This window comes from Nicotiana attenuata, unplaced genomic scaffold, assembly GCF_001879085.1.
Source record: "Nicotiana attenuata strain UT unplaced genomic scaffold, NIATTr2, whole genome shotgun sequence".
Classification (NCBI taxonomy): Eukaryota; Viridiplantae; Streptophyta; class Magnoliopsida; order Solanales; family Solanaceae; genus Nicotiana; species Nicotiana attenuata.
This window is the reverse complement of record NW_017670372.1, coordinates 710,023-782,111: the sequence shown is the minus strand read 5'-3', so window position 1 is coordinate 782,111 and position 72,089 is coordinate 710,023. Positions and strand designations below refer to the sequence as shown.

Here is a 72,089-nt window from a genome sequence, read left to right as displayed (position 1 = left end):
GAGGTGATTTGGTTCGGTTTTTGATCAAATGCGTGTTTCGGAAGTTTTAGAAGAACTTAGGCTTGAATTCGATGTAAATTTGGTGTTTTGATGTTAGTTTTGATGTTTTGAGAGTGCAACTAAGTTTGAATGATCATATGTGACGTGTTAGTATGTTCGTATGCGGTCCCAAGGAGCTCGGGTGAGTTTCGGATAGGTTTGGGCTGCGTTGTGCTTGTTTTTCTTATGTTTCGACGTTGTTTCTTCAAGCATAAATGATATCATATTGAACAAATGAGTTCCGATTACTGTTTTGAATGAAGCATTAGATCCGTATCGTAATTACGGACCCGTAACAAAAAGAAACGTCGAATTTGGACATCGTATGAGGATTTTATGGCCATTTTACCAAGGTTGCCCAGATTTTCAGGTTAATGACGAAATTGCCCCTGACGGCATATTAAAAACCTGCACTATTTGCAAATCTTAAAACCTACATATCTCCTTCATTATAAGGTCAAATTGAGTGATTCAAAAGCCTAAATTCATTAGAATTTCACAAAAAATCCATTGGGAGCAGTAAAAGGGGTGATCAGTATACCTATAATGAGCAGGTCGAGTTTTCTTCCAATTTTTGAACGGGGAGAAGCTTCTGAGGCGATTTTTAAGAGAGAAAATCAGTGGGTATCACAGAGGTAAGTGATTTGATTATTAAAACTCGTTTATGGGTGATTATAGACCATAATCTCAGCCTTTAATTCATGAAAAACAGTAGAAAAATAGGATTTTGGGGCCTGAGATTATGAGACCTTTAGGGGACGATTTGAGGGGCCAAACGGACTCCGATTTTGGTGTTCTTTATATGTACGGAATCGGGAGAAGATGAACATTTTTCTGTAAAAAATTTTGAGTTTCGAGAAGTGCGCCCGGGGCTCGGGTTTTGTCAATTTCGGAATTATTGATGTTTTTCGATTATTTTCGATTGGGTATTGATCCTATAGCATAATGTGACGTATTCGTTGTGGTTTTGGTCAGATTCGACGCGCGAGGAGGTCGATTTGAGAGGCAAGGGCATAGCGAGCTAGGATTTTGGCCGGCTTAAGGTTAGTAATAGATGTAAATGCTGTGTTGAGGGTTTGAAACTCCGAATTTGCACATTGTAGTGCTATGTTGAGGTGACTTGCACGTCGGATAACGGGCGTGGAGTAGAGCACCGTCGGGGATCGTGACTTGGTCCGTCCCGCTTAATAAAATTACTACCTAATTGATTGAAGCTTAGTAGATATCCTTATAAAATTGGATTAATTATCATAATTGGGCTTCGTGCCAACTGCTTGAATCCTTCAGGGACTGTTTTTACTGGTTTCTTACCATATTTACAGATAATTGAACTCAGTCCTAGTATTTAATACTGTTTTGCAAACTCAGCCACTTTTTCTCAAAACTTGGAACTTAAATAATATTTCTAATGAAGTTTGGGCTGAATATTTTATATGCTATTGTGCCCGAGGGGCTTATGTGATTCTGGACTGAGTGTGGGATCGGGCTGCGCGCAGCAGTATTATATTGATATTGATATGAGGCTTAGGGCCTAATTGATGCCACGAGATGGCTTGATATTGCGCTTGGGCCGTAAGGGGCCCCTCACGGAGTCTGCACACCCCCAGTGAGCGCCGTCGACGATAAATAAATGGAGCGGGCTGCACGCCGCAGCGGGTACTAGAAAGTACCGTACTATTTGTTGCATTTCTTAATTGATTGTCATTCATTTACTTATCTGTTGCAGCATCATTGTTTTCATTGGTTTATTGAGTTGATATTATCTGGATTAAACTGCTGTAATTATAGCTTACATTGTGCCTATCCAGGATTTCATACTCTCAACCCTTATTTATGTTTATTACTCTCTGGGTTGGAAGTACTCACATTACTCCCTGCACCTTGTGTGCAGATCTAGGTGCAACCACTGAGGCTGAGTGAGGATTTCTCTGCCGAGCATCATATCTGAGAACATCAAGGTAGCTGCATGACGTCCGTAGTCCTGATCTTCCCATCTAACCTATTTGCTTTATTTTCGCATTTCTTTAGAGCAATATGTAGTAGGTTGACACCTGTGTATTAGAGGCTCAGACTTGTGACACCGAATTCTTCGGGTTGTGTAGTAGTAGTATTTCTACTTGGGTTTTCCGCATGTTTTAACTATATTTCAGAGTTTCAGTATATGACTTAGTAATTATTTGTGTTAATTAAATCATGAACTGCATAAAAAGGGTTAAAGTTGTTAAATTGGTCGGGCTTGCCTAGCAGTGTGTTGGGCGCCATCACGACCGGGGTTGGGGTCGTGACAAGTTGGTATCAGAGCCTAGGTTACTAGGTCTCACGAGTCATGAGCCGGTTTAGTAGAGTCTCGTGGATCGGTACGGAGACGTCTGTACTTATCCTCGAGAGGCTGCAGAACCTTTAGGAAAACTTTACATTCTGAATTCTTATCGTGCGTCCTTGATTCAGCTTGAAAAGAAACTCTTGAAATTCCTTCCACGTGTTTGTACGCGTGCATGAGCGCTCAGTATCAGATGTGCCTTGATGGCTTGTGATTCCCCGATCGAGGGGCGAGATGTAATCTCTGTGAGTTTATGTTGGGCCAGTCTGGAGGACTTGAGGCTGGATCTTTTCCTATGGCTTGAGCACCGAGGTGCTGATTGTGTGAGCAAGTGTTTCGAACTTATATGTTCGGCACTGCCCCTATTAGTGGGAGTGACGGCTGGTTAGCTATGTGAAGAGTGTATTAGCACTGCGAGATGTATCTATCTGACTTGGAAGTGACGAGGAAGGTCTGCTGGATGATAGATGAACTATTAAGTGTATGATTTCCATTGTGATTGGATGTGTAGCTCCGAGTTATGGGCGCGTGAAAAAAAAATCTTTTCATGTTTCCAGTTGAGAGTGAAGTAAAAATTTTATGTTGCGGTATGAGTTCTGACTCAGGAAGACTAAGCGACTGCGTACAGTTTAGGACGGTGGAAGGTATACAGAAATGGTAGTTGGAGGCAAAGCAGGTGGGTCATCTCCTGCAGAGTGTTCTAAAGTTGTGTGATCCTTATGTTATATATTAGAAGATCTCATTTACAAGTGAAGAAAATGTGTTGACATCTAAATTGGATCGCCTAGAGAGTGGGCTTAACTGTTGTGTGAGTGAATGCGAGATTTGCAAAAAAAAAAATCTAGATGATTTGTGTTTCCACAAGCTTATGAAGGATTGAGTTTAATCTTACTATGGTATTAAGGCAGCAATGGAGTATGTGCGTTATGAGTTGTTGGGAGTGTTTTGATCTATGGCTTCGAGCCAAGTTGGGGAGTTTGCTATTGATTAGCTAATTGTACGGTCATGTGCTATGTTGGTTCCGATTTGAGGCATGCTGGCGAATCAGTTCTGGCTGCGGAAATTGAGCCGAGGATGGCACGAGTGAAGCAAAATTTTGACAAAGATTATATGGTGCTTCGTAGATGTGTGAGAATCACAGGATGTCTTAAGCTGTTGTTGGTAAAGAATGCTCGGTGCATGGAGCAGGAAGATGTTTGTTTGTATTGGGATGAGGTCATATCCTGCGGTGTCAGAGTGCTATTGAGGCACGGGTGGTTATGTTCGTTTGATCAGGTGAATTGCAATTTGAATAAGAAGTAAATGACTCTCGAGAATGGTTTTAATGTGTTCAAGATTCTACATGTAACAATTAGGTGTCTTAAGGTTGTGTATATGGTTAGAGGCTGTGTTTTCATTGGAAAAAGGGTCAAGACTTGCGGTATTTTTATGTTAATTATGGGATTCTATGTATCAGTATCTAAAAAGTAAAGGTAACGGATTTAGATTCGCAGGAAGTTCTTCAGAGTAAAGTATTTTGGAATGTGGTGTTTCTGGGAATATTTGAGAGAGGATTCAGTGGCCTATGGGTCTTAGACAGTGTGGTCTTGTGCTTGGGTCTCGTGTAGTGAGCCTGGGTTGAGGAACTGCGGTTCTACAGCAAGGGGGAATATCAAGTTGATGATGAATCAGAAGGGAAATTAGATAGATGGAATAGCTTGATAGTAGACCGAATCGGTATGGTAAGGATATGATTAATTCTTCGTATGTGTTCGAGGTAATGAGCCCTTACAAGTATTTTGCAGCAATGCTCTTGGGTTTTGATGGCTTGCTTAGCTTGTTCGAGTTAGAAGGATTCCGTCCTAGCAGTTTAATTTATGCAAACGGAATTGAGAGAGTTCTTGTCGATTTCTACCGTGGTTGAAGAGGTGCATTTTCTACGAATATGAGAGACATGGAATGTGTAATGATTTTTCTTCTAGATGGGATCAATGGAAGTTCTTGACTAGTTGAGTGCGTAGATGTCTGTGGCTCGGAAGGGAGATAAATGTTTTCCTGCTATCCTTGGATGGTATGGTATATGCGGTATGTTGTGGAGGATCGAGATTTGCGTGTACGAGGTTTCAGTTCAGTTTTGAAAAGAAGTTCATAAAACTCTTAGGTAACGGGTAGCCTCAGATAATCAAGGAAATGGTGCTGCTAATTGGAAGCGAATTGACGAGAGTATATGTCTCAGAAAAAGGGTAATGTGATTAAACTGATGATACTTCGGTAGTATTGCTGCATTTTCTTGTTGGATCAACTGGTGGTATTCGGGTTTGCTTGGTGGCACAGGAAATTTTAAAGTATGATGGGGTATTTAAGGTGTGGTATGCGTTCGGACGACACAATTGGGATCAGGTATGATGATTCATGTGCTATATGGAGTTGGAGACTGGGAGTTCTCATGTACAGGCTATGTCGTGGTTGTGGATCGTGTGTATTCGGCACCGTTTAGCGGCAATCGGGATTTGGAGGCTCGAGTGGATCTTTATTTGCTGGTATGTTAGATTTTGGATGTGATGTTGAAATTCAGACTGGTTGTCTTAGTGTTAGGTGATGCTGAACTATTGCGCTACGGGCTATGCCGGAAATGCCACGGGTTGAGTGGCGAGGTGCATTGGATTATGTTCTTGCAGAGTGGTTTATATTTCAAAGACCCAGCGGACGACTGGGAAGGATTGCTTTTCTTAATTGGGCCTTCGTGATGGATGTCAGTGCAGAGGTTCCTACCATTGGTTCCGTTCCGGTGTTAAGGGACTTTTCGGATGCATTTCTTGTGGCCGAGCATGTCGCCAGGCGAGGTTGTGGATTTCGATATTGATTTGGTGCCGGGCACCGTATCGTACGGCTCCGGCAGGAGTTATAGTAGTGGAAGGAGCAGCTTCAGGCTTTCTTGGTAATGAGTTCGTTGGTAGGCCGATGTGGATACGTGTTTAGCTTGAGTTGGCTTGGTTGGCCCCGAATTGTATTGTTGAGGGATAGGTTGATTCGATCGTTATTGAGCTTGTTAGTGATCTGAGGAGAGCTATGAGTTGCTTTTCGGTGTTGTGAGACGTTATGATTTGTTGGTTATGGGCACATGTGGTGCGGTTCTATTGGGGATTCATAGTGAGAGTCGAGCGGGAAGAGTAACTGGGTGTTGCTCGGTAAATGGAATATTGGTTATGACCTATCGGGTTGTATGGCGTATGTTATTTGTTTCACCATAGGTGTAATGAATTGCTCTGGTTCCAGACATCAAATTGTGTGTGGCTGTCGATTTTGAGCATAGTGACTTGAGGTGTTTCATGTAACAGTGTTTGGATAGGATCGCGCATTGTAGCGAGGCCACGTGGAGATATGACCTTTCGGGGTAGATTCAGGTGTTCTATTTCTGTGATGTGAGACGGGGTCTCAGCCTTGTGTTGTGATGGTACTGATGAGCTTGAGGTACAGCTCTTTCGTTTGAGTCATTTTTCATGATTTGAGTATGTTCAGACCGTTTCTTATTGGTGCGCGTATTATGCAAGTTGTGGCTTAGGCCTGTATTGAGGTGTCATATCACCGGAGTGGTGTGTTGGATTCGAGGTGATCGTTGGGGTCACTAATGAATAAGAACGGATTTGATTTCAGCCTGTTGGAAGGATAATATCAAGGTTCGGCTCGGAATCTGCTGTGGTATTAGTCAAAAAGGAAGTGGCTTCATGAATGGTTGATCTGAGAAATGGTTACGGTTTATTGCGTGTTTCATTTATCGTTAGCAGTATATGAAAGTGTTAGAATAAGACCTTAGTTGATAAGAGGTTTTCTACCGGTGTTCGAGTGTTGTGGGCAACTACTGTGAATAGAAGTTATCGTTTCGAGTGTTTGGGTTATGTAGTATATCATATGATTGCACCTGAGGTTGCAGGTATGGGTTATTACAACTGGTTCGGGCTTATTCTGAGTATAGATGTGAGGCTCTGATCTTGTGTATGATTTCGGAAAGTGCAATGTGGTTCTATGCTTTATGGACTAGATGGATTGTGAAATTTCAGCTATGTTGTGTTATCGGACCTATGCGAGATAGGGTGACGTGGGATCACCCCCGGGTATATGCTTGATAAGGTCATTCAGCTATTGGTTGGCTTCTAGGACAACTCTGGGTATGCTCGAGGACGAGCGTTTGTTTAAGTGGGGGAGGATGTGACGATCCGACCCGTCGTCTCATGAGAACCGCTCCGTTTCCCCCATTTCCTGCTTCGTTATGCTTCATTATCAGTGTTTTGTGTGAACGAGTTGAATTGGGTTGATTTTTGGAAGGAAATGAGACACTTAGTCTCTTTAAGGAAGGCTTGTTTTGGAAAATTCAACCGGATGTTGACCTATGAGTTAGAGGGCTCGAATGTGAATTCCGACGATTCGGTTAGCTTCGGGGGATGATTTGTGACTTAGGAGTGTGATCGGAAGTGATTTTGGAGGTCCGGTGTAGAATTTGGCTTAAATTGGCGAAGTTAGTATTTTGGCGAATTCCGGTTGATAGGTGAGATTTTGATCCGAGGGTCGGAATGGAATTTCGAGAGTTGCTGTAGCTTCGTTAGGTGATTTGGTATGTGTGTGCAAAATTTCAGGTTATTCGGAGGTGTTTTGGTTCGGTTATTGATCAAATGCGTGTTTCGGAAGTTTTAGAAGAACTTAGGCTTGAATCCGATGTAAATTTGGTGTTTTGATGTTAATTTTGGTGTTTTGAGAGTGAAACTAAGTTTGAATGATCATATGTGACGTGTTAGTATGTTCGTATGCGGTCCCGAGGAGCTCGGGTGAGTTTCGGATAGGTTTGGGCTGCGTTGTGCTCGTTTTTCTTATGTTTCGACGTTGTTTCTTCAAGCATAAATGATATCATATTGAACAGATGAGCTCTGATTACTGTTTTGAATGAAGCATTAGATCCGTATCGTAATTACGGACCCTTAGCAAAAAGAATCGTCGAATTTGGACATCGTATGAGGATTTTATGGCCATTTTACCAAGGTTGCCCAGATTTTCAGGTTAATGACGAAATTGCCCCTGACGGCGTATTAAAAACCTGCACTATTTGCAAATCTTAAAACATACATATCTCCTTCATTATAAGGTCAAATTGAGTGATTCAAAAGTCTAAATTCATTAGAATTTCACAAGGAATCCATTGGGGCAGTAAAACGCGTGAACAGTATACCTATAATGAGCAGGTCGAGTTTTCTTCCAATTTTTGAACGGGAAGAAGCTTCTGAGGCGATTTTTAAGAGAGAAAATCAGTGGGTATCAGAGAGGTAAGTGATTTGATTATTAAAACTCGTTTATGGGTGATTATAGACCATAATCCCAGCCTTTATTCATGAAAAATAGTAGAAAAATAGGATTTTGGGGCCTGAGATTATGAGACTTTTAGGGGTCGATTTGAGGGGTCAAACGGACTCTGATTTTGGTGTTCTTTATATGTACGGAATCGGGAGAAGATGAAGAACACTTTTCTGTAAAAATTTCTTAGTTTCGAGAAGTGCGTCCGGGGCTCGGGTTTTGTCAATTTCGGGATTATTGATGTTTTTCGATTATTTTCGATTGGGTATTGATCCTATAGCATAATGTGACGTATTCGTTGTGGTTTTGGTCAGATTCGACGCGCGAGGAGGTCGATTTGAGAGGCAAGGGCATAGCGAGCTAGGATTTTGGCCGGCTTGAGGTTAGTAATAGATGTAAATGCTGTGTTGAGGGTTTGAAACCCCGAATTTGCACATTGTAGTGCTATGTTGAGGTGACTTGCACGCCGGATAACGGGCGTGGGGTAGAGCACCGCCGGGGATCGTGACTTGGTCCGTCCCGCTTAATAAAATTACTACCTAATTGATTGAAGCTTAGTAGATATCCTTATAAAAATGGATTAATTATCATAATTGGGCTTCGTGCCAACTGCTTGAATCCTTCAAGGATTGTTTTTACTGGTTTCTTACCGTATTTACAGATAATTGAACTCAGTCCTAGTATTTATTACTATTTTGCAAACTCAGCCACTTTTTCTCAAAACTTGGAACTTAAATAATATTTCTAATGAAGTTTGGGCTGAATATTTTATATGCTATTGTGCCCGAGGGGCTTATGTGATTCTGGACTGATTGTGGGATCGGGCTGCGCGCCGCAGCAGTATTATATTGATATTGATATGAGGCTTAGGGCCTAATGGATGCCACGAGATGGCTTGATATTGCGCTTGGGCTGTAAGGGGCCCCTCCCGGAGTCTGCACACCCCCAGTGAGTGCCGTCGACGATAAATAAATGGAGCGGGCTGCACGCCGCAGCGGGTACTAGAGAGTACTGTACTATTTGTTGCATTTTTTAATTGATTGTCATTCATTTACTTATCTGTTGCAGCATCATTGTTTTCATTGGTTTATTGAGTTGATATTATCTGGATTAAACTGCTGTAATTATAGCTTACATTGTGCCTATCCAAGATTTCATACTCTCAACCCTTATTTATGTTTATTACTCTCTGGGTTGGAAGTACTCACATTACTCCCTGCACCTTGTGTGTAGATCTAGGTGCAACCACTGAGGCTGAGTGAGGATTTCTCTGCCGAGCATCATATCTGGGAACATCAAGGTAGCTGCATGATGTCCGTAGTCCTGATCTTCCCATCTAACCTATTTGCTTTATTTCCGCATTTCTTTAGAGCAATATGTAGTAGGTTGACACCCTGTATTAGAGGCTCAGACTTGTGATACCGGATTCTTTGGTCTGTGTAGTAGTAGTATTTCTACTTGGGTTTTCCACATGTTTTAACTATATTTCAGAGTTTCAGTATTATGACTTAGTAATTATTTGTGTTAATTGAATCATGAACTGCATTAAAAGGGTTAAGGTTGTTAAATTGATCGGGCTTGCCTGGCAGTGTGTTGGGCGCCATCACGACCGGGGTTGGGGTCGTGACAATGTAAATTGTGGGAACATTAAAGGCTACGAGACATCTCTGTTATACCAAGACACATATTTATTTATTTCCTTCTCTTTTTCTACTTTTTGTTTTTGTCTCTCTATTTTTCCTATAATTGTTTATTTATTAGACATTTCTTATACTCATTTATGTGCTCTTTGATGGTCTCAAACTTACCCCCTTCCTTGTAATGTTTATGTATTATAGACACACCTTTATGGTTTCAAACATTTCCCCTTCCCTAATAATGACACTTTTAACATTCATTTTACGTGATTTTTTCTTATTTCTTTCTATAAATCTATTCGATAACTCATTTAGCAAAGAAAGCGTACACACTTATCCCTCAAATTAGAATTTCAAGTTTATCCTTTTCTTGGGCAATTTTTCCTTATTTTCTCAATCAACACAAGGATTTTACTCTATGAAGAGGGTAAAGAGCTAGCACTATTAATTGTACAATTTCAGTATTTTTAAAATCTTCCTGTACTTATCCAAGGAACTCTCAGAAACTTATATTTCTATACATGAAGTCTTTACTTATGTAACTAATATTTAAAAGTTCCCTTTTAGGCGGGGATGCTTTAAATGGTGATTGTGATCGCACAACTAATTATAAGTATTGTAACGACCTGATCGGTCGTTTTGCTTTCTAGAACCTCGTTCCCCTAAATAAGACTTCCCGTACGTGCTTTTACTGTTTTATAACTTGCGGGCATGGTTAGTTCGGGATTTGAAAGGGTTCAGGTTGATATCAGACACTTGGTTCCTTAAGGTTGGCTAAAAAGGCCAAATTTGACTTCGGTCAATATTTTGAGTAAACGACCTCGGAATTGGGATTTAACGGTTCCAATAGGTTCGTATGATGATTTTGAACTTGGGAGTATGTTCGGAACGGATTTTGGATGACCCGGGAGCGTTTTGGCACATAGTGAAAGTTGGTTCTTTGAAGGTTTTAGAAGTTCTTTAAATTTGATTTGGAGCGTGTTTTGGTGATATCGAGGTCCAAATGGAATTTCAAGATCTGGAATAGTTCCATAATGTCATTTAAGACTTGCACGCAAAATTTGGTGTCATTCCGAGTAGTTTAAGTACGTTTCGACGCATTGGAAGTAAATTGAAGAACTTGAAGTTCATAAGTTTGATTCAATTGATTTTGGGGTGTGATTCTTAGTTTTAATGTTGTTTCGGGTGTTCCAAGAGTTTGAGCGAGTCCACTTTATGATTCCAAACTTGTTGGTATATTCGGGCAGGGCCCCGGGGGCCCTGAGTGTCAATCGGACGAGGCTCGGACCAAGTTGGAAATTTGGAGGAGCAGCTGAAGCCTCCAGTTCTGTCATAATCGCACCTGCGCTTGGCCAGCCGCATGTGCGAGCTCACAGAAGCGGCTAAGGAAGGGCATCCCATGATCCGCCGGTGCGGCCCAACCTCCGCAGAAGCGGGACACCATTCGCAGAAGCGAAGCCAGCCGGCCCAGGGATCTTCCGCAGAAGCGGACTTTTGTCCACATAAGCGAGGGCGTAGGTGCGGCCCTGTGACCGCAGGTACAGAATCGCTGGAGGCAGTGAGGTTCATTTAATACGGACTTAGGCATTTTTCTCTCATTTATCACAGACTTGGGAGATTTTAGAGCTTCAAAGGAGATTTCAACCTAGCTATTGAGGGTAAGTAACTACTACCTAATGTGAGTTTAATACATAGAGTATGGGTAGATTTTAACATGTAAATTTGTGGAATTCATGTGTTAGATGGAAAACCTATATTTTTGATAAAAATGAGATTTAACCACGAAATTTATTATGGAATTTGGTAAAAATCATATATTTGAGTTCATGAGGTTATGAGTAATAACTTTCTTCAAAAACTTCCGGAATCCGGGCCCGTGGGCTCGGGGGTGAATTTTAGGAACCTTACATTTAGAATTGGGTAATCACTTAAATAGTTAAGATATGAACTTTTGAACATATATTGATTAGTTTATACACTATTTGAATAGTTTTGGATTGTTCGGCATCGATTTGAGGGTTGAGCATAATCTTGGACCAGAAAGTAGGCCTTGAGACGAGGTAAGTCTCTTTTCTAACCTTGTAAGAGGGAATTAACCCCATAGGTAAATTATGACTAATGTGTGCTTCTACGTGTGGGGTCTACGTACGTACTAGGTAACGAGAGTCTGTACGTAGCTACTAATTATGCTATTGTCCGGGTAGTCTAGGACCTATACCATGCTATACTTGAAATGTTTGCGCTCCTACTTGTTGATTTAATTGCTTAAGTCATATCGAAAGTTGATAAAAGAATTATAAAAGGTTAAATTCACTTACTTAAAGTTGTGAATGGAACACTTGACTATAAATGAGAATTTGTGTGTGTTATTTGAAATGTTTTCTATTTGTGGAGCGGGCCGAACGCCTCGGTAGCAGATATATGCATCTATGGTTCGTGCAGTTTGACCCTCGGCAGTGCGCAGTTAAAATATTATGTTGGATCGGGCCGCACGACCTCGGCATAATATGCGCATGATAATCTTTGAAACTATTCATGATTGATATTGCTTAAAATACCTTGAACAAACTGTTAGATAATGAAACGAAACTTGGGATTTAATATTTGCGAAAGAAGAACTTACTATTTTCCTGAATTTGAGCTTTCATTATTGTTCATGAAATCCATGCTTTGTATAAAATTTGATATATTATTGTTGGCCCATAGTAAGTGTCAAAGTCGACTCCTCGTCACTACTTCTTTGAGGTTAGACTAGATACTTACTGGGTACATGTTGTTTATGTACTCACGCTACACTTCTGCACTTGATTATGCAGGATCTGAGGCAGGTACATCTGGTTACCAGTTCGGTGCGCATATTTGATCACCGCTACGAGACTACACGGTGAACTGCCCTTTCGAGCTGTTCTGCAGCAATCGGAGTCTTTCTTTTGTTTATTTATTCTATTTATTCCACTTCAGACAGTAGTTTAGAATTTTTTTGTATATTCTAAGTAGCCCATATACTTGTGACACCGGGTCTTGGCACACACACACTAGTAGACTTATGATTTTGGATTGTATTCCTATGGTTATGGTTTCATTTTGCTGCTTCCATTTTGCTCACTTTAAATTCCGTTATATGTTAAATTCTTCAATTCAAGAAAAGTTAGCTATTTAGAAAACTTATTAAAAATGAAAATCACTAGATTGTTCACCGTCAGCTTGCCTAGCAACGGTGTTAGACTCCATCTCGGCCTAAACCAGAATTGGGTCGTGACAACATGGTATCAGAGCACTAGGTTCTCGTAGGTCTCACAAGTTATAGGCAGACCTAATAGAGTCTTGCGGATCGGCGCGGAGACGTCCGTACTTATCTTCGAGAGGATACAGGGTGTTAGGAAACTACTATTTATTCATCTCCTATCGTGTAGTTGATGGTATACTAAGCTCCTTTCTCTCATTCTCTCACAGATGATGAGAGTGCGCACAACGGACGTTCCAGACCCGGGAGGAGCTGCTCCCCCCATTGCAAGAGGCCAAGGAAGAGGACGGGGAAGGGCACCGGCCCAAGGTAGGGGACGAGGGCATCCCAAAGCTGCTCCTATTGCACCACCAGTGGATCCAGTGGAGGATCCCTTCGTTGAGGAGCAGGGTGAGGTGCCCGCAGCAGAGCCAGCCCCGGTGGATTTCATGTCAGCACCGGGCTTTCAGGAGGTCATGGGTCGTATGTTGCGGTTCATTTACACTATGACTCAGGCTGGTTGACTTCCAGCGGACCCAACCACATCTCTTGTGGGAGGGGGAGCACAGACCCCTATTGCCCAGGCTCCGGGGCATGCAACTGCCGTATATCAGACCCCGGGTGCACTACCCGTGGGCAGAGCCCAACCAGTTGCAGCAGCTGCACTTGAGCCCAGACCAACTGCGACCGATGAGCTGCAGAAGCTATTGGACAGATGGACTAGGCTACACCCTCCTGTCTTTGGCGGCGAGCGGCACGAGGATCCCTAGGACTTCATTGATCGGTGTACGGACAGACTACACACATGAGGATATTGGAGTCCCATGGGGTGGATTTCACTACTTTCTAGCTGGAGGGTAGGGCCCGTAGGTGGTGGCAGTCTTTTCTTCTTGGCATACCAGTAGGTTCTCCTCCCATAACTTGGGACCAATTCACACGTCTATTCTTGGAAAGGTATATTCCACCCTCTCAGAGGGAAGAGTTGCAGTTTCAGACTGAGCAGCTCCAGCAGGGTCAACTGTCTAAGACCGATTATGAGGCGAGATTCTCTAAGTTGTCTCACCATGCATTGATGATACTTCCTACTAAGGCGGAGCGAGTGGGGAGGTTTATTGCAGGGTTGCACTCAGGTATTCAGGCTATTATGGCCCGGGAGGTTGAGATGGGTACTTCTTATTAGATAATAGTGGAGATAGCTCGGAGGATTGAGGGCTACCGTCAGAAGGGTAGTTAGTAGATACAGCGGGACAAGAGGTCCCATTTTTTTGGAGAGTTTACAGGTGCCCCGGCTGGGGGCAGAGGTTAGTTCTGGAGAGGTCATCCTAACAGGCCCACATATCCAGCACCACCACCTCCTCGGGGAGCTCCGGCGCGACCCTATTTCAACGCCATGCCAGAGATTTCTTACCACCCACCGGTCATTCAGGATTCCTTTAGTGGGTACTTGGGTCATCAGGGTTCTTCCAATGCCTACTTCAGTTCTATGCTAGAGAGATCATACCGCCGACCAGCTATTCAGGGTTCTTCCAGTGGATATTCAGGCCATCAGGGTCAGACTTCACGGCATCAGAACATCGCATGAGAGTTTGTTTCGAGTGCGGAGATCTCCGTCATGTGCGCAGATTCTGCCCCAGGCTTTGAGGCAAGGCAGTGCAGCAGGGCCAGCAGCCTATGATTACAACACCAGTTGTCCGGCCGCCTAGAGACGGAAGACAGGCGGGAAGGGGCCGTCCTAGAGGTGCAGCTGAGGCAGGGGGAGTTCAGCCAGCTACTGTTCAGTCAGGCAGAGGCCAGCCAGCCGACGCTCCAGCTAGGTTCTATGCCATGCCGACCAGACCAGATGCAGTGACCTTAGATGTCGTGATCACATGTATTATTTCGGTCTGCGGTAGGGATGTTTTGGTATTATTTGATCCAGTTTCTACCTATTCATATGTGTCATCTCTGTTTGCTCATTTCTTGGATATTCCTCGTGAGTCCTTGGGTACTCTTGTTTATGTGTCCACTCTTGTGGGCGATTCTGTCTTGGTAGATCAGATCTATCGGTCCCGTGTGGTTACATTCTGTGGTTACGAGACTAGAGCGGACCTTCTATTACTTGATATGACCGACTTTGAGGTCATCCTGGGCATGAACTGGTTATCCCCATATCATGCCATCCTTGATTGCCATGCCAAGACTGTTACTTTAGCAATGCCAGAGTTGCCGAGAATAGAGTGGAAGGGTTCATCTGTCAGTACATCTAGTCGGGTCATCTCTTTTCTGAAGGACCAATACATGGTCGAGTAGGGTTATTTGGCTTATCTAGCTTATGTCCGAGATACTACCGCAGAGACTTCGGCGATTGATTTAGTGCCGATTGTCCAGGAGTTCGCCGATGTGTTTCCTTTTGACCTTCCAGGCATACCACCAGATTGTGACATTGATTTCTGTATTGACTTGGCTCCAGGTACCCAGTCTATATCTATTCCACCGTACCGTATGGCTCTGAAAGAGTTGAAAGAGCAGCTTGAGGAGTTGCTAGCGAAGGGGTTCGTCAGGCCAAGTGTTTCCCCTTGGGGTGCACCAGTGTTATTTGTTAAGAAGAAGGATGGGACTATGCGGATGTGCATTGATTACCGCCAGTTGAACAAGGTTACCATTAAGAACTAGTACTCGTTGCCGTGCATTGATGACTTGTTTGACCAGTTGTAGGGTGCTAGGCTGTTCTCTAAGATTGACTTGAGGTCAGGGTACCATCAGTTGAAGATTCGAGACTCGGATGTTCTGAAGACTGCTTGCCGTACTATATATGGCCATTATGAGTTTCTAGTGATGTCTTTCGGCTTGACTAATGCTCCACAGGCGTTTATGGACTTGATGAACAACATTTTCAGGCCTTACATTGATTCGTTTGTCATTGTCTTCATTGATGACATTTTGATCTACTCACGTAGCATGGAGGAGCACGATTAGCATTTGAGAGTAGTGCTCCAGACCTTGCGTGAACATAAGCTATATGCTAAGTTCTCCAATGTGAGTTTTGGTTAGATTCTGTGGCATTCTTGGGGCATGTTGTATCAGGTGAGGGTATTAAGGTGGATCCCAAGAAGATTGAGGCAGTTCAGAGTTGCCCTCGTCCCACTTCGGCGACTGAGATCAGGAGTTTCTTGGGATTAGCAGGTTTTATCGCCGGTTTTTGAAGGGCTTTTCATCTATTGTAGCATCTTTGACGAGATTGACCCAGAAGGGTGCTCCGTTATGTTGGTTCGATGATTGTAAGGCGAGCTTTCAGAAGCTCAAGACAGCTGACTACAACACCGGTTCTAGTGTTGCCTTCCGGTTCAGGGATGTATACGGTTTATTGCGATGCTTCGTACGTTGGTTTGGGTTGTGTACTGATGCAGGAGGGGCGAGTTATTGCATATGTTTCGCGTCTGCTGAAGATTCATGAGAAGAATTATCCTGTGCACGACCTAGAGTTAGTCGCGATTGTTCATGCTCTTAAGATCTAGAGGCATTACCTTTATGCGGTGTCCTGTGAGGTTTACACTAATCACCGCAGCTTGCAAAATTTGTTCAAGCAAAGGGATCTCATTTCAGCAGAAAGTATGGGTATCTTGGCATTCATTTCAGCAGAGGAGAGGCCACTAGCCTTGGACATTTAGTCCTTGGCTAACAGACTGGTGAGGTTGGATATTTCAGAGCCCAGCCGAGTTCTTGCATGCGTCGTGGCCCAGTCTTCACTACTTGAGCATATCAAGGCTCGACAGTTTGATAATCTGCACTTGGCGGTTCTCAAAGAGACGATACTACAGGGTGGTGCCAAGGAGGTTTCTATTGGCAAAGATGGTATTCTGCGACTCCAGGGTCGTCTATGTGTTCCTAATGTCTATGGCTTGATATCGCTCAAACTCACACCACAAATATAGGTAGTGAGGCGGTCGAAGCAATAATAAAACCCAACGCGAGTTGGGGTTGAATCCTCAGGGAGTTAGAAATGGGATTAGGTATATATTTAGTGCAATTGTATGATGTGCCTCAAATTACACTTCGACATTCTTGCTTGATGTTTTTACTTCTACTTTAAGCTATTAATTGCAAATATGAAACTAGGAGACAATATTTTTGGTTTTGGTTGTTTTTCAAATTATAAAAGATCTAGAGTTGTGACTTGTGGTTACCTAACGGGTTGTAAACTCTAGGGAAAGTTTGATTAGTCAGGGTTGTAATATAGCAATCACACGCAATTACCCACTCTATACCTCTCGGTAGTTTGAGTGATTTTGCTCAATTTGTCTTCCTCAAGTCCAAACGGGTATTGCACAAAACAAGTGATATATGCTCAAGTCGGGTCTTACTATCTCTAGTTTTGACCCTTTAATTGAGGCTATCAATTTCTTGAGTTCACTCCAATTTCTTGTTAGCCAAATTTTTCTAGACTTAGTCTCTCTTTCTCAAGTAGAGACTAAGTCAAATAGGTATGAATCAATGATTGCAACCATTAATTCTTGAATTCAAGCATGAACAATGCTAAATACAACTAACCCAATCACAAACAAGCCCTAAATAGAACACCCATTAAGTACCCACACTAGGGTTGGGCTACAACCCTAGCTAGAAATTTAGCTACTCATGAAAAATGAAGAAATACAAGAAGAAATTAAGATAGAATGCATAATAATTGATTAGAGAAAGGAAATCTAATGTTTAGAAGTTAATCTAGTACAAATTACTCGAAACAGCAAAGAAAAACGACTCAAGTGCTCTCCCAAAATTAAAATTAACCTAAATATGACAAAAGTTCTATTTATACTAAGCTGAAAATAACTGACAAAAATGCCCATGCGGAGGTTGTGCGGACCGCACATTTCCGAGTGCGGCCGCACTCTTGCTTATGCGGCCGCACAATTCTGGTGCGGCTCACATTCCTTGAACTTGAGCTCTGGCTTTTGTTGGACTTCTATGGACAGCACAAAAGTAAGTGTGGCCGCGCTCTTGATTATGCGGCCGCACAAAAATGGTGTGGACCACATTTCTTCTTTAAACTTAAAGTTTCATCTCTCTGATCTTTGTCTGCTCCGGATCGCATAATTTTGAGTGCGACCACACTTGTCCTTCTGCGGCCGCACAATTATGGTACGGTCCGCACATCTTCAGCTGGACCAAAAACTAACTCTTTGAATCTCCTCTTCTGCGACCGCACTAGAATTGTGCGGTCCGCACTGTTGGCCTTTTTGCCATGTTTTGGTTCTTGTTCACTTTTGACTCCTTTATGAGTTGATTTTCACTTCTTTGGCTTGTTTCCCAATATTCCTGTACAAAAGTACATTTCATTAGTTCTTGGGAATATCTTTAAGCATTTTTGAGCTAAAACGCAAGTAAAAGAGAGCAAATAAGCAGCCAAAAATCCTACTTATAAACTCCCCCAAACTTAAGCTTTTGCTTGTCCTCAAGCAATAAAGCAATTCCCACCTCCACTATAAAAAGGGATATTTCAGCTGGCTAAAGGTGAAGCAATTACACATCAATTGGGACCAACAATTACCTACAACACATATGAATTATCAACAACGCAATGATTTGACTTTTTGAGTACAATAGTTCTAATGTGATACTAGAGCATCAAGAGTTGACTCTATTCATCAAGGAAGCTCGCTCTTTCACGTAGGTCATTGTGGATCTCAAACTCCTCCTCCTCTACTCTCCATTAGCAAATCTCACTTTAGAATGTAACACTCGAATCAAAGATTGTGAAAAGTTCGCTCATCTCTCTCAAAGGAATGCCACAAGTCCGGCTCTAAGTAACATAAGCTTTACCCTCATGTAAATCACCACTAATGTAAGCTCACTCAACTTGAAATCATGTAGGGCTTTTTTGGGATGTAATGAAGGCTTTTTGGATCAAGTTAGGTCTTGATGCAATAGAATGGGTTCATCTTTCCTTAAGCACTCCATTTTCTCATTTTGGCTCGTACTTTGTGGACTCTTTGAGTCAACTTCTTTTTCCTAACGTCACTCTTTCTTGGTCAAGACATTCATTTTTCTCCTTTTCTCTTTACTCCACCTTTGGAAAGAATCGTGGCATTTAGAAAACCAAAGGCTTATTGTTTACACAAAACGTAAAAAGAAGCTAACAAATTAAAAAGAAGCTACTAAAGTAAATAAGAAGTTATACTACTAAGGAAAAACAAACTAAAGAAGTTATGAAGTAAACTACCGAAAGTAAAATGAATATACAAAACGAAATAAAGTGAATATATACATAAGGGAAATGGATATATACATCAAATGGGGAGAATATATACATACCAAAGAGAAAATAAAGATCAAAGAAAAATAGTGTAATAGTTATTACATGCCAAATGTCAATGTCAATCAATCAAAATAGACCACCCCCCAAATAAAAATAAGCATTGTCCCCGATGCGTAAAAAAAAATAAGAACAGGGAAGGGTAGAGAGTGAAGAAAACTTCCTATGTGGTCTCAGTCTGCATGGGATCATCAGCACCCTCGGTCTCTAGCTGTATCTCATCATCACCTGGCTAAAGGACAACAAGGTTTCTGCGCATCTGGATCATCTCCTCAGTAGTGTAGGCAGTTGCAACCGGCTCCTCAAACTGGCCGTCTACTGCCTCTGATGCCTCGGGTACTGCTGCTGGTGCTGCTAGGGCAGAGGACTATGCTGCAACAACACTGGATATGTCAGTCAACTTTGTAGTAGCTGCTTGCATCGAGTTGTTGAGACTCGCCAATGTCTGGGAGACTCGCAGCACAGTTTGAGGATATGTAGATAAGGCTGACACTGATAATGGCACTGATAGTCTGGCAGAGGAAGATGGTGGCAAGTCGGCTATCCCGGTGGAAGGGCCAGCTACTGTAGGAGGTAATGCAGATGCTGAAGGTGCAGCAGCCGAATCAGTAACCACTACCGCTGGCTCCTCAGACTAACCAATGGAGGTAGTAGCCTTACCCTTCAATTTCGGGTTGTCAGCTCCCTGAAGGTGGTACCATGAGAAAGGCTTCATTGCCTTTACTTCGGTATCATAATGTCTCGGCTCCACCCTTTGATCCTTGAAGTATTATGTGAGGAAGTTTGGGTACGGTAGGATCTTTCACCCTTCTGGACAGCTAAAGTGATGTTGGTGGACATGATGACACCAACATTAATCGGATACCCAGCCATAATGGATGCCACCAAAACTGCATGGGAGAGTGGAAGGTTGTTTTCATTGAGGCATGGATCAATATGGCCGCATACAAATGTTTGCCACCCTTTTGCTTCAACGTTTAGGGTGGCTCGGACTATTGGAACCCCTGCTGTGAGCCACGGAGGTGTTGACCCTCGAATTGCTAGAATCTCAGCTAGCCACGGGCGAGCTGCATCACCTATAGGTAGATTTTCCAAGTATTGCACTACTTCTACTTCTTCAAACCCCACATATGAGTTCAGTGCACATGAGTCAAAGTGGATTTTGAGATTCTGTACTTTTGTCACCTTGGTACCCCTTTTGATGTGAGCAACAATGGCATAGAATTCTTTGACTAAGTGCTCTTTTGCATCTAGAACATTGTGGATGAACCATTTCCATCCCTTTCTCTCTTGGAATTTCCTGAGTGTTTAAATCTTTCATCAAGAATTGTCGCTCAAGAGTGAGCGACCTCTGCGGCCACCATTCTCTAAATTTCACAAAGGCATTGGCACCGACAAATCTGTCTTCCCAGAGCTCTGGTCTCCTTGACCTCTCTAAACCTCCCACTGTGGTATCACCCCCTCTCCTATCATCTGGGACATCATCATCATCATCCAAATGAATTGGAGCAGCTGGAGCATGTGGGGAAATGGGCTCAGAGTCTTGGCTACCCTCTTCCGAACCTTCAAAAGAACTGGCAGAAGACGATGATTCATCTACCAAGTGAAATCTACCCGGAACTTGTTGTGATTGGGCTTCCGGTTGTGCTTGCACGGAGTTGCCCTCAGAAGCCTCCCTAGATGGAAGATACTCACTGGTCTCGGAGAGTTTGAGAGCTCTGTTAGTTGTAGCTTTCTTTCTTATTGCTCTTTGGATTGCTAGGGGTAAGTTACTTTTGCCTCGACCTCGGCCTCGGGGGGGTTTTTCCCTCCCTTTTGAATATCACCTCTTCCCCTTGATCTAACCATTTTCTGAAACACAATAGTAATAGGAATCAGTTAGACTTGAACTCTTAATGTATACAGAATCATGCTTGAAAGTTGCGGTAAATCAATCTCAGAAGAGGCAGTGGACCGCACAAAAGTGAGTGCGGTCACAGACTACCGAGTGCGGACCGTACAAATGTGAGTGCAGCCGCATAGCCCCAGGTTCAGACTACTGGGTCTCTGATGTGTCATCAATGCGGACCGCACAAAAGTGAGTGCGGCCGCACAAGTCCACTGCGGACCACACAATTTTGAGTGCGGCCGCACAATTCATGAACACACATGCCCTAACTCAGAGAGCTGTGGACCGCACAAAAGTGTTTGCAGCCACAAAGCTCAAAGTGCGGACCGCACAAAAATGAGTGCGGCCGAACAATTTAAATTTTACGGGCACTGCCTTACAATTCAGACAAGGTTATCAAAAATTAGGCATAGTTCTAGAAATTAAGCATGATTAGCTACTTACCCAGGTCCCAATTAACATTTAATATGCTACCCACATGATTCTAAGAAAAAATGACTAACTATTGACATTTTAAGGCATGTAATTAACCCTAGGCCAAAGAACAAAACTAAGAAAAGATGAAAAATCTAAAGATGTAATGAACATACCAGTAATGAAGGATGCAGGTAAGAATCTAAGAGATGAAATGCTTGAAGTTTGAGAATTAGTGGGGGATGCACTATGCATGCTCAAGGCTTGAAGGTTCAGAGAATGTAAAGTGTAAAAAGTTGAGAAAAGCCCTATTTATACTTTTTTGACCCGTCGGGCCCAGACCTACCTGAGTGCGGCCGCACAATTTTGAGTGTGGTCCACACTCATTACTTGATCCTCTAAAGACGTTCTGCAGACCTCACAAATGTGAGTGCGGCCGCAGAAGTTGTGCGGTTCGCACAATTTTGTGTGCGGCCGCAATTTGTTAAGGATTTTTGCCAGGCCGAACTTCAGAGAGCGTGCATTTTTGATCTTCCAGTTGTGAGACCACACACAGTATTGTGCGGCCGCAGAGTGTCAGTGCGGTCCGCATAATTCTGGTGCGGTCCGCACTTTTGTGACACTTAGCCAAATTTGTCATGCACAGTCCCTGCAATGCACACTCATTCCTGCATACACTTCAAAACTAGTTAACACAAAACAAAGCCTATCTAATCTAAAAGAGAAAAACAAGAAAAAGCAAAAGACACATGGGTTGCCTTCCAAGAAGCGCCTGATTTAACGTCGCGGCACGACGCAGATTACCAATCACTTGAAATGAAGAACCGCCACAATGTGGCAATCATCAACCTTGACAAGATAATGCTTAACCCGGTGCCCATTGACTCTAGAAACCTCATCATTATTATTTTTCAAATCAGGGGGTTACATCCACCACTTCAAAGGGGCCACTCCATTTCGACTTCAACTTGCCCGGAAACATCCATAACCGGGAATTGAACAAAAGCACAAGATCATCCTCTTTAAACTCCTTGTTGTGGATGTACTTGTTATGGAGGTACTTCATCTTCTCCTTGTAAAGAGACGAACTTGTGTAGGCATGATACCGGAATTCATCAAGCTCATTCAAATGGGCCACTCTTAGGTTGGCGACGACATCCCACTCAAGGTTCAACTTTTTCAAATCCCACATGGCCTTATACTCAAGTAGTACCGAAAGATGACACGCCTTCCCAAACACCAATCGGTATGGAGACATCCCAATCGGTGTCTTGTAGGCCGTCCTATAAGCCCAAAGAGCATCATCAAGTTTTCTTGGCCAATCCGTCCGGGTGACATTCACAGTGTTTGACAGAATACTCTTGATCTCCCCGTTGGAGACGTCAACTTGTTCGCTTGCTTGAGGATAGTAGGGGGTCGTGACTTTATGAGTGACATCATACTTGGTGAGTAAGGTATCAAAAGCCCGGTTGCAAAAATGCGAACCCCCATCACTAATAATGGCCCTTGGAGTACCAAACCTTGTAAAGATATTTTTCTTCAAAAAGGACCACAGTTCTAGCTTCATTGTTGGGCAAAGCCACAACTTCAACCCATTTTGACACATAGTCAACAGCTACAAAAATGTAAGTGTTCCCACAAGATCTCATGAACGGTCCCATCAAATCAATACCCCAAACATCAAAGATATCAATTTCCAAGATGGTGGTGAGGGGCATCTCATTCTTCTTAGAAATCCCACCGGCCCTTTGGCATTCATCACAATGCTTGACAAGCTCACTAGCATCCTTGTAGAGAGTAGGCCAATAGAATCCACAACTCAAAACTTTTGTACATTCTAGCTCCACCATGGTGACCACCATACGGTGAAGAATGGCAACCCTCAAAAATTCCCATTTGTTCTTCCTCCGGCACACATCGCCGGATCACACCATCGGTCCATATCCGGAAAAGATACGGCTCATCCCAATAATAGTCCAAGCCATCCCATTTGAGCTTCTTCCTTTGGTTTGAAGAGGACTCATTCGGTACAATGCCGCTCACAAGATAATTGGCTAGATCAGCAAACCATGGCATCCTGGTTATTGAAACGGCTAGGAGTTGCTCGTCGGGAAATGAATCATTGATCTCAAGGCCGTCATGTGGCCTCCCCTCCTCCTCCAAGCGGGACAAATGGTCCACCACTTGATTTTCACGACCCTTGCGGTCTTGAATCTTCAGATCAAACTCTTACAATAGAAGCACCCACCGCATTAAACTTGCCTTAGAATCTTTCTTTCTCATCAAATACCGAAGCGCCGCATGGTCGGTATGAACAATCACCTTAGTACCCATCAAATATGGTTGGAACTTATCCATAGCAAAAACAATAGCAAGTAGCTCCTTTTCGGTCACTGTGTAGTTGACTTGGGCATCATTCATGGTCTTACTAGCATAGTAGACCGGATGGAAAATTTTGTTGATTCTTTGCCACAACACCGCTCCAACCGCAACATCACTAGCGTCACACATGAGTTCAAAAGGCAAGCTCCAATCCGGTGCGGTGATAATAGGAGTAGTAGTCAACTTGAACTTAAGAAATTCGAATGCCTTCATACAATCTTCATTAAAATGGAACTTGGAATCCTTCTCCAAAAGTTTTCACAATGGATTCACCGCCTTGGAAAAGTCCTTGATGAATCAGCGATAGAAACCCGCATGAACCAAGAAGCTCCTCACTCCCTTCACAGAAGTAGGGAGAGGGAGTTTGGAGATCACCTCAATCTTGTCCTTGTTGACCTCAATACCATGCTTTGAAATTTTATGGCCGAGGACAACGCCTTTCTCGACCATGAAGTGACACTTCTCCCAATTCAACACTATGTTCGTTTCCTCACATCTAGCCAATACCCTATCTAAATTGTTCAAGCAATCCTCAAACGAATTCCCAACCACAGAAAAATCATCCATAAAGACCTCAAAAATATCCCCCACCATGTCGGTGAAAATAGCCACCATACACCGTTGAAAAGTCGCCAGTGCATTACATAAACCAAATGGCATCCACGAGAATGCGAAAGTACCGTAGGTACAAGTGAAAGTGGTCTTCTCTTGGTCCTCGAGAGCAATAAGGATTTGATTATAGCCGGAGTATCCATCAAGAAAGCAATAAAAAGCACGTCCAGCCAACCTATCGAGCATTTGATCAAGAAATGGAAGCGGGAAATGATCTTTCTGAGTGACTTTGTTGAGCTTCCTATAGTGCATGCACACTTTCCACCCGGTGATGGTTCTTGTTGAGATCAATTCATTCTTGTCATTTGTTACCACATTCATTCCCCCTTTCTTTGGGACACATTGCACCGGAGAGGTCCACGAGCTATCGGAAATGGGGTAAACAACCCCGGAATCCAACCACTTGGTTATCTCCTTCTTCACCACCTCTTTCATTGCTTCATTTAGTCTCCTTTGATGTTCAAAGGAGGGTTTGGCACCCTCCTCCAAATAATCTTGTGCATGCAAAAGGCGGGGCTTATGCTCCGGATATCCGCCAAAGTCGATTTGATTGGTATTATCCTTCTTTGTAGCACCTCCAATGTGGACTCTACCTGCATGTTAGTTAAGCAAGAAGAAAGGATAACTGGTAAAGTAGAAGAAGGCCCAAGGAATTCATACCTGAGATGTGGAGGCAATGGATTTAACTCCAAAGTGGGAGGCTCCTCGATTGAGGGATTTGTTGGAGGAGTCTTCCGGTTAAGATCCAAAGATAGCTTGCGAGGCTCATAAGTGTACGACCCCATGCCTTATAATGCATTCACACACTCAACACAACCTTCTTTCTCCTTAACATCATCAAGATTGAGCAAAACGGCTTCCAAATTATCCTCAACATTCATTGTGGCACTACCATCATCAACAATCACGTTGGTGACCAAATCTACGAGTGAAGAAACTTCATTACTATTCGGTTGCCTCATTGATTTGCACGCATAGAAAATCACCTTTTCGTCACCCACCCGGAAGGTGAGCTCACCGGCTTCCACATCAACAAGAGTATTCCCCGTAGCAAGGAAAGGTCTACCCAAAATGATAGGCACCTCATAGTCCACTTCACAATCAAGAATCACAAAGTCCGCCGGGAGGATGAACTTATCAACTCGAACCAACACATCATCAATAATACCCAAAGGCCTCTTCATTGTTTGATCCGCCATTTGCAACCTCATGGATGTGGGTCTTGGTTTCTCAATTCCCAAAGTTTTGAACACCGAATAGGGCATCAAGTTGATACTTTCCCCAAGATTACATAATGTTTTGGCAAAGTCGGCACTCCCAATAGTGCAAGGTATTGTGAAAGCGCCCGGATCTGCCAACTTAGGAGCCATTGAGTGCATTATAGCACTCACTAGATGTGTCATATTGATTTTCTCACAATTCATTAATCTTTTCTTTGTTACCAAATCCTTCATAAATTTTGCATATCCTGACATTTGTTCCAATGCCTCAACCAACGGCACATTAATCGACAAACTCTTCATCATATCAATAAACTTTTTGAATTAGTTTTCACTGTTTTGCTTTGCAAGCCTTTGAGGGTATGGAGGAGGAGGCCTTGGCATTGGTGCCTTAGCCTTTGGCACTACCGGTTCCAGCATGTCAATCACGTGTTCCCTAGACGGGTTCACTTCTTCTTGCGTCTCCTCCACACTTTCATCTATATCAATTCTCACTTCTTCATTAGCTTGAACCACATTGCTTGGGATTTCATCTTCTTGTACCACAACATCTTCATCAACAATTTTTCTTTGATTTGAGGTGGTTGCATCTCCACCTTTTCCACTTCTAATAGTCATAACCATAGCATGTCCCGTATTATTCCCACCCTTCAGGTTCACCACCGTATCACTAGGTAGTGCCCCCTTAGGACGAGTGTTCAAAGCTTGTGAGATTTGGCATAATTGAACCTCCAAATTGCAAATAGAAGTGTTGTGAGAGGCTAATTGAGCATCGGAGTCGGCATTTTTCTCCATCATCTATTTAAACATATTCTCAATTCTACCCATTTCATATTAGAGGAGATCGAACCTTGAGAAGGATAGGGAGGTGGATTGCTTGGTTGTTGGAACATCGGAGACCTTTGAAAACCCGTCCCCCGATTGTTGTTGTTGTTCCACCCTCCTTGATATTTGCCTCCCCAATTGCTTTGATTGTTTCCACCCCAAATTGCCTTGATTATTACCCCCCCCCCCCCCAATTGCCTTAGTTACCTTGATTATTCCAATTGCTTTGGTTATTGTTGCCACCACTCCAATTGCCTTGGTGGCCTTGGTTGTTCCAATTGCCTTGATTTCCTTGCGACCTCCATTGTTGTTGATTTTGTCCTTGAGCATTGTTTCTTTGGCCTTGATAACTTTTGACATATTGAAATTCTTCTGCTTGATCATTGAACGAATCACCTTGATCATAACCACTATCATCTTGCATGAATTGTTCCGGACGAGTTTGCATTTGTTGACCTTGTTGTCGTCTCTTGTTCATCATCATATTTACACCTTCAATTGCATTCACTTGTTTGGTCCATTGAACCTGCTGAAGTTGAGCTTTGGCCAATTGGTTCATGGTAGTTGTCAACTCGGCAATATCTTGCCCATGATCATGTAGCTCCTTGTGTAGGTTAATGACATTAGGGTCACCTTGACAAACATTGGCTCTACTTTACCATGCCGAAGAGGTATCCGCCGTCTCATCAAGAATTTCACAAGCTTAGGCATAAGGCGTGTTCATGAAGTTACCTCCGGCGAGTTGATTTACCACACATTGATTTGTTATGTTGATCCCACTATAGAAGGTTTGTTGGATCATGGCCTCAGTCATATCATTATTCGGGCACTCTTTAACCGTGATACGATATCTTTACCAAATCTCGTGCAATGGCTCATTGGGTTCTTGCTTGAATGCAAGAATCTCATCCCGAAGCGTCGCCATATGTCCCGGAGAGAAGAATTTGGAAATGAATTTTTCTGCCAACTCATCCTAAGTGTGGATGGAATGATTGGGCAATCTCTCTAACCAGTCCAATGCCTTTCCCTGTAGAGAAAAGGGAAATAGCCTTAACCTCAGCGTGTCCTCAGACACATTTGTTTACTTGCTCCCCCAACAAGTATCGACAAACCCCTTGAGATGCTTGTAGGTATTCTGACTCGAAGCCCCGGTGAAGAATCCCCGTTGCTCAAGCAGTGTAAGCATCACGTTGGTGATTTGGAAGTTGCCAACCCTAATGCGGAGCAGGACTATAGCACTTGCATAACCCTCGTTCGGTAATTGGTGGTGGGATTCCGCTTTTGGTGGAGGTGGAGGAGGGACGAGAACATTATCTTGAGGCGGTCGACCTCGTCTATTTGCTTGAGGTTCAAGAGGAACATCATCCATTTGGTCATCGTCCACTTCCTCTCCCAATGGCACATTTCTGATGGCCTCGTTGTTGAGAGCCATTCTCGTACCTATAATAAATTCAAAAACAAAACTAGTGACTCGGAAAGAAAGGAAGACAAAACACACAAAACCTAGATATATAGCTAATTCCCTTTAACTCCCCGGCAACGGCACCAAAAATTGATGTCGCTCAAACTCACACCACAAATATAGGTAGTGAGGTGGTTGAAGAAATAATAAAACCCAATGCGAGTCGGGGTCGAATCCTCATGTACTTAGAATTGGGATTAGGTATATATTTAGTGCAATTGTATGATGTGCCTCAAATTACACTTCCACATTCTTGCTTGATGTTTTTACTTCTACTTTAAGCTATTGATTGCAAATATAACTAGGAGACAATATTTTTGGTTTTGGTTGTTTTTCATATTATAAAAGATCTAGAGTTGTGACTTGTGGTTACCTAACGGGTTGTAAACTCTAGGGCAAGTTTGATTAGTTGGGGTTGTAATATAGCAATCACACGCAATTACCCACTCTATACCTCTCTGTAGTTTGAGTGATTTTGCCCAATTTGTCTTTCTCAGGTCCAAATGGGTATTGCACAAAACAAGTGATATATGCTCAAGTCGGGTTTTACTATCTTTAGATTTGACCCTTTAATTGGTGCTATCAATTTCTTGAGTTCACCCTAATTTCTTGTTAGCCAAGTTTCTTAGACTTAGAATCTCTTTCTCAAGTAGAGACTAAGTCAATAAAGCATGAATCAATGTTTGAAACCATTAATTCTTGAATTCAAGCATGAACAAGGCTAAATATCACTAACCCAATCATAAACAAGCCCTAAATCAAACGCCCATTAAGTACCCACACTAGGGTTGGGCCACACCCCTAGCTAGAAATTTATCTACTCATAAAAAATAAAGAAATACAAGAAGAAATTAAGATAGAATGCATAATAATTGATTAGAGAAAGAAAATCTAATGTTTAGAAGTTAATCCAGTACAAAATTACTCAAAACAACAAAGAAAAACAACTCAGGTGCTCTCCCAAAACTAAACTTAATCTAAAAATGACCAAAAGTTCTATTTATACTAAGTTGAAAATATCTGACAAAAATGCCCATGTGGAGGTTGTGCGGACTATACATTTCCGAGTGCGGCCGCAAAATTCTAGTGCGGTTCGCATTCCTTGAACTTGAGCTCTGGCTTTTGCTGGACTTATGCGGACCGCACAAAAATAAGTGTGGCCGCGCTCTTGATTATACGGCCGCACAAAAATGGTGAGGACCGCATTTCTTCTTTAAACTTAAAGTTTCATCTCTCTGATCTTTGTCTTCTGCGGACCGCATAATTTTGAGTGCGGCCGCACAATTATGGCGCGGTCCGCACATCTTCAGCTGACCCAAAAACTAACTCTCTGAATCTCCTCTTCTGCGGCCTCACTAGAATTGGGTAGTTCGCACTGTAGGCCTTTTTGCCCTGTTTTGGTTCTTGTTCACTTTTGACTCCTTTATGAGTTGATTTTGATTTCTTTGGCTCGTTTCCCAGTATTCCTGTATAAAAGCACATTTCATTAGTTCTTGGGAATACCTTTAAGCATTTTTGAGCTAAAATGCAAGTAAAAGAGAGCAAATAAGCAGTCAAAAATCCTACTTATTATGACTTGAGGGAGAGGATTCTAGAGGAGGCACACAGTTCTTGGTATTCCATTTATCCAGGTGCTACGAAGATGTATCACGACCTGAGACAGCATTATTGGTCGCGGCGGATAAAGAAAGACATAGTTGTGTATGTAGCTAGGTTCCTAAATTGCCAGCAGGTTAAGTATGAGCACCAGAGACCAGGCGGTCTACTCCAGCAGATGACTATACCGGAGTGAAAATGGGAGCATATTACTTTGGACTTCGTAGTTGGGTTGCTGCTGACTTTGCGGAAGTTTGATGTAGTATGGGTCATTGTTGATTGGTTGACCAAGTCGGCACACTTCATTCCAGTTGGAACTACTTATACTTCAGAGAAGTCGGCCCAGATATATATTCAGGAGATAGTTTGGTTGCTTGGTGTGCCTGTTTCCATCATATAAGATAGAGGCCCTTAGTTTACTTCGTGTTTCTGAAGAGTCGTATAGCGTGAGTTGGGGACCCATGTAGACCTCAGCACCGCATTTCATCCATAGACCAACGGCAGTCGGAGCGAACAATTCGGATCTTGGAGGACATGCTCAGAGCATATGTGATTGACTTTGGAGAGTAGTGGGATCGAATCTTACCTTTGGCCGAGTTTTCTTATAACAACAGTTATCAGTCCAACATCGAGATGGCTCCATTTGAGGCTTTATATGATCGGCGATGTCGTTCTCCCATCGAGTGGTTTGAGCCCGGCGAGGCTAAGTTTTATGGTACTGATTTGGTGAAGGATGCCTTGGAAAAGGTGAAGTTGATTCAAGAGCGACTTCGCACAGCACAGTCCAGACAGAAGAGTTACGCGGATGAGAAGGTGTGTGATTTATCATTTATGGTGGGCGAGGAGGTTCTCTTGAAAGTCTCGCCTATGAAGGGGATTATGAGATTCGAAAAGAAGGGTAAGTTGAACCCAAGGTTTATAGGCCCATTTGAGGTGTTAAGACGAGTTGGGGCAGTTGCTTATGAGCTTGCTTTGCCTCCCAGCCTATCAGGAGTTCATTCGATTTTTCATGTGTCTATGCTCCGGAGGTATCACGCTGACTTGTCACATGTGTTAGACTTCAGCACTATTCAGTTAGATGAGAGCATGGGTTATGAGGAGGAGCCAGTTGCCATTGTTTCTAGACAGGATCGCCAGTTGAGATCCAAGAGGATTTCCGCGGTAGTTCGATGGAGGAGCAAACCAGTCGTGGAGGCGACCTGGGAGTCCGAGGAGGACATGCGGAGCATATATCCACACTTATTCAGCACTCCAGGTATGAATCTAAACCCGTTCGAGGACGAACGTTTTCTTAAGAGATGGATCGAGGTTTGGATGATCCGGGAGCGCTTTGGCTCCTAATAATGAAAGTTGGTTCTTTGAAGGTTTTAGAAGTTCTTTAAATTTGGTTTGGAGTGGGTTTTGGTTAAATTCTCTTACTTAAAGTTGCGAATGGAACACTTGACTATAAATGAGCATTTGTGTGTGTTATTTGAAATATTTTCTATTTGTGGAGCGGACCGAATGCCTCGGTAGCAGATAGATGCATCTATGGTTTGTGCCGTTCGATCCTCGGCAGTGCACAATTTAAATATTACATTGGATCGATCCGTACGACCTCGGCATAATATGCGCATGATAATCTTTGGAACTATTCATGATTGATATTGCTTAAAATGCCTTGAAATACAAACTGTTAGATAATGAAACTAAACTTGGGGTTTAATATTTGTGAAAGAAGAATTTACTATTTTCCTGATATTGAGCTTTCATTATTGTTCATGAAATCCATGCTTAGTATAAAATTTGATATATTATTGTTGTCCCATATTAGGTGTCAAAGTCGACTCCTCGTCACAACTTCTTCGAGGTTAGACTGGATACTTACTAGGTACATGTTGTTTATGTACCCACGCTACACTTCTGCACTTGATTGTGCAGAATCTGAGGCAAGTACATCTGGTTACAAGTCCGGTGCACATATGTGATCCCCGCTACGAGACTACACGGTGAGCTGCCCTTCCGAGCCGTTCTGCAGCAGCCGGAGTCTTTCTTTTGTTTATTTATTCTGTCTATTCCACTTCAGACAGTAGTTTAGGATTTTTTTGTATATTCTACTAGTAGCTCATATACTTGTGACACCGGGTCTTGGCACACACACACTAGTAGACTTATGATTTTGGATTGTATTCCTAAGGTTATGGTTTTATTTGCTGCTTTCGTTTTGCTCACTTTAAATTCCTTTATATGTTAAATTCTTCAATTTAAGGAAAGTTAGCTGTTTGACAAACTTATTAAAAATGGAAATCACTAGATTGTTCACTGTCGACTTGCCTAGCAACGGTGCTGGGCGCCATCACGGCCTAAACCAGAATTGGTCGTGACAAGTATTCTTTAGGTAATTTAGTCATAAGTTATATCACACTATGTGCATGTAATTAACTTAATGTATGAAACTTTTTTAGTTTTACCCAGCCTTTATATTAATTTTCTTTTGTCCTTTACAAATTGGAAAAAATAGAAGTATGAGCTCAATCAAGTAGACATTGTCGGTATGAAAATCCTATAAAAGTTTTATACATTTTACACTTCCTCTGTCCATGCATTAAAAAAAATACAAGTAATTTAAAATTTATCTTCCAATGATATTAATTAATGAGAGACAATTGTAGAATGCACAACCTTATTACATGATTGTTAATATTATTTACGAAAACATCATCTAAACTGAACACTTACTCGATTAATTTCTTTTGGAGAAGACTGTCCTTAAGAACTGTCATTTTAAAACTACAAATAGGTAGGCAATGCTCTATTTATTTGATTTTTTTTGCCTTAATTTCGCTTTGAGACAATGGTTTGCTTTATTTTGTCGACTGACCTCACATTTGATTTATTTTGGTACTGTCAAGTTATTTTTTTTATATTAATTTAACTACAAAAAGGAATATTTACTTGTGCGAAGCACAGGTTAATTAACTAGTTTATTTATAAGAAGAGTAGGAGCAAGAAAGGTAAGTGGAAAATTTAAGTGATTCAAATTCTCGACACTGCACTATATTTTTAATGTAAACTCTTTGGACATTTATTATTTCATGACACAACTAATGACACACTAATAGAACTCTTGGATATATAGATTTTTTATCTAACTAGTCTTTGAACGCGTGCGTTGCACGTATATTTCATGCTAATACGTACATACGTTTTAAAACAATATAGATAATACTAAAGGATAATGAAAACTTAAACTGCTGAAGATATACTTCATTTTCCGGTGATGAGTTAAAATATGGGAGAAAAAATATTTCGTTAGTAGTTGTCTTCTACTTCGATCACGATTATAGTTTGTATTTGTACATGGTCAGCAAATTTAGCATTACATTTTCATACTTGGTTAAAATTCATTTTTAGATTTACCATTATGTCTAGTTGTATTTTACAATGTTATAATGTGGTTATGATAGAACTTAATGCAAGAGAGATGAACTGAAATTTTGGTTTTTCTTTTTTACTTGTCTAATTATTTCTTTTGTGTAATCTTGTAAGCTCGTTAAGTTAGATGGCATGACACCTGATTATTTTGATCCTAACACGATACTAGATCATCCTTGCGCACATGTTCCAAGTTTAATAGCTCTTTAAATTAGAAAAAGGTGAGAAAGCATGCATGAAGACTTAATTCATGATGTAATAATCTATATATATATATATATATATATATATATATATAAAGCTAGGAATGAAAAAGCTAACTTGGCATCTCTATTTGGCCAAGAATTACATTTATCTATTTTGTGGTTATTTTGTCATTTTTTAATTCATTTATCTAAATAAAAAGCTTTACTGAACGTCTCTATATGAAAAGTCGCACTTAAGGTGACCGCTAACCGTTTTGCCTCTATTAGTTATAAAGATTAAAGACTAAGAGCCGGTTTGGCTTAGCTGATTTAGAATAGCTGATAAGCATTAGGTGCTGAAAAGCACTTTTAAGTGCTGAAGCTGATTTAATAAATAAGCAGTTATATGTTTGATAAAGGTGCTGAAATTAATAATAAGTAGCTGAAACTGTTTGATTAAAAAGTGCTGATAAGCTCTTTTTATATTAAAATGACTTAAATGACCTTATAACAATTTACACTACTAAAACGTGATTTTCTTCAGAATTTTAGATTCTAAATAGAGTCAAATACAAAATAACCTATTTATCATGTTATTTTAATTATAAAAATAATTAAATAATATCTTCTTTTATAAATATAATTTATGTTATGATAAGTATACAATCATAAATTAGAACAGGTGGAGTATAAATTAACAAAAGTTAAGAAATAGTGATGACTTTCAACGAGAGAAGTACACAAGAAAGCATTCAAACTGTACCTCAAAAAAAAAATAAGAGAAAGCATTCAAATTAACCTTGTACAACACTCTTTTGTTTTTATACTACTATTTGCTTTACCAAATCCACGTAAAAATATACAACTAAAAGAGTAGGAATCTCTTACTTGAGGCTAAAGTTAATAAAGTCACATAGGTATAACAATATGAAGAAGACAAGTGAATTTCGTAACCTCAAATTGCCGACAGAAATCTGAAGAATTGCAGAGGCACATGCTTTTTAGGTTTTTGAAGAACTGGAGAGAGTATAATTATACGGAGGAATTTTGTTTTGAAAAGAATTATTTTAGGGATAAAATAGTAAATATTTTGGTCAAACCTAAAGTGCTTATAAGCTGAAATTTGATAAGTTTGGGGAGACCAACTTATGGTTTTTTGCTTATTTTTAGCTTATAAGCACTTGACTTATAAGCACCTTTAATTTTACCAAACACGTAGATAAGCCAAAAAGTGCTTATAAGCCAGTTTGACCAGCTTATAAGCTTAGCCAAACACCCTCTAATTACTTTATAGACAACCGTTTTTATCCTCAAACTTCTATTGCAAAGTCACTTTTAAAATTATCTTAATTACACCTACATCTCCTCTCCTCCATAATAATTACACCAATTGAATTGAAAGTTGCTTGATAAATTCAGTATCCACTGAAACCAATTGCAGCAAAAGATACTACTACTCCATCTCAAATCAGAGAGAACGAAAAGATAAAACACACATAAAAGTATCGTAGTTCTTGCCCCTTCTGATTCGCAGCGTATTTGCGTAGCAGTTTCCACTGATAGTCTCTATCTACATAAGATTTTGTGATCAGCCTACGTTTTGATAATTGTTGTCCGACAAAGTGTTACTTCATTTCTCAAAAAGATTAAATTTCTATTATTGTATAAATCATTGACTATGTTCACAACAGTTTCTTTTTTCTAGGTGCGGAATGAGAGGCATGCATATACAACTTTAAAAAATTCAAAATTCTCACATGTGCTTACACTGTGCAGGAAAAACCAACAACGGTATACGCTGCCTTTTTGCTTTTTCTATTTTCCTTCTGAAGGTTATGTGAGCTAAAAACAATAAGAATGAGAAAAAATATAGATATTTTGTTGTTTCTGTACCAGATGTTCATTTGAAGGAGCAAAGTTGATGTGAGATCACTAAATTGCAAGAAAATATGGAAAACAATAATTTTCTCACAAATATACTCACTTTTCCTGACAATAATTAATGACTAATTGAGGGTTTACAATGCGGCCATTGGATTGATCTCTTAAGCAAGAATCGGTTGTTTATTTAATACTCCAGTAGTAATGACATTTTGGACTTCTCTCTTCTTTTTCTTTTTCTTTTTTTTTTTGTTATTTGGATGTCCTCGAAGGGACATGACTCATGGAGTTGTCACATTAATTGAAATGAGTTTAGGTACTCTTCTATTGGATAATTGTATAGCTATACTGATAATTCAAAATTAATAGAGCTTGTGCTTAATTTGGATTGTTTTTATGGGTGATATGTAGTTGAAAATATACCATCTGGAACCGGCATGTCTTTACATATAAAGGAGGCTATATTCTTGAGTCAGGAAACTTAAGAACTATTGTGGAATCTTACAGAAGACAAAGTCGTAGGCTTCTCAACAACATTGCTTATATCATAGTTGAAATTTGTTTTGTGGGCGTAAAGTCGTCCCTCCTTGTCCAATGACCACTACAGGTATAGTTTTTTTCAATGGCTTTATTTAATTTCTGGTGCATTATGTAAATTTATGTTGGTGATTGTTGTACAAGAACATTCATTATGTGACTATTGGAGCGTAGAGATAAGTTTGTAAACAACGATTAAACTGGCATTTATTTTTTTGCCATTATCTTTTTTCTTTTTCCCTATTTTTTCTATTGATATGATCATAAGTTAGAAAAAATAGAATTTAATTTGTAACAGATTTTATATGGACATTTATCTTCAGAAGTTCACTTCCCAGCAACCAAATTTCTAAGAATGCTGAATTTGAGATATACTAGAGCTGGTATTTTAGCCAGCAAAGTTGATATTGTTGAGGTATCTTTGCTATTCACACTATTGAGGAAGAAGGTAGTTAAAATAAATTGATGTGAAAACGCTCTAATAATATTGTTGTTCTTGCCTTTTAATTGAGATACTACTAATATAATTTCGTGAACAAAAAATATATATATCTTGAATGTTGAAACCAAAAAAAAAAAAAAAATCAAAGAGGAACTACAAATAAATTCTTTTCCTTCTCCTATTTCTTGATTCTTTGCCTCTCTGGTGCTTGGATCTTTTTTTTTTTTTTTGAATGAACTATTTTTTTCAATTTATTGGATTGACGATGAGAACATTGAAAGAGAAAGAAGCAGACTTCTTGGGAATTTTGCACAGAGTTAGGAGAAGAAATTGGAGATTTGTAAATACTATAAAGAAGGGAGCAAAGTATTTTATTTTACATCTATACATTTATGGTGTATAAAAATTTATTTACAATATCATGTCATATTTACCTATTATAGCAAATAAGCAAATAATATATTTTATTTTTAAAATTATAAATTTTTTTTATATTAAATCGCATGTAGATATGTATATAACTTAAATTGCAATTATTTGAAGTAACTGTGGAAAAGGAGAAAAAAATAAATTTATCGAATATAGTAGAGATTTAAAGAGTTTTCAAGAGTAGATGAATTAAGAGGAGGGAAGAGGAAAGAAATCAATAATGATCGCGCAGAAGATTCAATGACTTTTCTAGAATAGGAGAATTGGTAAGGAGTTTAAAAAATATATTCAGAGAAGAAAAGAAGAATAGTTGAAAAAAGGAAAAGGAATAAGATAACAAATAGATATTGGAAATACAATTCAATGGACAGACATCCCAACTTTAGATGTCACTTTTTTGTTTATTTTTTAGTTGCCTTGCATTCATTTCAAGTTTTATGATTTGAATAGAAGATTCTTTTTTTTTTGAAGGAAAAACTATAGTTGTGCTATCTAATGAAAGAATATGCATGTGTTTAGATATGTATTAGACTAAGGAAATAAATTCTTCTGTGTTTGAACTTCTATACAATAATTCATAATATATAGGGCTCACGCATTCTATAAGCATGAAGAACCGAAACAAAATATTTCCTTTTATGAGAAAAAGAAAAATTAAGGCTCAACAAGATGCAATTTTCTTTGTTGACCAATGAAAAAAAAAGATGTCATCCTTTGTGTCCTAATTTTAACAAAAAAAAACATATTCTAACATATAGACAAAATATGTTCTTAACGAATTGTCATTATTTTTTAATTATTTCAACAAATGATAATTTTTTATATATTTATATATTTAATTATTTAGCAAATACTATTTCAGATCAAATAGATATCAGTAAGGTCAATTACAAAAAAAATATTAACAAAAGAGGAAGAAACTTAAAAACCAGGAAGAAAAATAAAACTTGAGTACTCATGTAGGTTTAACCAAAAAAATTTATGCAACGCACAACAGAAAGACGTACATTAGCAAATACTATTTCAGATCAAATAGATATCAGTACCACTCATTCAATTACAAAAAAAAAACATTAAGAAAAGAGGAAAAAACTTAAAAATCAGGTATAAAGAAACATAAAAACTTGACTATTAATGTAGGTTTAACCCAAAAAGTTTGTGCAACACACAACAAAAAGACATACATTACAGATTTTTTAATTAAGGTTCAATGAAAAAGGGTTAACAACTATTTACTAAAGATAATTTTAAACTGATATTGGTACATGGTATATCATAAATTAAAATCAAACTGACAAGCACAAAAAAATTACCTCCACACACGTCCACGTTATCAAGACTTTATGATATAAATATGAAATACTGGCTCCTTTTATAGAAGTGTTTAGCACCTTATTCTAAACGGTTATGATTTTAAAATTGTAGAAAATCTAACCTTTTTTTTTTGTGTGTATCCTTTGGCAATTTTAGTAAAAGAAAACTAAACCTAAACTAACATTAATTGATGCTTCTTGTTCGATTTTGGTAAAGAATACCAAGCCTAAAGCAAAAATAAATGCTGCTACTGATTTCGTTTTGGTTTAAAATTCTACACAACAAAAAATTAACTTTGTAACCTACGAAAATTATTATACGTACAAAAAGAATACTAAACCTAGTGTCATTTATTTTGTTGTTCCTTATTTACTTTTGGTTTAGAATTCTAGAAGACCAAAAAGTGGCTTTAATTATGATAAAAGAAACTAAATCCAGACTAACATTAAATATTGCTCGGTAACTCTGGTTAAAGAATCCTAATCTAAAATGACATTAATTACGGGAAAATATAATGCTAAAACCTAAAGTGACATAAATTGTTGCGCAATTTAATTTTGGTTTTCTCGAAATACCTATTTGTATTATAATTACGGATTTATCCAACATAAATTATATTTATAAAGGGTAAAAAAGGCGAACGACATTTCGCTAAGCGCTTTCGTACTTTTAATATAGTATAAATATAGATATATAGATAGATAGATAGATAGATATAGATATAGATAGATATAAATATAGACTAGACATATATTTCTGTTACACATCTATCCCACATTACCGGGGATTATTATTTGTAATCCCTCGTAACCAAACATATGAGCTGCAAAAAAGCATAAACCCATCACCGAATGTAAACTGACCTCATTTGTTTCCACCAAATCAACTGTTTTTCACTACAGAACTGAAAAAAGACAAAGGCGGCGAATAGAGGGAGGCGAAGATCGAACGCGCAAGGAGAATCAATCAGCCAATTGGTATTTCGAAGCTTTTTTTAAGAGATTTTTCCCCCAAAACCCTAGCTTTTAATTCCTACAACTGCTTCATAAAATTCTTCCAATAAGTCTTCTTCTCGTATGTCCACTTTCGTATTTTCATTTGGCTTGTGGCTCATTGATTGCAAAATATGAAGATTGCTCATTTTCAGCTCTTTTATTCCTAGGTTTTCCCTAATTTTTTGTTGTATGTGGTAGTTTACAAAATTCACAACTGTTCGTTCTTGGTGATTTTAGGTTTGAATAAACCTAAACAATTACTAGCTATTTGACGGTTTCTCTTGTTTGTTATGTTCTTCTTGTTAATCCATTAACAGACCACCTTGTATAAGTATATTACATTTCATCAAACTGTGTCTTCATTAAGAGATTTTTTTTGTCAAATGGTGGTCTAAATAGTATGACTATTTGTGATATATTGCTGTATCTTTCTTTTTAAAAGCAGAGTGAATTTCCAGTACTTTAGATGCGGAACTTTTTAATATTGGTAGTTGTAGAATGCATAAGGTCCCATTATATAATGAAAGTCTTTATGCTTTAACCGCTCTCGAACTTCGTCTGGAACAAGTAACTCTATAAAGAAGGAGATTCATCGTGCTTTGTAGTCGTGAGCAAAGGCAAATCCATAATTTGAATTTTATGGATTATGGCGAGCCCAGCTCATAATTGGCGAATTCGTAGGTTCAATTCATACTGGGTGCACAGTGCACACCGATGGGGCCCTCCTATAAGTCTATTGGAATTGGCCCCCCTTGATTGCCACCGAATCTACAACCCATTTATGCTACTGGGTTTAGAGTTTATTGTAAGTATATATTAGTGGATTGCTCAACACATATATAGGCTTTGGCCCGAAGCTATTGGTTCTGCCGAACCCGTACCATATACGTATATCCGCCTTTGGTTGTGAGTCTTGAATCTTGGTTTTGTCACCATCTTCGCATTTTTCATCAATTTTAGTGAGTTACTTTAGATGGCCACTGTACATACTTCAAAGGCAATGAATCAATAATTTGTGAAATTGGATTTATCTGATGGCACTATCAAATGATACAACAAGAAGTAGCAAAACAGGGTTATGCTTTATTCAAGCCTACTTATTTATCATTTATTTATTTACTATCCTTTGTGGTTTTGGTATAATCCAATATCTATCAATGCTAGGATAGATGCATCACAAGGTGATGATCTCGTGTTGCAATTGTGCGGGAGGAAAAGCATAATTGCTGTGGTTACAATTTGGTATTCTGATGCCAAAGAGTATTGCGTGAGTTGGCATAACTATATCACATGCATGAGACTACGTGAAATTCACTTTCTAAGAATGTAGAATCGAATGAGTCTAGAGAGTTGGCTTATACACATCTTTATTCTTGAAAGTTTTTATATCATCAAATTTTAAGATTCATGGAAAATGAAATTCTTATTTGTATATGAAACTGTACTCCGCTAGATCTTCATGCTAAATCTAGTACTTTCTGTGAGGAACATGGTATTCAGTGTAAAGAGAATTCATACCACCATGATATGGTTAATTTATTAGTTTTATGTATGAACATATGCTATAACTTATGGGATCAAGCTATTCTTGATGCTTGTTATGTCCAATATAGGGGTCGGAAAATGAAGGTTTCGAGTTATAAAAGGAAAAGAAACCGAAGTTTGAAATACTTCAAAGTGTGTGGTGTTTGGCCTTCAATAGGGTCACTGATCTACGAGTTAAATAAATAAGAGTGAAAAGATATATGGGATATTTGCAGAATATGCTCAAAATCTTGATATTATTACCTATATAATTGATGGAAGACGATATGCAACATTATTGAAAGCTACTTTTGAAAATCCTCAGCTGGATGGTTATGATTCTAATTAGAGTGGTTAAACAAATAAACGTCTTTGTGGAGAGAATACTATGGAACCAAGAAAAAACCAAAGGATGAAAAAAGAAAAAAGCCTAGGTCCAACTTTATTTCCTCATAATCTATAATTTTCTTTTTTTGACTTTTGAGACGTAATTTTTTTCATTGAAAAAAAAAGAACATTTATGCTGGGATGACATGGAGACTCTAGATGATGGAGCCAAGGTGGCGGTTGTAGCGCCTAATCACCAGAGTCTGTGAAAACATATTCTCTCTGGTAGAACCTCTGTGAATCCATGTACTTTTGGTTGTGTTTAGGCGCCAACTGATGGTGCCTAACCGGCAGTCTCTTTGAAGTTTTTTTTTAGATTCATCTGTTATCGCCTAAGCACTGTTATTTGGAGCCTAGGCACTATACACCCAGAATGTACTATTTTAGGGACTTACACCGTACAAAAACATTTTAAGCCAACAAACAAAAGGAGAAGCAAGAGGAGAATGAGTTACTTGTATAGGACCCTTCTTAATAGTTAACACTCTATCCGATCACCTATATGGTCTATTGGTCTTTCATGTCTTGAAGTTTTGTTTGTCATCTCCACGCTTTCTTGTTTCTTGAAAACTATCTTTTCCCAATCACAAGCTCCTCCACATTAAGTTTTAAAGCACAATTTGTTTTTTTTGGGTTTTGTGTGTGTGTGTGTGTGGGGGGGGGGGGGGTGGGGGGTGGGGGGGGACTTCTCAAGCTTCCGTTTCTATTCTCAGTTTTACTTTCCGCTGAGCTCTCCCTGTCTATCTCCAATTCTTTTCTCTGCCTCTGTTTTGCTTAGTTGTTCCGTGAACTGCTGCCCTGGTAGGATTGCTGTCTTTTGCTGTCGTCATTTCTTTATGTGCTTTATTCCCAATAAACTTTTCCTTTCTAAAATAACTTGAACTGTTTTATTTAGGTGGCAGACAAGGTCCAATGACGCTGTTAAACGATGCTTTTCATGCTCTCTTTTTTTTTTTTTTCCCTTTATACGAGTTTTGTCCTTTTTTCCTTGTTGCTATTTATCTCATCATTTGTAATTCCTTCCTCGGAGCTGAGAAAATTGGAAGCAAGAACAATGGTAGGAATCGTTTATTGACCAGCTAAATCTTGCGTCTTTCAGTTGATTGCTTTTCTCTACTCATCTCGGAGAGGAAGTTATATCATGTGAATTTTCGATACTTGGACATCTTGCAAGTGTTTTCTTTCACTATAAACTTTCTCAAAATTTCAAATGTGCAGATAGAAGTTATTCTCATCCTATGATATTTGTCTTAAAATTAATGCTATCAATAATCATGGAGCATCTTTCTCTGAATGACATAAGTCCTAAAGACAATTTCCGTTCAGATGAACACAGTGTATTCCTTTTTTAAAGTTCCTTTTTTCCTTTAAAAAACCGACTGCTGTCGTTTGAGAAATAGTTGTGGTAAGTAGTTGGAATCTCTTTTGATTTGCGACTTTGAATGTCAAAAGCATATGCTTGTGAGATTTTAAGTTGGCAACAATTTTCGAATGCTTTTTGGTGACAGTCAAGGAGAAAAGTTGGAATTGCACTTGTAAGGAGCCAGTTCACGGGTTAACTGTAATCTGATCGGGTGCTATTTTCTACTGTTTGTGAAGGTTTTCTGTCTCAGCTAACGAGTCTGGTCAAGACTGGGCAAAACACACAGGAAATGGCAAGAAATATGGGTCATCTCTTGAGATCGATGATTGAGCTTCCAGTATCCAAAGTTGGTTTTCCAAAGAACTCAGCTAGTCGACTCATTTGTTCTTCAACTCAAGGAGCGCAAATCAAACAGGATCGTCCTGGAGAGCATGATCCTCGTACCTCGGATGAGAAGGAGAAGGTTGATAACAAAAATGAAGGGAGTACTGAAGTTGAGGGCGAGAATGATGAAGGGGGCAGTGATCACATTAACAAAAAGACTGGTGAGATTGGAGGCCCTAAAGGTCCTGAGCCCACCCGCTATGGCGATTGGGAGCGTGGTGGTCGCTGCTCTGATTTCTGATTTCGTTTCAGCTTTTGATTCAACTTCCATCTTATAGGTAATGACTTACCTGTTCGATATGTGGGAGACGAATAAATAATAATGTGGGTGACAGTCAAAATAGTCATGTTATGTTCGAAGTTCTTTATTTTTTCCTGATGATAGGGTTGCTCCTCTGGTGCTTGAATGTTGCAATCATTATTGAATAAGAGCAGCCGTTACATGATTGTAGCATGCGTAAGTTTCTGATAGTATAGGTGATAAGTCTTGTTATTTGGAAGTTGTGATTTTATTTTGTGCCTCACACAACTTATACTAGTTGTGTGAGGCCTCTTTTTATCTCGCATATTTGTGAACGCATATCTTACACATTTGGGTCTACAAAATTCTGGGACCACACAGTTGTGAGACAAAAAAGAGGCCTCACATAACTAGTGTCAGTTGTGCGACGCACAAAATAAAATTTTTCCTTTATGATTATGGGAATGCCTGGCTGATGCGGCAATATTGCAGTGTATCAGTTAACGATAGTAGCTTTTAGAGGATTGTCTGATTTGAAGTTTTCTGATATTTGGGACATATTTATGCCTCTTGTCCTTCTTTTAAGCTAGCTACACTTGTTTTCCAACATATAGGGATCACTTTTGAGGCTGTCAGAAGTTTAACGGATAAGACGATTTAATGGTCTTTTCATTCAAGTAAAGGAGTTGACAACTCTCTTGCACTTGTAATAATTGCCTATTGCGTATGGTGACTTCAATCATTCTTTCTATAATGAATTCAATTATTATTTTTCCGAGGTCTCATTTTTCATTTTCTAAGTCAGTACCTACTGGGTACATGGATTTGTTAAGTGAATTACAATGACATTGACTAAGCCTATTTTATAAAGTCAAGAGTCAATCCAATGTTATCTACTTCTAATTCGGACTTGGTAAAATGGTCATCATTTTCTTGATAGAAATGATTTTTCTCCTTCCCCCTTCCCCACCACCCGATTTTTGCAATTTTTTTTCCCGGAAAAACAAAGCATTCATTAATCAAAACCAACCGTCAATGGTACAAAACCAGATGATGCCTCGTTGACAATCCAAACAGGAAAGTTGTCAAATCAAGAGACTTCACTAAGTAGTGAGAAAGAAAATTTATACTTAAAGGATACATCACTTAGATGTTGCTGAAGTACCCAAATATCCTCGCAAACAGTATTAACCTCCTGATTTACAATTGATTCTACTTTTTCTCCTGCTTTTTTTTTTTTTTGTTTGTTTTTGTTTTCTTTGCTGTCTCAAGTAAATACGAGCTTTTTTCTTTTCTCCCTTGTAGCGTTTCAACCTGAAGTATTCGCAGTAACGTTAGAAATGACCCCTCAAACCTTACTACTCTGTCTCATTTTATAGGTGTTAAGTTGACAAGACACGAAGTTTAATAATGTAAAGAATTTTTTTTTATTATGTGGTTTTAAACTAGTGGTGTATGTGGCATACCAAAATACCTTTTGAACTTAGTAGTCTTAAATGTCATATATTATTTTTACAAGGGAGTGTTACTAAAGGTAAAATAGGAATGGTAGAAGTAAAAACTTACGACTAAATATAAGAATGTAACATTCTTTTTAAATGAGTTAAAAAACAAAGTGAAATACTAGAAACGAAGAGATTAGCCGTTAGCTACTAATTAATATTTTGCTAGATTGACATATGTAGTAGTAAATGGATGAAAAAACATGGTAAGTAGGAAATCAGATTTGAAAGAGTTGACCAGGAATATAAGCTAAATTAAATTCGTCATACTTCTCATAATACTTACCGAACGACGTGAAACTAAACTAATATTTATGTTTAGGTAAAGAGTAGGAAGTCATTCTCTTTCATCCTTACTGTAAACCATTCTTGGGAGAAAACCTATCCATGAATTATTCTGAAAAAGTTCCAGGTATTGTTTTAATATTAAATTACTACTTTTCTTCCGTTGACCTTATCATTTACATTAACACCCTTTATCATGTAGAAGCCAATCAATGGTTAAAACTAGACTTGTTTAACATATAGTAGTACTACCATTTTACAAGCCAAGACTCTGTTTTAAAGCAACTCCATGGAATTGCATAAAACCATTGCTCTGTTTCTTCTCCTCTCTTATTATTCAATTACCATAGTCAAAAGCACAGATATTTGCTTTACCTCTGCATGTCGCAGGGACGAACCTTTGATTCGTTTCCCTTTTCGTCTACAGAAAATCCAATCCCAAAATTGTGGCTATTCAGGTTTCAACTTACACTGTGATGCAACAAACCAAACAATTCTTAAGTTACCAAATTCATCAGGAGAATTCACTGTTCATGCTATAGATTATTCTACACAAGAATTATGGCTTAACGACCCAAAAGATTGCTTACCTCAGCTTCTTCTTAAACTTAACCTTTCTTCTTCTCCATTTTCTGGGGTTTATTATCAAGATTTTACATTGTTCAATTGCTCGTTTTCTTATACAACGACCAAGCTAAATCCAATAGCTTGTTTAAGTGGTTTAAATTATACGGTGTATGCTACATCTTCTATGAGAGGAGCTAGATTGTTGTCAACACCATCATGTAATTTGATTGGAACTATTGCTGTTCCAGTTCTGTGGCCGTTTTTTGAACAGGTTTTGTCGTCAGATCTTAGTGATGATATCAGGCTGTCTTGGGCTAATCCAGATTGTAGAAAGTGCGAGTCTAAGGGTGGACGATGTGGTTTAAGGAAAACCAATTTTAGTCAGGAGATCGTTTGTGAAAATGTTCGCCGACGCGGTAATATCCATAACTTCATCTTTTTCTTTACTTTTTAAAATTTCTCTTCTTTTCTCTAATTTGGCTTTTTTGTATAGTGGTATTTTTATGCTAAACTATGATAGAAACAAGCAGTCATATTCATTGTTTACTTTTTTTCTAGCCATATACATAAATTATAAATTGATTATACACAACTATACATAGTGGCGGACTCACAATTTTATTATAAGCGGGTTCAGTCTTAGAAGTACATAATTTTAGTCGTAAAATAGTAGTTGTCAAGTGGGTTCAAATAAAATATTTATATAGAATTTACACAGCTTTAATCGTAATTTATATATATACACAGTTTTATTTTTTGATGAAGCGGTTTCAGTTGAACCCGCTTGCCAACACGTGTCCGCCACTGATTATACACACGTAATACATAAATTACGCATATATTATATCTCCACCGGCTATTTTTAGTTTAAGTGGTTGGCGAGTTAATTAAGTTTAATAACTATACGTGAAATCATTTTCTTTCTTTTGAAATACCTCTTATGTTTCTAATTTCTTTTGTGTACGTAGTTAGCTTTTTCATATGACATAGGTTTAATTTTTCGTGTTATCTAATAGAAGTAAGGTTTTATGCATAAAGGTCTGTTTTGGAAGTCTCACTAACATTTAGGGTAATTAACTTTCTGGTAATTCAATCTTCTGGAAGCAAAGAAATCCCTACCTCTCTTCACATGTTTAAGTCGACAGCTGCCTTGGGAGACTTTGTTCATTTCATGTGGTTGGTAGTCCAATAGTATATATTAGTACTGAAGAATAGTTTAATAATCAACTAGGGATACAGTTTCTAATTAATATCTGAATATGCATAGATCCATAATGTTAAATATAATGTAGTTTTATTCAAAATACTTGAAGTTGTACTTTATCCATCAAGGTCGGGAAATAGGCTCAAGTTAATGTCAAACGAAAGGGAGAAATTCTTAGGTTAAAAGTGGCTTCAAGAGAAGGGAAAAAAAGAGAAAGAATTTAAGTTTTACGTGGAAAAAAAAAAACTCATATTTACATAATCGGATTACTTATGATTGTAGATAGTATTATTTGATAAACATCCATTCTTCACTTACAATTAATGATAGGTAGCATGCTATATATTAATATGTAAATGTTTTTTTACGAAAAAAAGAAGGGGTATTATCACTTTTAGACTGCGTCAAAAACTATTTAAATCTGGTAGCCAAAAAAGTATATAATTTTTGTATATAACATACACACATATATATATAAATTTTATATATTTTTTCGGCTATTATTTTTACAACGGTTATGCAATGTCATTTTTCCTTAATAATAAGCCTGCTGAAGTGGAATTTGAAGCTATCAAACGAATGACTTTTAAGTCAATCATAAAAGATAAAAGGAATAAGATGCAAAATGATTATTTGGATGAACTTGATGTGTAGCAGCTGACCCCATCATCTGACTTTTTAAGCTATTTTTCATTATTTTAGTGGCCTTTGTTTTCGACCGTCGTGGTGGTTTTGTATCTTTATGTTTCATTGCTCTTTCTCTTTCTCACTCAATAGTTGTATTTTAACCCAAAAGAAAAAGAACTTAATCAAACGCCTTTCCCTTTGCACTCAATATTCTGCCAAAGTTTGACTTAGGAATTGGAGCACTATGTTTGAGTGAGTCAACAGTCCCACATACGCAACCACACACCCATTCTTCTACGCAGAGGCGGATCTACTTTAGCCCAAGCGGTGTTACGTGACACCGCTTCGTCGGAATTTTTTACTAAATAAGTATGTATAATAAAACTCCGACAGGAAAAATGAAGATAAATATAATAAAGTGACACCACTTGATAACAATAGATGTGTAGCACAGTTGGTCAGACGCTTCATTTTTCTTGAATACGTTGCTTGTTCGAATCTCTGTGACTTCATCTTTGTTTTAAATTCTTTGTGCCTCATTTTTGAAATAAAAAAATGTGGAGGTTTGAACCAGATCTCTTATCTTAAGCATTAAGACATCTAAACCAATAGATCCCATTATTCATAACAAAACAAAAAGTAAAAACAAAACAAAACAAAACAAAACGAATAAAGAAAAGAAAGAGTGAAATCAAAGTAAAGCTCCCATTATTCATAAAAAGGGTTAATAATACCCCGATTGTTTGATAAATGGTTTAAATTTACGCTCTGTTGGTCCAAAAATACACACAATGTTATCTTTCGGTGTATAAATACCTTCGCGACTAACAGAATATTGTGTGGTCCCTTTTTTAATGTGTTGGCAAAATTTTATTGGGCCACGTGGCACTTCAGCCCGGATTGAATAAACCTGCCCCAGATTTCGACCCGGGGCGAGTTTATTCAATCCGGAAGGGGTGCCGCATGACCCAATAAATTTCTGCTAGCGCATTAAAAAGGGGATCACACAATATTCCGTTAGTCGAAAGGATATTTATAGACCGAAAGATAACGTTGTGTGTATTTTTTTTACCAAAAGGTGGACAAAGCATAAAATTTAAACCATTCACCAAATGATAGGGATATTTTAGGCCCTTTTCCGTCTTTTATATTTATGCTATTCGCGTTAGCTTTGCACGCATTTTAACTTTGATCTGTCACTTCTCACCTGCACATGTAACGCTAATGTTTTCTGTGCTGTTATGTTAGATCAATTTTATTAGCTTTAGTAATGACTTGATAATTTTGCAGGGCTTCCTAAAGGCGCGCGCTACGCTATAACAGTGGGAGCTGGGGTGCCGGCAATGTTATTCGTAATTGGGCTTCTATGTTTCATATGTGGAAGGATAAGGTCTTGCAGGAGGAGAGGTAGAGCCCAACCAATACTAGAATTCAGTTCTACTGTGGCACCACAGCCCATTGTATTTATGGGCCTAGATGGGCCCACAATAGAATCCTATCCCAAAACTATCTTGGGAGAGAGCCGACGTTTGCCCAAGCCCGATGATAATATCTGCCCAATTTGCTTGGCTGAGTATGAGCCCAAGGAAACCTTAAGGACAATTCCTGAATGCCAACACTGTTTTCATGCAGAATGCATAGATGAATGGCTTCGGTTAAATGCTTCTTGTCCAGTTTGCCGCAACTCCCCTAAGCCCAAGCCATTATCCCTTACTGAGGTTCCCTAATTATGTCTCATTAAGTGTAAACTTCATCTTTTGATTTATGATATGACTACACGAGATGAGCCTTAGTTTAGTGAATTAAAGTCGGCCTCGTGTAATGGGAATCCCGGTTGTTGCGCACTATGTATGTATAATGAGGTGCTCACTACTGGTTGTTTGCTTTTATTGTTGAGAAATAGATGTTTGGAATTCATACTCAATATTCTTGTGAAAAATGAGAGAAATATCCATAAAACTTTTTTTTTTTCATTGTTTTTGGAGTAAAAGCTAATAACGATATCATCCTCATCTTACATGCCAAATGGCCAGTTATTCAGTGTCTGGTTCGATAGGACCAGGAAGAAGAAGGTTTGGCAACTGGCAAGTGAAGGGGGATTCCGCTATAAGAGAAAGAGTGTCTCGATTCGATCGTTCTGATCCGATCAGGACAAGTGGGTTGGTTCGTTTCGTCCTCCTATCTACGCAATTCTCTATCTTCGTTCGTGATCATGTTGGGCGAAAGGTAGTTGTAGAGGAGCGGCTGCGAAATGGCGATTCCCCGTTTTCCATTGAAGTAGGGAGGGCTTCCTTCCCTTTGTTTCTTTCTTTAAGGTGAGAAATATTATATATCACAGTTGCTCAATTCAAACTTACACCAGTTCCAAAACTGCTTCCAAGCTCACTGCCGAATTGGCTTCCTTCTGCAGTTGTCCCCATGTTTGACGAATTTATAGAGCCGAAAGGATTTGCTGGCATTATGGGTATTCCTTCTCCTTCTAGCATTTGAATCACAACTTTCATGGATGGTCTATCCGCTGGAGACCATTGAATGCACCAAAGTCCTATAATTGCTAGTTTCTCGATTATGCTGCTGTCATCTTCATTGTCAATTTGGATTTCTATTTCTTCCTCTTTCTCCAGTTGTTTGTACACCCACTCTGGGTAGTAAATCTTACTAATATCATTCTGTTCATTTGCAACTTCAAATTTCTTCCTTCCACCGATCATATCAAGCAACAGCATTCCAAAGCTATAAATATCTGCTTTATATGACACATTTCCATTGTTCCTGGAGAACACTTCGGGGGCAATATAGCCGATGGTGCCTCGAGCCGCTGTCATTGATACAGCACTTTGGTCCTTGGAACATAACTTTGCCAGCCCAAAATCTGCAACTTTTGGATTGAAATCTTGGTCTAGCAAGATATTATGAGGCCTAATATCAAAATGTACAATTCTTTGATTGCACCCTTGATGCAAATACTCGACCCCTTTGGCGATTCCTACAGCTATGTTGCATCTTTTCCCAACCTAGTGACGCGTTTCCATTCCATGATGATATGATCTTTTGAAGCGTATCGTTTTGTAAATATTCATACACAAGAGCTTGCCTACATCCATCAGCACAATATCCAACTAAGCGCACAACATTCACATGGTGAATTCTGCCTATGCTGCCCACTTTATTGATGAAATCTTCACCATCGCCCTTGATTAAGGACCTTAATTGGTCAGCTTCCCTTTGTATACTGCAGAGATATCAAGTCTAGTTGAGGGTGTTTGTACAGTGTGCTATTTAACATGTACATTTCTAGAATAGTCTATTAGTCAACTTGGTTAAGACACATTAGTAGTTCTGTATATATCAGAAACATACTCCTGTACAGATTAGTCATGTAAGGAATAAAAGAAATACAGTTTTTTTTCTCTCTCTACGATCCTCTATGTTACTCTCTGTATTTCATCTCTTCTCACTAGATCTTGCCTCTATGACCATGGCAGATCTAGCTTGATTTTGACATGGTATCAGAGCGGGTCGAGTACGATCTGTAATCTAAAGCTGCTGGTAGTTCTCTTCTTCTCAATTTCCTTCTCAATTTCCCCAAATCGAGTTCTCTTTTCTTCGTTTTTTTAGCCTTAATTTCTGAATATTGACGAATTTTTGCTGCGATGACGGGTGATTCTTCACAAACTGGAGTCGGGTCTTCACATGCAAACAGTCAATTGCTCGATTGCAACGATCCGCTGTTCATTCATCCCTCAGACACGCTGGGGATTGCGCTGGTTCCTCAGCTGTTGGTCGGAACATAGAACTACTAGGAATGGAGTCGTTCTATGAAAATGTCACTTTTAGTGAAGAACAAAATAGGTTTCATTGATGGAACCTGTACTAGGGTAAAATATGAAGCAGATCCATTCAAGTTGCACCAGTGGAATCGATGTAACGCCATTGTACAGTCGTGGATGATGAGTTCACTCGCTCAAAAGCTTAGGAAAGGTATTGTTTACTCCTCAAATGCACAAAAGGTTTGGGAAGCCTTTAAAGAAAGGTTTGACAAAGTGAATGCAACTAAGGTGTATCACATGAATAGAGAAATTGGAAGTCTGACTCAAAGAATATCCAGTATCTCAATCTATTATTCAAGGTTAAATGATCTATGGGCTGAGTTTGAGTCGATTATACCATTTCCTGGGTGTGATTGTGTAAAATCTAGAGAATTTGTTGTTTTTCTGCGCCAACAAAAGTTGATGAAGTTTCTAATGGGGTTGAATGATACATATGCACCACAAAGGAGCCAAATCCTGATGATGAATCCTACGCCTACAATTGATCAGGCTTATTCAATGTTGATCCAGGAAGAAAGTCAGAGATCGAGTGGGAACTTGGGAACGCAAAGTGGAATCCTAGGGAGTGCACCTATGGATGGAGAATCCAGTGCTATGATATCAATCAATGCCTCCAATATAAGGCCTAGGAGGAATGGGAACGTACAGTGTGACTATTTCCACATGAAAGGTCACACAAAAGAGAACTGCTACAAGCTGATTGGTTATCCAACAGGGCCTAAGTTTAATAACAACAATAGGAGAAGAGGAGGCTATAATGGTGCTCCAGCAATGCCACACAATGCAAATGTGAAGGCACAAGAGGAGATGTATACTGCTGGGACAAAAGGCATGGAACAAACATGAAGTTTAGCATCAGCACCTATCTTTACCCATGATCAATATCAACATATACTTATGTTGCTGGACAAGAACAAAGGATCAGCTGCAATAGAGATGGCAAATATGGCAGAGTCGACTGCAAATGAGACAACTAATATGGCAGGTAAATCCATTACTAACTATGGTTGTTGGATAATTGATTCTGGAGCCTCAAATCATATGGCTTCCTCCTTGCATCTGTTTTCCCAATCACAATCCATATCCTCTAATTCTGTTTCCAATTCTGTTCACTTACCTAATGGAGATAGTACTAAAACCACTCATTCAGGGTCTTGTTCCTTGCCCAATTCACAAGTTCTAGACAATGTATTATATGTTCCACAATTCAAATATAATTTGTTGTCTGTCTCCAAGTACACTAAGGATTTAAAGTGTTTAGTAGCTTTTTATCCTGATTTCTGTCTGTTTCAGGACCTCTTCAGTGGCAAGGTGAAGGGGATTGGTAGTGAAAAGAATGGGCTGTACATTCTCAATCCTTACACACCTGCTGCCGCTCCTATCTCCAAGTGTTTGTCTTCCTCTCTTCAAAATAACTCAAATGTTCTGTGGCATCAAAGACTTGGTCATGCACCACAGAATGTTTTACTGAAAATTCCTACAATTAGAAATCACTTGTCAAAGTCTACTGATTGTAATTGTCCAATTTGTCCTTTAGCTAAACAAACTAGATTACCATTTCCTATTAGTACTTCTAAGTCTACTTCTGCATTTGAGTTGGTACATATGGATGTTTGGGGTCCATATAGAGTCTGTACTCATTGTGGCTTCAGATATTTTCTTACTCTAGTTGATGATTACTCTAGAATGACTTGGACCTTCTTGTTAAGAGTCACAAGTGATGTTTTTGTTGTTCTGAATGATTTCCTTCAATTGATTGAAAACCAATTTTCCTCCAAAGTTAAAACCTTTCGATCAGACAATGGTTATGAATTCTTTAATACACTTTGTTCCACTCTTTTCAAATCCAAAGGGATTATACATCAAAGTAGTTGTGTACACACCCCCAACAGAATGGGGTAGTGGAAAGGAAACACAGACACCTTCTTGAAGTTAGTAGAGCTTTAAGATTTCAAGCCCACATTCCTTTAAAATACTGGGGTGAGTGTATTCTAGCAGCAACTTATATTATTAACAGACTACCCAGTAGTGTTTTGAATGAAAAAACTCCTTATGAGTTGTTCCATGGTCATCCTCCTAACCTACATCATATGAGAACTTTAGGATGTTTGTGTTATGCCACAAGACCCAATTACTGTGATAAATTTTCCGCCAAGTCTTGGCCTGCTATCTTCATGGGATACTCTTTACATCAAAAAGGTTATAGGTTCTATGACATTGAATCTGGGAAATTTTTTGTCAATAGAGATGTTGTGTTCAAAGAACATATTTTCCCTTTCAAATTCCCCAGATCTCATTTCCTTCCTTCCAAAGCTTCTCCTTCTTCTTCTTTCCATCCTGAACCTTCTCTCAACCCTATACCTACACCTTCCCTTGATTCAGTTTCTTCCATTGAGTCTTCACCTTCACCTGTCTCCCCTGCTCCATCATTACCTACTATTTCACCTGACACTATGCCAACCTCTCCTACCCCTTCTCCTACCTCTGCCACTCCTGTTACTACCACTTCTGACCAACCTAGACGATCAGGAAGGGTCACCAGACCTTCCATCTGGTTGACTGATTATGTACATCCTCCCTTACCCACTACTTCTTCTTCCTCTTCCTATCCCATTCAACAATTTGTTTCCTATTCTCACCTACCCTCACATTTTAGGTCATTCCTTGCTTCTTTTTCTTCTGATACTAAAGGATGCTAGGTGGGTCAAAGCCATGCAATTGGAAATTGAGGCTCTTGAGCAAAACCACACATGGGAAGTAGTGGATCTACCTTCTGGTAAAATTCCCATTGGGTGCAAATGGGTGTACAAAATTAAATATAATGCAGATAGTTCAGTAGAAAGGTTCAAATCCAGACTAGTTGCTAAGGGCTACACACAGCAAGAAGGTCTGGATTTCCATGATACTTTCTCCCCTGTGGCCAAGCTTACTACAGTCAGGATTGTAGTTGCTGCTGCAGCCCTTAAGGGCTGGCCTATTTTTCAAATGGATGTGCATAATGCCTTCCTCAATGGTGATCTTGAGGAAGAGGTCTACATGTCCCTACCACAAGGCTTTAGTAGCCAGGGGGAGCATAAAGTATGTAGACTACTAAAGTCCTTATATGGTCTAAAACAGGCATCTAGGCAATGGAATTTGAAACTAACTCAAGCTCTCATAGAATCTGGTTTTACTCAAAGCAAACATGATTATTCACTGTTTACCAAGACTGACAAATACAAGTTTGTGCTTGTACTAGTATATGTAGATGATTTGCTTGTAACAGGAAATGATCTATAGGAGATTCAGAATGCAAAGGCTGCACTACACCAGATATTCAAATTAAAAGACCTAAGAGAGTTAAGATACTTCCTAGGAATATAATTTGCAAGGTCTAAAGAGGGAATACTGATGTCACAAAGGAAATATGCACTGGAAATGATCTCAGATGTGGGATTAGCAGGTTCAAAGCCTAAAGATACACCTGTGGAGCAAAACATGAAGCTCACAAGTACAGAATTTGACAAAAGTATAAATGCTGGTGTCACACCTCCTTTTTTCCTACACCCGGAAAGGGTAAGGGTATAAGGGAGTTTTTTCTAACTTAAAGTGACAATCGAAACGGGATTATTTTATTAAAAATTCAGAGTCGCCACTTGGAATAATTTATGGTGTCCCAAGTCACCGGTTCAAATCCCGAGTCGAGGAAAAGATTGACTCTGTATTACAGTCCGCGAACACAGAAATCCGAGTAAGGAATTCTGTTAACCCGGGAGAAGGTGTTAGGCATTCCCGAGTTCCGTGGTTCTAGCACGGTCTCTCAACTGTTATAATTGGCTCAATTATCTGATTTTAATACATGTTTTAGCCTATGGTTCAATTTTAACTTTAATCGCTTTATTTAATTATTTTTAAGGAAAATTTAACGTCATTTAAAATACGTCTCGAACCACGTCACATAAATGCACCCGCGACTCTCGACATATTTTATCTAACATTGTTGGGATTTGGATTTGGGTCACATAAATGTGCACCCGAGTTTAGGAAGGTGAATTATTAAAACAACGCGCCTAAAGTAACTACGCACTTGCAACTTTGCGAGGGCCATAGAAAATTCGCTAAATGGCACGCCTCGATTTCTAAGTATCAAAGATATTTTCCATGCCCGAAACAAGTTACATTCTCATAGACAAATCCAATTCAAGAGCAAACAAAATAGGACCGTGGATCTTCAACAGAATTTGAAAGCACAAAATTACCAAATGCCTTTGTATCTTTACCACAAGCATGAGAAACATTATTATAGGCTAATGGAAACTAATATTCACACAAACACATTCACTTTTCCCTCAAATCATGAATCCGTTCGAGCACAAATTAAACTCGTGACGTGATACTGATGCTTCCAATTCTCCATTCAAAATGAAATGGCTAGAATACTTACTAGCCACAAATCCCTTAACAGTGCATTAGCTATTTAAAATAATCCGACAACCAAAACTTTTGATTCTAGCTAAACCCAAAACCTACTGTTACCCAAGTTCTAAAAAAAATTAAATTCACGACAAAGTATTCTAAACTTTCTCATCAAAAATACAGTAACAGACCCAAACAAACACATAAAAAGGGATCAATGGCAAACGAAAATTTTAAAAGAGACCTGATAATAAGAGAATTGAACTATGATTAAGCCCTAAAAGAACCACTTTCTTGTAGAGTTTTTATGGTAAAAGTGATAACAAAATGCTCTTATTAGTGCTTTTCATGTTTTGCAAGATACATACAATAAAACAAGACTATGGAGTACTTTTGGGATCAATTATGGAGGAAAAAGAGGCCAATCGCATAATATCCGCCAAGTGCACCATGTGAAATGCACAAACCAGAACTGGAGATGAACTGCCGCGGTCCCGGCGTAACCGCGGTCGGACCGCGGCGAGAAGCTATTGCAGATTCAGAGAGGTCATTTGGCCGCGGTCCTAGCGTAACCGCGGTAGGACCGCGGCAGGAGGCGTAAAATTGAGGGACTAAAGTGCATAACACGGAATTCTTACCCCAAAAACCCTATTTAAACAATAGAACTCGCCCAAGGGAGGCATGTAATTTTTTAGAGAGTACTTTGGCAAGGAAAACAAGTGTGAGAGATCACCCAAAACATCATTACTCTTATTCTTCTTTATTTTTCTTGCAATTTATGATTATGAATCTTTTAGTAGTTTATTTCCCCATTGTCATGAGTAGCTAAAAACCTTAATCTAAGGTTGTGGTGGAATCCGTTGGGGATGACTTGGTTGTTTTATTAATATAATTGAATTTGATTGTTAATCTCTAATTGTTCATCTATGTTTTGATTGTGGATTAGTTGAAAGGGCCATCAACTATCCGTTCCTATTTATTATGTATCTACTTGAGAGAGAGTGCATATTTAGGTGATTGTATGAACAACATCACTCCCAGAGTATAGACGAGAGTCATAACCGAGGGTTTAGGGGTTGGATTAGAGATAACGAAACCCCAGGTGCAATCTAAGTGAATTGTATTGTGAAATTAGCTAGCGTAGCTTGAGAGAGTGCGTCTAGTAGTTTATCATAATTACTTGAGAAAGAATTATGATAGCTTGAGCGTTCATGATTGTTAGAGACAACTAAATCGTAGTTATAAGACATATACAACCAAGGAAATTACCAGCGGGGGAAACCATTGCCTTAGACTTTATTTCTACTGTTTACACATCAAGTTTAGTTAATTTTCCGCTGTTAATTACTTTCAGTCTTTAGTTGTTAGAAAATCAACCAGTGTGATCAAAAAGTTTGGGAAAACAGATTGTGTGAATTTACTAAATCTGACAGTAGTGATTGATAGGTTAGTTCCCTGTGGTTCGACTCTGGGCAATAATACTTAGATTATATTTGCAACGCTTGCATAGTCTTTTGTGAGACTCAGTTGAGCGTGATCACTTAGCTTCAATGACTTCTGCCCCCAAGCTTTTAGTTAGCTCGAGACTTGCAATCATGGCCTCGTACTCGGCCTCATTATTAATCAACCTAGATTTTGATAGATTGTCTAATAGTACTTACATGTCGGTGGTTTCAAAACAATGCCAAGCCCAGACCTTTCACATTCGAGGCACCGTCCGTGAAAAGGGTCCACACCCTGGATGATGTACCCAATTTTAGCAGAAGCTCTTTCTCCACTTCGGGTACGAGGGTCGGCGTAAAATTGGCCACGACGTCAGTTAGGATTTGAGACTTGATGGCCGTTCGGGGTTGATATTTGATATCGTACCCGCCAAGTTCAACGGCCCATTTGTCCAATCGGCCTGATAGCTCGGGCTTATGAAAAATATTTCGAAAGGGATAAGTGGTTAACACACATATGGGGTGACATTGAAAATATATCTTTAACTTTCTAGATGCCCTTATTAATGCAAGTGCCAATTTTTCTAAGTGTGGATATCTAGTTTCAGCATCTTCTAAAGTTCGTCGTACATAATAGACAAGGACTACGTACCTTGCTCTTTCCGAACTAGTAGCCCACTTACCGCTATCTCGGACACTGCCAAATATAATAAAGCTTTTCATCTACCTTCGGAGTGTGAGCAGGGGTGTTCTCGACAAGTATCGCTTCAATTGTCTAATGCTTGCTGGCATTCTGTGGTCCATGCAAAGTCATTTTTTTTATTAAGGAAAAGAACCTGTGGCTTCGATCTGATGACCTCAAAATGAATCGAGCCAAGGCGGCTATTCGTCCTGTTAGCTTTCGCTTTCACACTATCTACGATAGTGATATCTTCGATGGCCTTGATTTTGTCGGGGATGATTTCGATTCCCGATTTGATACCATAAAGCCGAGAAACTTGCCCGAGCCGACTCCGAAGGCATATTTTTCTGGGTTAAGCTTCGTGTTGTACTTCCTTAAGATTTTGAATGTTTCCTGCAATTGAGTTAAATGGTCCTCTTTGTGCAGAGACTTAACCAACATATCCTCAATATAAACTTCCATTGATTTATCTATCTGTTCCTCGAACATTTTGTTAACTAGGCGTTGGTACGTGTCTCCAGCATTTTTTAGCCCGAAGGGCATTACATTGTAATAGTATGTTCCAAACTTAGTGATAAACGAGGTTTTCTCCTGGTCCTTCTGGTCCATTTGAATTTGATTGTACCCGGAGTAGGCATCGAGAAAGGTAGGAGTCTCGTGGCCAGCCATAGCATCGATCATGCGATCGATGTTAGGCAGTGGAAAGGAGTCTTTAGGGCATGCCTTGTAAATCCTTATAATCTAAGCACATTCTAAGTTTGTTCCCTTTTTTAGGGACTACAACTACGTTGGCTTACCACTCGGGGTATTTTACCTCCCGAATGGACCCTATTTTAAGAAGTTTAGTTACCTCTTCCTTTATGAATGCATGCTTCACCTCGAACTGAGGCCTTTTCTTTTGCTTTATTGGTTTGAACCTGGGGTCGAGGATTAGCCGGTGTGTTGTTATTTCTGGTGGGATCCCTGTCATGTCTAAATGGGACCAAGCAAAATAATCCATGTTATCGATAAGAAATTGAATGAGTTTTTTCCTGAGTTCGGGGGTTAATCCCGTTCCCAGGTATACCTTTTTCTCGAGCATATACTCGATCAGTATGACCTATTCCAACTCCTCGACCATTGACTTGGTTGCATCTGACTCTTTGGGAACAATGAAAGTTCGAGGAGTAAGGAGATCCTCTTCTTCTTCTTCGATTACCCGTTTCTCCAATTCGGTCGAGGCTGGGAACGGTGATTGCTATTTGGCCATCTGCTTATCTTTGGTGCTCAATTTTTCTGAGATTGAAGGCGTTGGTACCGGTATCACCTCATCGACTGCAAACATTTCCTTTGCAGCGTGTTGTTCCCGTAAACTGTTTTCACACCATCCACTATTGGGAATTTCATCATCTGATGAAGGGTTGAAGGTACTGCCCTTATGTTGTGGATCCATGGCCTTCCAAGTAGTGCGTTATATCTCATGTCGCCTTCAATGACATGGAATTTTGTATCTTGGATGGTCCTCGCCACGTTCACTGGTAGGAGTATCTCCCGCTTCGTTGTTTCACTTGCCATGTTGAAGCCGTTTAAGACTCGAGATGCAGGTACAATTTGGTCCCGCAAGCCAAGCTGCTCTATGACCCTCGATCTGATTATGTTTGCTGAACTACCTGGATGCACGAGAACACGTTTAACTTGAATTTTATTTAACAAAATAGAAATTACCAAGGCATCATTGTGCGGCTGAGAAATGCCTTCCGCTTCCTCGTCATTGAACGATAGGATGCCCTCGGGCATGTAACTCCGAGTTTATTTTTCTCTGGTAATCGACACCTTGGTACGTTTGAATATAGGCCCCTGTGGAACATTAGCCCCACCAACGATCATATGTATAATGTGTTGTGGCTCTTCCTGCTCATTCTTTTTGTTGGCATCTCTTTCTCCGAAGTGGTTCTTAGCTTGATCACTGAGAAACACTCGAAGATGACCCTCGTTGAACAATCGAGCTACCTCCTCCCTCAGTTGTCTGCAGTCTTCGGTCCTATAGCCATGCGTGCCGTAATATTTACACATCAAATTTGGATTTCTTTGAGAAGAGTTGGTTTGTATAGGTCTGGGCCACCTAGTGTCTTTGATCCTTCCGATGCCCGATACGATGCCCGATGCATCAACATTGAAACTATACTTCAATAACCGAGGTGCTTCCGTAGGATCGGTGTGTTTATCAAAACCATTCTTACTCATAAGTCCCCGAGAGCTTTGACCTCGGTCATTTCTTTGATCGTCCCGAGGAGGGTTACGCCCCGAACCGTTGTTTCTCTGATCCGCGACATACGGCTGATACCATTCCCTGTTTGATCTTGGCTCCCTGTCCGTATCCCTCGGGGCCTTACTGCCAATCTATTAGGATGAACTGAACCTGAGGGGGCTCCCAGCTGTTCGTCCTCGACCCTAATCTTCGATTGGTAACGATTATGTACTTTGACCAAGTCACAACTGGATACTCGATCAGATTTTGCTTCAACTGTCATGATGCGATCGAACTCCACTTGTTCAAACCCTGTGTAAAAGCTTGCACAGTCCAATCATCCGAGACTTGTGGCAATTCCATTCGTTCCATTTGAAATCGGGATACAAACTCCCTTAGCATCTCATCATTCCTCTGTCTTATCTTGAAAAGATCCGATTTCCTTGTTGCAACCTTTATGGCCCTGGCGTGTGCCTTTACGAAGGCGTCTGCTAACATAGCAAATGAATCAATAGAATTCGATGGCAAGTTGTGATACCAAATCATTGCTCCTTTTGACAAAGTTTCTCCAAATATTTTCAACAAAACCGACTCGATCTCGTCATCATTTAAGTTGTTTCCTTTAATCCTGCAAGTGTACGGGGTAATGTGTTCATTGGGGTCGATCGTGCCGTTGTACTTAGGTATATCGGGCATACAAAACTTTTTAGGAATAGGCTTCGGAGCCGCACTTGGAGGGAATGGCTTTTGTACGAATTTCTTGGCATCCAAACCTTTCAAGACCGGGGGTGCTCCCGGTATTTGATCAATATGGGAGTTATACGTCTCCACCTTTTTATCATTATCTTCAATCCTTTTCTCCTCCAACTCGACTCTTTTGGTGAGTTCCTCGAGCATCCTTATAATTGTGGGGTCAGTCCCCGAGCCATTACCATTTGATCTTTCAGGCACTGGCTCAGTATGGTGAGTGATTTCTGGCTCGACTACACTTGGAGTTTTATGCGACTCTGAAGCTGAGCGATAATAACCTGTTGAGCTCGTAGCATCTCGAATATCACTAGGCTAACTCCCCCATCTCCTATACCTTGCGTTCCTTGGCCGCCAGATTGGACTTCCCTGCGTACACTTCCTCTGGGGTCTGCGCCTAAATCCGCATTCAAAGCAATGTGTAAACTAACATCGACTGGTTCGACATTTGGTACTTTCCAAGGGTTAATCGGTGGTACACCGGCTCCCGGAGCGGCTACATTGTTGTTTTCGCCATGAAATCCAAGACCATCATCGCCGTGTACGGGTGCATTTTGTGAGTTTGACATGTTATAACCTGAGAACAAAAATTCTTGACAAGAACAAGTGTGAAAATAACGTGTGTTATCAGAATCAATACTGAAATAACCACTATTATCTTTAGCCCCACGGTGGGCGCCAAACTGTTTACCTCGAAAATACAAGTAACAATTAAACTTGTTTGTGGTTTTAAAGATACGTGATTTAATTCAATACTAATTAATAACTAAGAAATCAAACGTATAAACTAAAGAAGAAAGTTGAATCAAACCAGTGCTTAAGCAAGTTTTGGCCTCGAGGTTGGTAAGCAAAAATAGTAAAGTAAAGATAATAAAGCTAAGAGACAATTCTGATGAATAATGAGCAAGAAAGTATATTCTTTTACCAATGATTGATGATTGTTACAAATGATTGGGGTCCTTTTTATATAGCAGGGGAACCCTAAATAAGGTACATTTCTATTTACAGTAAGGAATCTTATTGGGACAAATGTCTAACCGCCTAGTACGGATTCGTACTAACTCGTACAAATCTATTCTGAAATTTATGCCATGATCTTGGTGACGTGGCAGGAATCTTGCTCTTCTGTAACAAACCCATAACGGCATCATCTCGGGGTTGGTCATACTCGGCTTCGGTTCCCATTGCATTCTGCGATCCTCGAGCCTTATACTCTGTCATCGGGCTCGAGCTTGGTCCATCGATCTCGAACTTGACCCATCCTGAACTCGGGCTTGAAGCGACTCTTCGAGCCTGTAAAATCGGGCATACCTGATTTTGACCGTACACAAAGGGGTTTCATTCAAAAGAGTTGTACCATAAAATAATATTTCTAAAGCATTAAGTTTACAATTGATACTATAAATTTTACCCAATTAGTTGCCTTTTCTACCATCCGATCGTATCTCCTTCTTAATTTCTCTGCATCATGGAACTCTCAGTTGTGTAATTTGTGCGTTTTCTTGTGTGAAAATATTTATCTTGGTGTAATGTATTGTAAAATTAGGATTTCTTTTCGGGAAAAATTGGTCGATGGTGCTAGAGTTTGTAAATTTGAGAAATTGATAAAATTTGGAGTTTTGTCTGTTTCGTCCCGAATAATCCAGAAAGAGGATTGTCATTCCTGTAGTAATAGGCCCAAAGTTAACACCTTCTCACTGTAAGACCTGCTTCAGCACTTTCATTTGTAGTCTTTATCATTATTTTTGTTTGAATATTGTTATATTATCATAAAATCATCTTGGTATTTTGTTGTTCCCTAATTTAGTACTTCACCCAATTGGAATAATTTACTCTAGTTTTATGCCCTTTTTTGTACAAAAAACTGTTATGAATGCCACGAAATAATTGTTGACTAATTTTTTATTCTAATTTTCCTATATTATAGTTTCGTAGAAATAGAAAAATATTGATTTGTGATCTATTTAAACCTGTCAAATCTTGAAGTGTTGCTGTTTTGAGTTTAACCTCTGATAACATGGTGCTGTAGTTGTAGTATTTAAACTGACTAAGCTATTGTAACTTGTTCAACTTATTCAAAATTTTGTAGTATGAACTGCGTATTTATTCGTTGATGAGTCAAGTTGGACAAAATCCAAGTTAGCAAATTGAATACCTCGCGTTTCTTTGGAAAAATGTGTTGGCTATTAGGGTGATTCGTCTATATCTCATTATCTAGAACAATGAACATATTTGAAGTGTTGAATTGTTAGTTCTCTGAAATAGCTAAATTCTGCAGCCCTGGTATGTTGTATATCTTGACAAGTTCTTGCTCCTTCTCCTATTTGTTACCACAAAGGAACATAGATTACAGAGCGCGAGTGGCATGGAGTTCCCACAGTTACTTTGAAATATAGTGACTAAAAAGTCCAGATTGTTGAAAAAAATTTAATAAAGTGTATTTTATGTATGTTTGTTGCCTTATATTTCTAATGTGGGATGGTTTGTTCTTATAATTTTACGGTTATTAATATGCAAGCTATAATGATAGAATGGAACAAAGACTTACGATAAATGAAATTACACTATCCACTAAAGAAAGGACTTGCAAAGTTCAGCTGCAGACAAATTTTGGCCTATAGAAAGCAGGGATTACCGAGTTCGTTTTCAGACAATCCTTGTTCAAGATAAAAACGTAAGTCGGGTTACAACTATAACTGTAACATAAGATCTTCAAACTTGTACTCTTCCAATCATTAGTGCATTATCCTTCTTAATAAAATTGTAGGAGGAACAAATTTGTGTAATACTGTATGGTGATGACATTGGATGATGTGATAAGTTGTTCGAACTTTTTGAGACGTACCTCATTTCAACTGCCAAAGTTAGAATTCCACAGTCTTATTCACTCACATAGACAATTTGAATGGGTTGTCGACAGGTTCAGTATTTCGACAGGTTCACTATTATGGAGTCTATTGCAAGGAATAATGAAAAGGAGGCACTGTTACCTCCTTCGAAGAGACTAAATACAATTTCCTTTCTTGACCTCGAACAACAATCTTGCGGTGTTGAATTTGGTATCTTTCAGATTAGTCTATGTATTGCAACAACTTTATTAATTGAAACTCATGGTGGATCCTAAAATACTGGCTTTACCTACGTTTATTCTTTGTTCATAACAATAGATCTACTAGCTGTAGTGGTTAAATGTGGGGCAATGCAATACACCACCGATCAGACTAAGAGATTTCAAGAGGCTACAATTATGGACAACAGGTAAGTCATTTAGTCTTCTATTACTTAAGAAAATGTCTAGCTGATACTCATAAATGTACATGAAAATTCTCTTTTCCTTACTATATGGGAGGACCTAACAAACAATAAATTCTACCTATATATTTTTGACCCTATTTTTTCATATTATTACGTTAATTGCCACCATAGAATTTAGTAAATAAAAGCAACTTCTGAGGCATTTTAAAAGGCCACTTATATAGGTAGAATAGCTCTAACATTTAAAGGTTTAGCCTCTTCTGATGACTTAATATATTAACATCAAAGCACGTTGACTTTTTCCTTTGACAGATGAGAGGTAACTTTGGGGCTAATCTATCTGTGATGACCCAAAATATCATCACTTGTTTTGAAAAAAAAAATTCTGTGTCCCGAGGCCTTAAAACCTCCTTTCTGTCTCACCTCGATTTGCGTGCGCAGTCCGAGCGTGTATCCGGAAAGCCATTATGTGAAAATCTGTGAAAGAATGATAAAGTTTGCTTTTAAAATGAATTTAAGTTGACTTTGGTCAATATTTTGGGTAAACGGACCCGGACCCGTGATTTGACTGTCCCGGAGGGTCCGTAGGAAAATATGGGACTTGGGCATATGCCTGGAATCTAATTTCGAGGTCCCAAGCCCGAGAAATGAATTTTTGAAGAGAATTATTTTCTGAAAATATAAGAGTTTTTTTAGAAATGAAAGATGTTGAAATTGATGGTATCGGGCCCGTATTTTGGTTCCGGAGCCCGATACAAGTTTGAAATAATAATTTAGTTGAATCTGTGAAGTTTGGTAAGAATCGGAGTCCGTTTAGTATAAATCGGACCTTATTTCAGAAATTGGAAATTTTGATGTTCTTGAGCGATTTCATGAATTTGAGGCTTAATTCATAGTGGTTGATGTTATTTTGATGATTTGATCGCACGAGTAAGTCCGTATGATATTTTTGGACTTGCGTGCATGCTTGGTTTGGAGCCCCGAGGGCTCGGTTGAGTATTGGATAGGCCACGGAGTGAATTTAGACTTAGAAAAAAAAACTGTTGCAGGTTCAGAGAAGTTGCAGGTCTCTGAACCAGGCTTCGCGGTCCGTAGTGATTTCTCGCGACCGCGGTGGGATCTTCGCGACCGCGTTGGGATTTATGTAGTCCGCGGTGAGCAGGAAAATTCTTCGCGGCCGCGCTCGATATTTCGCGGTCCGCGGTGGAGCTCCGCGGCCGCAATCCTTTTTATGCGGTCCGTAGTGTGGGTCTGAGAGGAGTATATAAACGGGACTTTTCAGTTATTTTTCCATTTTCAGAAACCTATAACATAAGGGGCGATTTTTCAAACACTCTTTCTTCCCCTAAACACAAGTAAGTGATTTTAAACTCATTTCTTTCACTTCTTAACTTCTTTTTACAAGATTTCATCTTAGAATCTAGGGTTTTCATGGTGGAATTGGGAATATTGGGTAAAACCTAAGAATATTGAAATTTGGGGATTTAGACCTCAAATTGAGGTCGGATTCCAAAACCAATTATATATTCGGGCTCGAGGGTGAATGGGTAATCGGGTTTTGGTCTGAATTTTGGGTTTGGACCAAGCGGGCTCGGGGGTCGATTTTTGACTTTTTGGGGAAAACATTTGAAAACTCATTTTCATGCATTAGAATTGATTCATTTAGCATTTATTAATAGTATTAATTAAATTGTGGCTAGATACAAGCGAGTTGGTGGTGGAAACAAGAGGTAAAGCGATAGTTGAGGCTTGAATTGTGTTCGTGGCATCGAGGTAAGTGTTTGGTCTAACCTTAGCTTGAGGGATTAGGAATTATGTCTTATTTGCTATGTGTTAATTGTTGAGTACGACGTATAGGCATGGTGACGAGTCTCTATACGTCGGTGTCAAGCATGCCCGTGAGTCTTATACTTTGATAAATGTGACTTCGTTTCGTATTGTTCATGCTTTATGTGATGATATCTATTGTTGAATTGATTGGTGGAAGTATTATTGGTAATTGAACATTGTAGAGCGTTGGCTCAAGTTGTGAATTGAATTGTGGAAATATTATTGGTAATTGAACATTGTAGAGCGATGGCTCAAGTTGTGAATTGATTTGTAGAAGTATTATTGGTAATTGAACATTGTAGAGCATTGGCTCATGTTGTGAATTGGGTTGTGAAATAATTGTGGAAAAGAGAAGAGGTTTATGATATTTGCTCCCTTGCCGGGATGATATTGCTTTTGATATTATCTCCCTTGCCGGGATGTTATTTCCTTTGATATTGTTTTCCGTTGCCGGGATCTTGTTGTTATACTATTGTTCCCTTGCCGATATTTTATTGTGATTCTATTGATTTCCCTGCCCTTATTGCTTTGTGATTGTTGTTTGGGTGAGGAAGAGTGTTAAAGCACGAAGGGTGATCCCGTGCCGCACGATGTACAATACCGTGCCTTTATATGAGCGATAATGCACGAAGGATCATTCCGTGCCATGATTATGCGAGATAAAAGCATGAAGGGTGATGCCGTGCCGATTTTATTGATTTTGGTGAGGACGAGAGTAAACGCACGAAGGGTGATGCCGTGCCGATTTTATTAATTTTTTGGTGACGATGAAAGTAAAAGCACGAAGGGTGATGCCGTGCACTTGTCTTTGATTTTCCTGATACCTATTGATAATTGAGTTATGGTATTCTTTACATTCAACTGTTAGTTTCTATTGTTACTTGTTGTTCCCCGCATCATGTTTCCCCCTTCCTATCTTTATTTGTAAAGTTTTGCCTTTATTTTCCGTTGTACATGATTTAACTGCACATGTTCATTTGGTAGTTTGGTCCTAGCCTCGCCACTACTTCGCCGAGGTTTGGCTAGGCAATTACCAGCACATGGGGTCGGTTGTGCTGATACTACACTCTGCACTCTTTTGTGCAGATCCTGATACTGAAGCATACGCACCTTAGCTTTGGGTTGCTGCCTTCAGTCCATTTGGAGACCCGGGGTAGTCCTGCAGGCGTCCGTAGGCCTTGGCATCTCCTTCTATCCTCTCATTCTGTTTCTTTTATGTATTTCAGAGACATCTTTGTGTTTATCTTTCGAACCCTTATTTGTAGTATCCCTAGACAGTGTGTGAAATTGTGACACCAGTTCTGGGTAGTTTATGTTATGGATTGGTATTGGTATCATTATTAAAATATTACATTTCAGTCTTCCGCTTATTAAATTCCGCTGTTTATACGATGTTCGTTCTTAATTGTTAAAGGATTAAAATGGGTAAAAGGTAAATGATACAAATGGTTGGTTAGCCTAGCTTTCACTTGTAGGTGCCATCACGACTCCTGAGGGTGGGAAATTCAAGTCGTGACAAGTTGGTATCAGAGCTCTAGGTTACGTAGGTCTCACAATTCACGGACATGCTTAGTAGAGTCTGAGGGATCGGTACCGAGACATCTGTATTTATCCCTAGAGGCTACAGAGTTAGGAAAAAATTCACATCTATTCTTTCCTGTCGTGCGACTTGATTTCTCAATGCTAATTGAACTTCTACTCTGTTCTTTCGCAGATGGCGAGAACACGCGCTTCTTCATTTGCTGATCAGCAGCCCGAGCCCCCAGCGGTAGCATCTACGAGGGGCAGAGGGCGAGGCCGAGGTCGTGCTAGAGGCCGAGGCAGTGGCAGAGCTCAGCCCAGAGCAGCAGCACCGGCCGCGGAGCTTCAGGTGATTTTGATGATGAGGTTTCGACCCAGAGAGTTTCGGTGGGCCCAGCTCAGGTCCCAGAGGGGTTCATTGCTACCCCAGTACTCCAGGATACTCTGGTCCGTTTAGTGAGCCCTATGGAGAGTGTCACCCGAGCAAGGTTACTTCCTGTAGCACCAGCCGTCTCTCAGGCTGGGGGAGGAGCACAGACTCTCGCTACCCGCACTCCGGAGCAGATGGCTCCCCAGTTTTAGACTCTAGTAGCTCAGCTAGTTAGAGCCGTTCAGCAGGGATGTAACGACCCGACCGGTCGTTTTGAGCTTTTGCACTTTGATCGCCAGTTCTCGGGCATGACTTGCCCCGTGTTATGTATTATGACTAATGTAGATCGTTGGTTTTGATTTTCAGGAAAATTTGGAATGAATTTGAAAGAACAGTTTCTGTTGAAAGCTTTGAATTTGAAAGGTTTGACCAAGAGTTGACTTATTTGTATATGAGCTCGGATCGGAGTTTTTATGATTTTGTTAGCTTCGTGAGGTGATTTGTGACTTAGGAGCGTGATCGGAATTGGTTTTGGAGGTCCGGTGTAGAATTAGGCTTGAAACTGCTGAAAGCATTTCAAAAATGATTTTTTACTAAAAGCTGGGTTTTTAAAAGGGAAGGTTGACTCGTATTATGATTTGGAAGCTTGTTGTGTTTATTGAGCCTAACGCGAGTGTGGATTCATTGTTTCCTACCGCTCAGTCTTTATTTACTCTTATTACTTACTGGGTTGGAGTACTCACATTACTCCCTGCACCTCGTGTGCAGATGCAGGTATTTATTCACCCAGTAGCGGGTTTTGGCTGATTGGAGGCAGAGCTATAGGAGTTTAGCAAGGTGACTGCCAGCGTTCGCAGCACCGCTTCTCTCTCTGTTGTTCATTATTCCTGGTTAGTGTATTTTTAGACCTTGTAGTTGTATTTACACTCTTATAGATGCTCGTGACTTGTGACACCCCGATTAGGGCTGTGTTGGGTTGTACTTCTGCTAATTAATATTATTAAATTATATTTAGACTGCTTATTCATGTTTAACTATTTTGAAAAGGCGATATGGGTTGGTTGGCTGGCCTTGTCTTCACGAGAGGCGCAATCACGACTAGATCGGGTTTTGGGTCGTGACAAGTTTGTATCAGAGCCTAGGTTACTAGGTCTCACGAGTCATGAGCAGGTTTAGTAGAGTCTTGCGGATCGGTACGGAGACGTCTGTATTTATCCTCGAGAGGTTGCGGAACCTTTGTTGACATGTGATTTTTGACCCTCCCCGAAATTTTACCCATTTTTAGCGTGTAAATATTTAGTTTAGGCCTAATATCGCCATTTTTAACTAATTTTTACTATTTTACTTTATTTTATTACAAGAAAATGAAAAATTACAAAAAAAAAAAATATAGGTTTATTAATATTTTATAGTCATTTTTAATCTTAAAAAAAAACATTACCAAAATAGTACCTTATCTTTATTTTTATAATCTTGGAAAAAAAAATAGTTTTATGTTTTATAGTTTAGTTCAATTAATTAAAATTAGTGTTATATTTTTATATTATAATTGTACATAATTTTAGAAGAAAGAATTAGTTTTAGGTTGGTTTATCCCGTTTTTATAAATCTTATATTCCATTTTAGTCTTTGGCCCAAAATCCCTAGCCCATAGTTCCTAGGCCCATACACCTAACCTAATCCCTACTCTATATAATACCACCTACACCACAAACACACCCTAGACTCTAAAAATATACAATCAGGCGCAATACACAAAAAAAAAAATATAACGCAGATACTCTGCAAAAGCTGCGCCGCTGAACAACGACCGCCCCCCCCCCTTGGTCGTCTTCTTCGCACCACCCAACCAAACCTAGACCTCCGATTTCTCACGTTAAACCAGCCACCACAGGCCACCGGAAACCTCCATCTCACAACAAACAAGCCAAAAACTCCAAAACGCCATTTACGCAAGCCTCCTGCACATTGTCTTCTTCAAAAAAGAAGCAGCAGCCATGAGAGAACACCGATCCTAGCCATGAAACAGAAACCCTCACGCCTCTTCTCCTTCCTCAGCAGTCGTTGAACACCATAACACACAGACACGAGAGACCTAGGAAGTAAGCAGCGCCATTGACGACCAAAAAATGACCTCCCGTTCTGCTTTCGTCTTCAGGTTCTAAACACAAGACCCAAAATCGATGGCTTCTTCTTAACAGAGACCTAGAACCAAAAACTCGATCCCAACCATTTCCATGGAGTTTTGGAGCCTTCTTGTTCACTGAAACAAGAAGCTTCATCCGCTAGGAGCTCGGTCTGAAACCATTTCCTCAGCCGTTGAACGACTCTTTAAGTTCGAGTTCGTCGTCAAAGATCGGGTTTCCCCGGCAACGTTTGAGGTCTATTTGAGGTCGTCGGCGAGGTCCAGCTTGAGTTCCGGTGAGTTCGAGTCTGTTGTCGTTCATTGGCTTCCGTCCGAGGTTCTGTTTCTTTCTTCGTAAGATATCTGCTGCTTTTTGCTTCCATGCCAAAGTTTATCAAGTCATGAATGTTTTCAGTTGCAATAATGCTCTTCTTATGATGTGGTTGAATTTAGTTTTTATTGATTTTATGACACGTATAGTTTGCCTTTGAATTATGAGCATGTGGCATTAATTTATTGTGTGATTTTTTTTTTGTTTTTTTTTGTATTTTTTTGAAAGTTGAATTAAAAATCAGTGAGTACTAGTGTTACCGTTCCCGTGGCATGGTTACGATATGTGAATCTCAATTCGGGTGTGCATTTCATGTAACCCGATTATAACAACTTCGAATAATAAAATCCTTTGAAATTAGAAATCGAGGCGTGCCATTTAGCGAATTTCCATGGCCCTCGCGAAGATGCAAACGCGTAGTTGCTTTAGGCGCGTTATTTTAATAATATTACCTTCTTAAATACGGGTGCACATTTATGTGACCCAAATCCAAATCTCAACGAAGTTGAAATGTGCCAAAAATCACGGGCTTACTGGTGCGACGTGGTTCGAGATACATTTTTACGACGTTGCAATTCTTATTAAAATATAAAAATAAAAGCAGGTTACTAATAAAAGGCACATAAGTTAAAACATGTATTAAAAATCAGATTTTTAGCCAATTATAATAATTTAAGCGACCGTGCTAGAACCACGGGACCCCGGGGGGCCTAACACCTTCCCTCGGGTCAACAGAATTCCTTATTAAGAATTTCTGGTTCGCAGACTCCAATTAGGAAGTTGAATTTTTCCTCGATTTGGGATTCAAATTAAACCGGTGACTTGGGACACCAAAAGCCAATCTTATCCCAAGTGGCGACTCTAAACATCAAATAAATAATCCCATTTCGAATAATGTCACTTTAAATGGAAAAACTCCCTTATACATTATCCTTCGGGGTAGGTGTGTAAAAAAGGAGGTGTGACAACCTTTAGGAAAACTTCACATTTTTGAATTCTTATCGTGCGTCCTTGATTCAGCTTGAAAAGTAACTCTTGAAATTCCTTCCACGCGTTCGTATACGCGCATGAGCGCTCAGTATCAGATGTGCCTTGATGGCTTGTGATTTCCCCGATCGAGGGGCGAGATGTGATTTCTGTGAGTTTGATGTTGGGCCAGTCTGGAGGACTTGAAGCCGGATCTTTGCCTATGGCTTGAGCACCGAGGTTCTGATTGTGTGAGTAAGTGTTTTGAACTTATATGTTTGGTGTTGTCCCTATTAGTGGAGGTGACGACTGAATAGCTATGTGATTAGTATGTTAGTACTACGAGATGTATCTATGTAACTTGGAAGTGACGAGGAAGGTCTGCTAGATGATAGAAGAACTATTAGGTGTTTGAATTCCATGCACATTCGAGGTATAGCCCCGAGTTATGGGCGTGTGGAGGATCTTTTCATGTTTTCCGGTTGTGGGTGAAGTAAATTTTATGTTGCGGTACGAGTTCAGACTCAGGGAGACTAAGTGACTGCGTACAATTTATGACGATGGAAGGTATACAAAAATGTTAGATGGAGGCAAAGCAGGTGGGTTATCTCCTGCGGAGTGTTCTAAGGTTGTGTGACCCTTACGTGATTGTTAGAAGATCTCATGTGCAAGTGAAATGTAAGTGCTGAATTTTGAAAGTTTGGATCGCTTAAGAGAGTGGGCTTAACTGTTATGAGGTTTGCCGAAGATTTAAAGTACTAGATGATTTGTGTTTACACAAGCTTACAAAGGATTTGAGCTTAATCTCACTATGGTATTGTGGCATCAATAGAGTATAAGTGTTATGAGTTATTGAGTGTATTCTGATCTATGGCTTCGAGCCAAGTGGGGGAGTTTGCTATCAATTAGCTAATTGCTTGGTTATGTGCTATGTTGGTCCCGATTTGAGGCGTGTGGTGAATCAGTTCTGGGTGCGGAGATTGAGCACGAGGATGGCTTGAGTAAAGGAAATTTTGACTAAGGAAAGGTTATGTGTTGCAGTGTCAGAAGTGCCAAAGAGGCGCTGGTTGTTTGGTTCGTTTGATCCGGATAATTGCAGTTTAAATAGAGTGGATGACTCTCGAGAATGGTTCTAATGTGTTCAGGATTCTGCATGTAACAATTGGGTATCTTAAGGTTGTATGGGTGATTAGAAACTATTGTTTTCATGGGAAGAGGTCAAGACTTGTGGTATTTCTATGTGAATTATGGGATTCTATGTATTAGTATCAGGAAAGTAAAGGTAACGGACTTAGATTCGCAGGAAGTTCTTCAGAGTAGAGCAATCTGGAATGTGGTGTTTCTGGGAATATTGAGAGAGTATTCAGCGGCTTATGGGTCTTAGACAGTGTGGATTTATGCTTGGGCCTCATGTGGTAAACCTGGGTTGAGGATTGTAGTGCTACAGCAAGAGGGGATATCAAGTTGAAAATGAATTAGAAGGAAATGTAGATAGATGGAGTAGCTTGATAGTAGACCGAATCAGTACGGAAAGGATATGATTAATTCTTTGTATGTGTTCGAGGTAATGAGTTCTTACAGGTATTTTACAACACTGCTCTTGGGTTTTGATGGCTTGCTTAGATTGGTCTAGTTAGAAGGATTCAGTCCTGGCAGTTAATTTGTGCGAATGGAATTGGGAGAATTCTTGTTGATTTCTACCGTGGTTGGGGAGGTGCATTTTCTACGAAGGTGAGAGGCATGAGATGCGTAAAGATTTTTCTTCTAGATGGGATCAATGGAAGTTCTTGGCTAGATGAGTTATAGCTCAGTTCTGAAAGGAAGGTCATAAATTCTTAGACATCACGACAATTTCAGA

At 39.6% G+C, this 72,089-nt stretch overlaps 2 protein-coding genes and 1 pseudogene across 2 annotated transcripts; 2 read left to right on the top strand and 1 right to left on the bottom strand.

The window, feature by feature from the left end:
- Positions 1–38,206: 38,206 nt before the first annotated feature.
- On the top strand, positions 38,207–42,883 carry LOC109238519 (succinate dehydrogenase assembly factor 4, mitochondrial). Its single transcript, XM_019404993.1, has 2 exons — positions 38,207–38,408; positions 41,937–42,883. Exon 2 carries the CDS (start codon positions 41,990–41,992, stop codon positions 42,323–42,325), a length of 336 nt encoding a protein of 111 aa, XP_019260538.1. The 5' UTR covers positions 38,207–38,408; positions 41,937–41,989; the 3' UTR covers positions 42,326–42,883.
- Positions 42,884–44,318: 1,435 nt separating this feature from the next.
- LOC109238518 (putative RING-H2 finger protein ATL21A) lies at positions 44,319–48,434 on the top strand. The gene is made up of 2 exons (XM_019404992.1): positions 44,319–45,095; positions 47,801–48,434. Exons 1-2 carry the CDS (start codon positions 44,402–44,404, stop codon positions 48,235–48,237), a joined length of 1,131 nt encoding a protein of 376 aa, XP_019260537.1. The 5' UTR covers positions 44,319–44,401; the 3' UTR covers positions 48,238–48,434.
- Positions 48,435–48,518: 84 nt separating this feature from the next.
- On the bottom strand, positions 48,519–49,889 carry LOC109238510 (annotated as a pseudogene).
- Between the last annotated feature and the right edge of the window lie 22,200 nt (positions 49,890–72,089).

Coding starts and splice junctions, on each gene's coding strand:
- LOC109238518 (XM_019404992.1), top strand. CDS start 44,402: ATGGAATTGCATAAAACCATTGCTCTGTTTCTTCTCCTCTCTTATTAT. Junction 45,096..47,800: donor TGAAAATGTTCGCCGACGCG/GTAATATCCATA, acceptor ATAATTTTGCAG/GGCTTCCTAAAGGCGCGCGC.
- LOC109238519 (XM_019404993.1), top strand. CDS start 41,990: ATGGCAAGAAATATGGGTCATCTCTTGAGATCGATGATTGAGCTTCCA.